The 72,089-nt window shown below is 45.0% G+C and overlaps 1 protein-coding gene across 1 annotated transcript; it reads right to left on the bottom strand.

The window, feature by feature from the left end:
• Positions 1 to 18,872: 18,872 nt before the first annotated feature.
• On the bottom strand, positions 18,873 to 70,310 carry Lrig3 (leucine rich repeats and immunoglobulin like domains 3). The gene is made up of 19 exons (XM_075954374.1): positions 69,801 to 70,310; positions 64,106 to 64,177; positions 63,803 to 63,877; positions 38,551 to 38,682; positions 37,592 to 37,735; positions 36,451 to 36,594; positions 35,981 to 36,124; positions 35,442 to 35,585; positions 34,455 to 34,535; positions 33,263 to 33,334; positions 31,193 to 31,264; positions 30,547 to 30,710; positions 27,085 to 27,405; positions 25,589 to 25,870; positions 24,098 to 24,550; positions 23,293 to 23,448; positions 21,302 to 21,445; positions 20,714 to 20,983; positions 18,873 to 19,573 (listed from the first exon to the last, which is right to left on the bottom strand). The coding sequence occupies exons 1-19, from the start codon at positions 70,034 to 70,036 to the stop codon at positions 19,329 to 19,331; spliced, it is 3,351 nt and encodes a 1,116-aa protein (XP_075810489.1). The 5' UTR covers positions 70,037 to 70,310; the 3' UTR covers positions 18,873 to 19,328.
• Between the last annotated feature and the right edge of the window lie 1,779 nt (positions 70,311 to 72,089).

The raw sequence follows: 72,089 nt of genomic DNA, 5'->3' as shown, positions 1-72,089 counted from the left end.
GGAGCCACCGTTATTCAAACCACCTCATGTACCTTCCAGGAACAGAAATGCAGGCGACATCACTGGCTGTGTAGGGAAGTCTTACCAATCTAAAACACGCTTCATAGGATCAAGATTTCAAGAAAAAAAGTAATGTGAAAAAAGTCACTGAAATTATGTACACTAGTAATGGAAAACCAAAAATTTAATGTTTTTTGGCTGGTTTATTTATTACTGTGATTTTCTGAGATATTACTCAGTCTGTAGCCAGCCTGGCCTGGACTTGTGACAATCCTTTTTAGGTCTTCCGGATGTGAAGATTATAAAAGTAAGTCACTGTACTAAGTTTAAGCAGTTAATATCAAAAATACTATAGTTTTTTTCCAGTATGGTAAAAAATATGAAATAATTTTGGATACTTGCAATAATATAGCATACGTATTATATTGACCTATATTCTAAAAACATAAGATTCATAACTGAGAGAGCATGACATGGGCCTAAAAACTGTACCAGGGCTGGTGAGATGGTTCAGGCAGCAAAGGGCTTGCCCCATAAACCCGACTAGAAAGGGATGAGCCTCTGTGATTACGTCAGGTTTATTAAACAGGTACAAAATAAAAAGTACACTCACGCTACAGAACAGGGCTGCTATGCTGCTGCACACACACACACACATGCATGCACACACACATGCATGCACACACACATGCATGCACACACATATGCAAAGCACACACATGTACATACGCACACAAGCACATATGCATATAAGCACACATGCATACACACGTGCATGCACGTGCACACACACACACAGATAATAATAAAGGGTTGCAGCATTAGGAAAGTGTTTCTCTCCCACTCTTGGAAGTTTCCCCTTGGCAACAGATCCTCCTCTGTGCTTGTGTTCAGACTGTTCTCTGGCCGAGAGGATGTTTGTCCCTTTACACCACCCTCTCCATTTTCACCTGATTAACAGAGAAGACTGTACAACCTCCATCTGTCTAAAACTTTCCCAGTATGTCTTTTACAACTGCAGACCTAAACCCTCTGTTTCACATTCTCCATTTGCCCACTTCATCTTCCTGTAAAATTAATTTTCAAGACTGGTGAGGGTGTGACCTCGGTGTTCCAAAATAAGCTACATCTGGACTTTAGCAAATAACCTTTCTTTTTGGCTTGGAAAAAAGTCATGTATATTATTTTTTATTAGTTCTTTGAGAATTTCACATAATGTATATTCATCATGTTCACCCTCTTCCTACAATCCCTCCCAGATCCACCCTCTTCCCCACACACCCAACTCATTTTTTTTTAAATAAAGCCATCAAATCTAATCTGTGCTGCTCACAGACTCTTGGATATGCAGTCTTTTTCACTAGAATGTGGTCCACATCCTTAGAAATCGGTAGCTGCAGTAGCTACCAATTGCCAATAGCTCCTCAGCTAAGGGGCGAGACTCCATGCCCGCCTCCCTTCTCCATGCTTGGATTTGTCTGGCTTCAGCTTCCACAGGTCTGTGAGTGCTGTCAGCACTTCTGTGAGTTCAGACAGACAGCTGTCCTGCTCCGTCCAGAAACAGCTTCCCTTTGACCATCCACTGGATTTTGATGCCCTTTTCGTGCCATCTTTCACCGTGCTCCCTGAGCCTTGGGAGGGGCGCTGCAGTGTAGACATCCCATTTAAGGATGAGCATTCTTCCATCTTGTATGTATTCTCTGCACCTTGACCATTGTCTCCCTGGTCATTATTATCTAGTGGAAAAGGACGTTTCACCGTTGAGAGCTGAGTGATGCCTTAATCTATGGGTATAAAAAGTCATTGGGAGTCAGTTTTTATACTATGTCCACTTAGCAAAATGGATAAATTTTATTAGTGTTAGTATTTGTTAGTAGATTCCCTCCTCGGCCCCATGACCTGTCTAGCCACTGGTACTTGGCTCAGATATCAATGCTGGGGTTGATATTCATGTTGTAGAACAGGCCTTCAATCTGATCAGAAAGTGGTTGGTTACGCCCATGACAGTTCTGCCACCATCAAACAAGTGGACATGTCTTGCCAGGCCTGCTATAGTGTACCTCTCAGAGTTCACACCTAAGATGAAAATAGTGTTGCATTCTAGTTTACGAAAAATAAAAATGAACTATTCACTTGCAATCAACTATTTGTAGAAACTTAAATAATTGGGGGGGGGTGTTTTTTAGCAACAATAAAGATGAATCCATGCTTCATAAGCCCTAATTCCCAGCCATTTGTAATGTGTACTGTGTGGTGCTGAAAACATTAGTGAGCTCTTAGAAGTTATGTTATCCAGAGTAAATAACTCCCCGAGCATTGTAGGTGAGTGTGATTGTCATTGTACATACCACACCTTATAGTAACTAGTACCAAACATACTTTAAAAAGCATCCATACATGTTTTACCACGGGATGTGTGACAAGCGTTGAGTACTGCTTTACCCTGCCATATCTGCCTCAGGACCACTGACAGTCTTGCCACTCAAGGTGCTGAAGATGAGGCTAGAAGCCAAGCTTTATGCACAGAGTCCTTCTCCAAGATCAGCTGAACACAAAGTAACCACATAAAAACCCTGGCTATTGACAGTTGCCTTTTAGGGAAAGATACACACACGCACACACACACACACACATATGTGTATATATATACATACATACATATATATATATATATATGTATATATGTATGTCCCATCAAACATAAATCTCAAAGCTCTTAAGATTCTTTTTTCCCCTTAAAATTACAGAACTCAATTTTATATGGAGAAGTCAGAAGGGATATTTAACGGAATTATCCCTTCACAATTCGGTTTTCTTAGCAATCTAAAAAGATGTGCCTTGGTTGGACTTTCGTACACTTCTTCTATCTTGCTAAGGAAGTGGCTTGCTATTTAAATGAGCATGGATTAAAATCCAGCTCCTGCCATATGTGCAATGAGCCAAGAAAACCTGACAGTCTAATGCTGCCCCTATCAGCTGTCCTGTGCTGCAAAGGGCAAGCAAGCACCGTTTGTACCAGGCAGAGTCTTTATTTATCGCTGCTCTTACCGACAGAGGCATGCATTGGTGCAAGAGGAGAACATCACGGATCACGTCTAGAACAATAGATGTCACTCTTCCTCTTAGATGTGGCCTCTGCCTGCTTTGAAAGGAGCTAAAGAGTCCAGTTTTATCATCGCTGCGTGGAGACGTCTGGCTCGTACATCGACATAAATAGCAGTAGTGTCTCCCTTGTTGCTTATAGACAATAATCACCCACTTTACAAATTGCTGACAGTGAAGATCACAGCTATTAACATTTGTTGAGCTGCCCCTGGGTACAATGGGCAGTACCAGGAAGGGAAGGAACGAGATGAATGACAAAAGGAAGGGCAGGCTTGTCAGTACACAAATAACAACCCTTTTTGTTGTGTTTGTTGTTGTTGTTTTGTTTAGTGTCTTAAAAAGCACCTTCCCAAGATTCCTTTACAAGCAGAAAAAGCTGCCAAGAGAGGGTGACATTGCAGGCGCTGTAACCAAAACCTTAGAGATATTTCAGGTCGGAACATTGTTGTCACTTAGTAACGGCCACCTGAGGGGCCCAAGCATGAGGGATCCTGAAATTGCTCACTGACAACAGTGGGTTGTAGAACTCTCAGTCAACCCTCGAGGCCTGGCCTACATGTCCCAAGAGAGCTGTCTGTTCCTTATTAAAAAAAGAAAGAAAACATTCCTCTCCTTTAGCTCTAGCAGGAATGACATCTTTATAGGTTGAACAAAAATATTCTCTGTTTTACAAAGGAAAGAAAACCAAAGAAATCATTTAGCTAAAATTACATATGTAATTACATATGTATATGTTTTTATGGTGCAAACACACATACACACACACACACAAAAACCTATGTTGCAAAAAATGGCACTTTAAAAAATGTTTTCTTAAAACTAAGTATGGTTTATGACATAAAACTTTAGACATGACGAGGAAGCATTTCATAACAGAGGAAAAGAAATGGACCGGTTAATAAATGCTCTCAAAATAGTGCTAAATCATCTAAAAATGCTAAGTCTCAATCAAATTCAGGATTGAGTGCTATTTAAATTAAAACAAACAAACAAAACAAACCAGCCCCTGAAAGAACTAGAAGAAAATGTTGATGTTGACTCAGAACCTGGTGCGGTGATGACCTAGTAATGTCCCAGCACCCATGGGAGAGGTTCGTGCGGTGATGACCTAGAAGTTCGTGTGGTGATGACCTAGTAAAGTCCCAGCACTCATGGGAGAAGCAAGTGCAACGCTTGACTGAGAATGCAAGGAAAGTTGTGTGAACCAGATTCCTGCCACAGGATTCAGTTAACCAGTGCACCTGGAAACATTTGCAAACTCTATCATAAGGCATTTTATAGTTAATATATAAACATTGCTTCTTTGTCACTTCAACTTTAACATTCTAAAAGATCAAGAAAAAATATATTGGGTAACAAATTCAAACATTCACAAAAAGAGCCAATGTACGTGAGAACAGGTAGCGTCAGCCTGGGGAGATATCTTGGGACTCTCAACGCACTTCTTGCTGGACACTCAGGAAGATGGGAGCTCAGATGCCTAGGACTCCAGAGGTGAGACTCACCTACGTACTCAAGAAACAGAGACTGCAACTCCCCAAAGCAAGCTGGCTACTTAAACTGGCCTAATTGACAAACTGTAGGTTCAAATGACCCTGCTTCAATATCTAAGGTAGCGGCTTGTTCACCCTTCTAGAGGTGGTGGGACCTGGGAGAATGGAGCCAGGAAATGAGGACTAAAGTCTCACACAAAGCCAATTTTATTCAAGCATTCAATGAGAATTGTTACTCTGAGGGTTAAGAAAGGTCACCCGAGTGGAGTTCTCATGAGTTCAAGCCGTATAGTCACAAGGACAAGCTGCACATGGCAAAAATGTGTTTTTCCAGAGGCGTAGAAACGAATAACAGCACCCAGCTGCAGTGAATAGTCTGAAGTCAGCTCGCTCCTTCTACTACACCCGGAAGGACACTAAGCCACAGTTTGAGAACCACTGTGTGTTTTGAAGAAACTGAGGCGACAAGACTCGCCTTGTTTTTCCACAAGCACCCAGAATTCGCCTCATACCACTCCACTCTTGGACTGCGTTCTGACAGTGAATGATTGACACAGAATGCAATATTAGCCTTGGGCATGCGCGTGCGCATGCGCAGACACACACACACCCACACCCACACACACACACTCCTGTGTGCAACCCCATGCACACGTGCCTATAAACAAACATACACACGTGCATGCATACTGTCTTAGGGTCTTTATTGCTGTGGAGAGACACCATGATCATGGCAACTCTTATAAAAGAAAAACACGGGATTGGGGTCACTTGCTTTCAGTTTCAGGGGTTCAGTCCATTATCATCATGGTGGTGAGCATGACGGTGCGCAATGAGACACAGTGCTGGAGAAGTAGCTGAGAGTCCTACATCTTGCAGGACAGAAAATCCGCTGAGACATTGGGGGTAGTCTCCTGGTCATAGGAAACCTCAAAGCCCACACCCACAGTGACAGATGTCCTCCAACAAGGCCACACCCACTCCAACAAAGGCACACCTCCTTTAGTGACATTTTTTATGAGATTGTGGAAGTCAATTAGATTCAAACGCATACCATGCACCCACACAGGCAAAAAAACAAAAAGCAATGACATCAAAAGACTTAAACAATTAGGTTTCACAATATAAAATATGCAACATTATATGTTAAAATCCGGGCTCAGTTACAGATGATTCAGTGCTTGTAGAAACCTGGGGTTCCTAGCACCTACGTGGTAGCTCATAAGCATTTGTAACTCCAGTTCCAGATAATCCAATGTCCTCTTCTGGCTTCCAAGGACACCAGACACATCCATGGTGCACATACATACATGCAGATGAAGCATCTAAACTCATAAAATGAAACAAACAAACAAAAAAAAAACCAGACAAGCTCAGCTACGAGCTAATTTTTTTTAAACCTAGAATAAATAATATGCACATGGACGATCTGACATAGAAGACAAAAGAGAATCAAGAGCAAATTGGATGAAGGAACAGTACTTTATTTTTAAAAGTACTGTCCCATGGGACATACCCCAATTTTGAATTTTCATCTGTTTTGCCCTGTGTTCTCCATGCACCTTTGGGAACGCCTCTTAGACGGCTCTTCTCATAGCGTTAGACTTCTTGCTGTGTTCTTGGAGTTATGCTAAAAGCTACAGGGAACACGTGCAGTTTTCAAGTGCCTGCTTTTAGAGAGATTAAGCAAAGTTGTAAAAACTACAATTTGCCCTCCCCTCTCAAAAAAAAAGAAAAGAAAAGTGGCTCGATTCCCTTCACTTTTTCTAAACAGAAGAGGGGTCTGGGAGAAGACCTCCAGTCCTGAGCGATTCCAACCTCAGCCATTAATAGTGGAAAATATAAGTCACCAAGTGTACGGTTCGCAGCGGTCCACGCGCCGAGTGGGGGGTACCGCTTCTCCTTTAATTACTCCCAAGGAACTGAGCGCATGTCTAGCCAAGGTCTTTTCTTTTACAATTTTCCAAATAATGAGTCCTCTAATTGCTTTTGCTGGAACCCTTGGCCACCAGTATTTTCCTTTTCTTTTCTCTCCATTCCGCCCACACATCGGAACTTCCACCATTTTTTTTTTTTTTTTTTTTTTTTTTGGTCTGAATTTGATGACGGTTTGGTTTTTACCCCTTCGGAGTTTAAGTGGTTGAATTAAATCACAACTTGCTTTGGTCAACCATCCGGGGAGCGCTTTAGGAATTGGGGAAACATTTTATTTTCGCCTGAACCATCCACCTGTGCTGACATGGCCTGGAATTTACAGCTACACCGAAAGCATTATAACCGGTTCCTCGGAAATTCAGCGCTCTCCGGAGCTTCATTATTATGAAGCGTTTGTCAAACAGCCAATGGTGTCGGCCCCTAATTGATTTATATTAGCATCTGTAGAACAAGGTGGGCGAGGGGAGGGGAGCCAGGGGCCAAGTCAACCCCTGAGTTTCCTGGGGACACTGGGTCCTTTTTTTTCCTTCCTTCCTTTCTTCCTTCCTTCCTTCCTTCCTTCCTTCCTTCCTTCCTTCCTTCCTTCCTTCCTTCCTTCCTTCTTTCCTTCCTTCCTTCTTTGCTTTTTTTCTCTTCTTGTTTTTGTTTTATTTTTATGTAACATGTTTAAAATTATATACATGCTTACAAAGCCAGCATAAACTTCTATTGTTTTCTTGAACGTGAGCTCACCCCCCCTCCTTACAATTATTGCTAAATTCTATAGAACACCTGGCTCTAAAAGGTGGGCTTCGTTTTCCCTGGGGTTGGGGCACTGGGTAATAAACCGAGAAACCCCTTCAGCCTTTCTATTTTGACAGCTTTCTTTCTTTTTTAAACGATCGTTGGCTTTAATACCTTGTTTTTATAAGGAGACCCTGCTCCTGCTGGATTAGAAGTATAAATCTGTTTTACTTAGGAACACCTGGTCTGAGGTAAGGTTTAAGTTTAGGGAGCTAGGGAATTCAGTAAAAGGTGGGGGTTACACAAGACCTTCATTCACTGCAATTTGGAGCTTTGGCACAATTTTATATGTAGGCGTTCCCAAGCTAGTAGTGGAGCGTCCCAGAGGGTGTTGGCAATGTGCTTGTACCTGTTGGCATCTCAGGTGGTGGACCCAGCCTTTGTTGACACAGACGTGTGCGATGATTTCCAAACAACTGTCTCGCTGCTTCTGTGGGTGGTGCTGGGCCTGACTGATGGCAGGCCTGTGTGCTGTTGGAGTGGGTATGAGAAAGCTGGATGAAGAAAGGAAACGCATGGGTTTGCATAAACCTCCGTCTAGAAGGCAACCCCTACCAGGAATAACTGCAGGCAGCTGGCCACAAAGCAACCACTATGCTTTAATTGATGGTCACTATGTTCCTTGCTACTATGGGTCACTGTGTGTGCTGGGATTATGGTTCCTAGGGACTTGGCTACAGTGTAACTTCTATTTGAAAAATAGAGGTAATTGGAAACAATCTTTGGAGTTTGAGAGTTCTCATGAAAGTCGGAGGTAGAATTTCAGAAGAGAACTGAGAAAGATTATGTGGCCAGTATGGACTGTGCTTAAAATTATGCTAATGTGCACATGCTATCTTAGATCTTAAATGTCCCCTGAGGGGACATATTAAGGGCTTAGTCCCCAGGCTGTGGCACAACCAAGAGATAGTGGATCTTAAAGAGGTGAAAGCTTAGTGGGTAGAAGTTATGTCATTGGGGTGTACCATGAAAGAGTGGGGCTCTAGCCCCTTGCCCTGTCTTTGTTCCTAGCCACCCTGAGGTGAGCCACATTGATCCCACCAGTTTTAGCCATCACGAACTATTATTACCCAGCCCTTGACAAAGCCAAGATAGAAAACTTGGTGGCTAAGAACCAAAACAAGCTTTCTTCTTTTTAACTTGAGTATTAATATTGTTCAGTCATTTTATCATGGAAATAGACGTCTGATGAACACAGCATAGCAAAACAATGTGTGTCCCAGAATGTCAAAAACGGGCACTTTAGAAATTTGTATATAGAGAAGATAACCGAAGAATACACAAACTTGTTAGCAGGTAGCTTTTCCTGGAGTAGACTTTTATACTTTGTCTTTAGTGTTTATACTGTTTCATTTAAAGGTTTTGGAATTGTTTTAAGGCTATCAAATCCCTTCATTGTTCAAAACCCACATCCATATAACCCTTGGACACCTTTAAAAAAACACACTGACTCAGGGGTTCATTTATCCTAAGATGACCACGATTTCACTCGTATAGACAGAGCGAGCTTTGGCTTCTCAAATTCTGGGTTTATAGTCATGCACCACTACGTCCAAGTTCATGGGATGTGGGGCTTGAACCCAAGGCTTCGTGCACTCTAGACAAGCATTATACCCACTGAGCTATGAGGACTCTGGTGAAGCTGTGATGCAGTGGGCAGGAATCTACTTCTTATGTACTTTGATCTCTTCAGAAGCATAGTTTTCCTGGGCCAATGAGATGGCTCATTGGGTAAAGGTACTGCCCACCAAGCCTGATGACTGGCATTCTACCTCTGGGACCAATAGCTCTTCAGCAATCCTCCAGGCCTTCAGTGGCTGACTGGGGATGCTGAGCCATCCAAGCCCCCTGGGCAAAGGAACTTCTGCATTCTCAACCTCTCCAGCATGAGACAGCCGCTGGTGGACCACTAAGACCAGGTATATCCAACCTGACAAGTCACGTATATGCATGAATGAGTGAGTGTATGTGGATTCCGAGGTGTGTGTTTTCATCCATTCTAGCAATGCGTTCTTTAGGAGAACACTGGCTAAAAACATCTCTCCCTCCGAGTTGACAATTGAGAAAAACGACTGTTCTCTGCAACCTTCTGCCCCCAATACCAGTTCCAATAGGTATTAGCCCTCTACTTGATTTTTTTTCTCATTAAAATTAAGATATGCTGGGCATTTATTTTTCATCTTGCAAAATAAAGACGCAAACTCCTCTTGTGGCTTCTTGTCCTGTGGCGGCTTCCTTATTTCTCTTGTCATTTAATTGGATGCCTTCAGAAGGTATTTTTTGAGTTTCTACAGCTAACATCTTTCCTCTCCTTCTCCCTGAGTCCATTCTCATCAAGCTTTCACCATGACTCCAGCCCAATTACTCTCACAGACATTTTTCTTTTCTTTTTTCTTTTCTTTTCTTTCCTTCCTTCCTTCCTTCCTTCCTTCCTTCCTTCCTTCTTTCTTTCTTTTTTTTTTTTTGTTTTTTGCTTTTGTTTATTTTTTTAAGACAGGGTTTCTCTATGTAATAATAGTGGCTGTCCTGGAACTGGCTTGATAGACCAGGCTGACCTCATATTCACCGAGATCCGCCTGCCTCTGCCTCCCAATGCTGGGATTAAAGACATGAGCCACCACTGCCCGGCTCTCACTGCCATTTATGAATTTTTTAGGACTAACTGGTTTACAGATTCTCAGTCTCCAGCTTTCTCCACCTCTTAGGAGATTGCACATGGTTGGCAGTCATCCTGGGCTCCTTGACACAGCTTTTACTTGGCTTCCGAGGATGCCACCTGTGCTCCCCCCCCCCCCCCCCCCCCCCCGCCTACTGTCTAGCTACTTCTCACTCAGCTGAGGTGGACTCTTCATCGGCCTGGTGCTTGTTGTTGGAGAGCCCAGAGCCATTGTAAAGCAGCAATGTAAAAGATGCTTCATTTCTCTCTCTGCTTACTACCTTACTGAATAAGTTGATTCAAAGTTTTTCAATAATAGCTCTGTGTTGATGACTCCTGAGCTCAGAAATTCATCCCAGGTTCATATACTTGGCTGCCAAGCTGACATTTCCATTTGACTATCACCCAGTGAATCTGTCCAAAGCTGAGCTGACATTTTCTACAATAAACATCACTGCCCTACATTGTTTCCCGCCCGAGATTAGACATCTGAGATTCATTCTGTCTTTCTTAGCAACCCCTCACTCCAACCTTGTGCATTTTAGTCTGTTATTCACGTAGACAAAGAATTAACATGTAGTTAAATACATTCTTAATGAACACAAGGCCCAGCTCATTCCCCAGTATCAAATAAATGCCTATTAATCCATGTCTTCCCTTTGACCCAAACCCTTCAGGTATAGGCATGTCTCATAGAGAAAAGACCAGCTTGCTGTCCCTTAAGGCCCTGTCATCAGCTTCCTGTGTTTCCACAGCTCCATTCTGCCTCGGCCACTAGCTGCCAGCTGCATGCTCCGACCCCAGTCACGCACTTAAAGTTTGTCTTCAGGGTTGAGTGCAGTCCCTGACACAAACACTTTTCATAGGACACAGATAAAGCGAGTGAACTGTCTCCACTCATCTGACGTAAAACTTTATTCTCTGCCTCTGATGTTGTTAAAACCACTGCCATGCTTTTTGATCTTTTATTTTTGACACTTGTCTCCTTGTACCATGCTGCAAGGCATTCGCTTGGCTTACTATATCTATGTCACCACGTGCTGAATGATGGGGTAACTTTTGATATTTGGTCATGACATTTCTGCAGGTAGTACAATGCGCACAAAGCGTGCTCGGTGCATGCTGAGGGAAGATGAGGCGACTTAATACATTTGAAATCCTAAGTTTTCTTTCTTTCACCCTGCTGATGTCTTTTCAGGACCAGTCCACCTCAGCTGAGCATCTCTCATCTGCATCTCTATAAACACACAACTTCTCCAGCCTCAGACACAAATCTCATCTAGCCCAGCGGGTCTCAGCCTTCCTAACGCTGTGACCCTTTAACACAGCTCCTCATACTGGTGACCCCCAGCCATAAGCCTATGTCATTGCTACTTTACAATGGTGATTTTGCTACTGTTATGAATCATCATGTAAGTATCTGATATGACCCCTGTGACAGGCCATTCATTTGACTCCCCAAAGGGGTCGTGACCCACAGATTGAGAACCACCGATCTACCATTTTCCACTATTTCATAAAGACCAATTTTTTTTTCCTTTGGACTTGATTCTTTTTAAATGGCCCACTGAAGTTTCCACTTAGTATTCTAACAAATCCTTCATATCGTACAAAATAAAAGACATTGTTTTCCTTCTTCAGACTTACCACCCGGACCACAGTTTCAAAGTACATCTGTATTACCATTATCATCCCTCTAATCGCAAAGTCACAGCTCTGGTCTCTTCTCCAGCTTGTCTTCCCTCTCTGCTTCCAAGCAGGAGGTCCTGCTTGGTCGGCTTGACATTCTAACTTCCCACTTTAGCTTGGAACCCAAAACTACAAATGTGTATGCATATATGTATGTATATATGCATGCATGCGTGTGTGTGATTTTTATGAGACACCACACGGGAAAAATGAGATGGCTGGTGGCTGGTGAGATGGCTCAGGAAAAGGCACCCACTGCCAAGTCTAATGGCCTGAGTTCAATCTCAGGGTCCAGCAGGGTGGATGAAGGGCTATCTGTCCTCTGACCTTCCTTATACACTGTGGCACATACACACACACGAGAGAGAGAGAAAGAGAGAGAGACAGAGAGACACAGAGAGAGATAGAGAGAGAGAGAGAGAGAGAGAAATAGAAGTTTAAGTTTGATTTAAGTAGCAAGACCGGCCCAGAGATTGAGAGGGCCAAGATTTTCCCCAAATGTTGCAGATTGAAACTGGGTTCACTGCCATTGCATGAAACTGAGTACTCGGGCAGGGTTCTGTGGCTGTGGAAAGTTTGGGGAAAGGAAGCGACCGCTGGCCAGGTCTAAGGCGTGTGCCAACCGTACATACTCAGTGGAAGAACAAGGCAGACGGGATTCAGTCTGTGACTAAACGTGACATGTGCTCAGGCAATCCTAAGCTGCTAATATGAATGCTGAGTCTAATTTTTGTTTGCTTGTTTTGTTTTTCAAGACAAGGCTTCTCTGATTGTCCTGGAACAACTCTGCAGACAAGGCTGACCTCGATTTGAGGGTGATCTGCTCCACCTGTCTCCCTGTGGAATTGCAGGAGGGTTAATTCGGCTGATCTGACTGGCTAGGCGGGGCTCCCATTCTCCCTTTACTGCTCCATGTGCGCCCCTCCAGATGCTCTGTTGAAGAGGACGACCTTGCCAGAATGGAGAAGGACCACTCTTTGGTCAAGAGTGTAAGAGTGGCTGTGCTCCCCTGCTAGACCCTCAAACAAGCTCGAAGTTAGTTTTATGTTATGTGTAATGTGTATGTGTACGGATGTGCCAAGTACCCCTGAAGCTCAGAAGGAAGCATCAGATACGGTGGGAATGGAGTTACAGAGAGTTGTGAGCTGCCATGTGGGTGCGGGGACTTAGACCTAGGTCTTCTGAGAGAGCATTAGGTGCTCTTAACCATGGGGCCACCTCTCCATCTCCTGAAAGCTGATTCTAAACCCAAGGTGCAGTGGCTTCACAAGATGATCATCAAATCACTAAAAAAGGATAAATGGCATAAAAAGAGGAAAACGAAAACTTGCAAACATGAATTCCAATGCACATAAGGAAAACCATTCTGGGGCACCGCCAACAAATATCTATCCTAGTACCTGGAACGCTGAGGCAGGAGAATTACAAGTAGAGGCCAGCCTGTTTTCCCACCGACAGCCTCTCCTAAAACGTTGAAAAGAAAAATCAGCAAAACTTGAGTCTAGTTAGAAATAGTGATTAACAAAGATCTCTGCAATTTTCTACATAGCTAGAAATGCAAGGATTATAAATGGTACCCAGTTTGGAAACAGAGTACTGGTGATTTGGGTCAAGCAGTTCCAACTAGATTTGAGTGTACTTTTTGAAAAGGAACTATGACTTTAAGAAGTTTGAATGAGAAAAATACAGGAGAGGAAAATGAAGAGGTGAACTTTGGGAATGATACATACGGCTGCATATGATTCTAGCAACTTTATTTATAGATAGAGGACATTAGCATTGTAAATGCAGAAGCAGCAACAGCTGAGTCCCCACCTCCGCACCATACAGTCAGGTGGAGCCACTTACTTTTCCTACAGAAAATTAAATAATCTCTGTACTTACCTGTTTACCTCTGGCACGCCGCATATGAGCTAAGTTTCCTGGGAAGTGCTAGGCCACAGAGTCTAGGTACCTGGTTCTCAAGCTGTGGGGCTGACCCTTTGGGCTTGAACAGCCCTTTCATAGGGGTTGCATATCAGATCGATTAATAACAGTAGCAAAATTACAGTTATAAAGTAGCAAACAGTAATAGTTTTATGGCTGGGGGGGTCACCATGACATGAGGAACTGTATTAAAGGGTCACAGCATTAGGGAGGTTGAGAACCATTGATCTAGAGCGTTGTTTAAAAGCAAAGAAACAAACAGACAAAAAGAACAAAAAAAGAAAAGAAAAAAGGACTCTGAGTCTGGTTCCTGTGGCTGTAATGAAATAGAAAGGTTGGGCACTTACAAAGAAGTTTACCCCATGGTTTGGGATTTGAGGGACGCATGCTGGCCCTGGTGAAGGTGGTATATGGCACCAAGGGGACAGGAGCAAGTGTGGGAAGGATCACAAAACAAGACAGGAAACCAAGCATGGGGTCAGCTAGCCAGGCTCTTGGATGCAACATTTCTCTGTGGGAACCAGCAGGTCCCATTAGAACTACTAAATTCCGTTTGAGGGTGTCCACAGTGACTCAGTTACCTTGGACTGGGCCCCACATTTACAGGCTCATTACACCATGTGACACTCAAGCCCAAGTTCCCAGCACAGAGGCCCTTGGGGACACTATACCCAACTCATGTCATTTTCATTCATTCCTTCGTTTGTTTATGTTGAAACCACCTCATTGGCATACAGGTTGACTGTTTAGTGTTTGCAATACGTCACAGACAGCTTCATGAACCACCACTTTCTTGTGGTTTTTTTTGCTTGTTTGTTTTCACTGTGCCTCAGGAGCAAAAAGGTTGTGATAAGACCACAAGAGTGGTCCTGGAGAGGCCTGCCAGGGAGGGAAAACAATTTGTATCCAGCCTAGGAATTTAAAGGGATATTTATTTTAAGAATAAATATGTACATTAGCATATACTGTACAGGGCCAATGAAATGGCTTTGCAGGTAAAGGCCTCAGCAGAAAGGAAGGTCGTGAGCAGACAGTGTGCCGAGCCTGGGAGTTTTAAGTCTGAGAGTACTGTGGGGAAGGTACGAGAAATGGCTGAAATGGTAACCATGGGGTCACCTAGTTATGCTGTAAAGTGAGTCATTTGATCCACTCAGATTGACTTGAGAAAGCTATTTCTGGTAATAGTGAAGACAATGGACTGACTAAAATAGGTAATGAGACCTGTTCAGTCACTCCTGTAAATGACAGGTAAGAGCCTGAACTCCAGGTACCACCGTGGGATCCCAGGAGAGCCATGGAAGACCTTGAGAAAACTCAGGTGCCAAATCAACAGGAATTGGAGATGATTAAACGAGTGGGAACCTGAGCTGGGACCATTCTGGACAGGTGGGAACACAGGTACAAACAGCTTCAGCCACCACGGTGCTCCAAGTTTGCGTGACACACGCAGGTTGTTCGGTGAGAAAGCAAACGTTTTAGATACAAAATCAGAGCTGGCCACAGAGGCTTACTGGACAAGAAAGAGTAGCATGTGACCATGCTGTTTACGTAATGGAGAAACTCTTTCTGTCCATTGATTAATCTGGGAAAAATAACTGTGTACATAACGCTGGGCAAATGAGGGAGCTGCCGAATTTCAACTCTGATCTGGAGATAGGCCAAAAAGGCCATATGGAGAAAAAAGGGACCAAACCAAACACTGATGGACCTAGGGATGTGGCCCCCTGGGAAAGCTTTCACCTAGCTCAGTTCAGCATCTCAAAAACAACTACACCTAACCAAATAAGCACATAAATAAAAAACAAACAAATATATCAAACAAACATAAAAACCACTCTGCAAAAACAATAAAAAGTAAATAAATCAACTTTGTGATAATAAACCACGATAATAACCTCACAGTGACATTAGGTGTTGTCTTCAAACTGGACCTAAGACACTGAGATAAATCAAACAGTCACAGGCACAATAAAGTGGCATGAAAAGAAAGTAGTCGTAGACAAAAATCTAAGCGTTAACTTTTAACAGCTGTGAATAACTTCCATTCTTAAGAACGTTTGACAATGTAAATGTACTAAAAAGCTGCATGAGTATCGGTTAAACTTTCTGTTCATTCATCACGGATAGCTAATACGTGATATGTAATTTAAACTCAAGTATTCAGGAAAGAAAGAGAACCTGAAATTTTACAGTAAGGATAGATTTGATCAATTACCAAAAATTATCAAAATAAACTATTAAAAAATAAAATAAATTTTGTCAAAAGACACTCTATCCAATATCAAATTTCTTAAAAGATAAAAGAGAGAAGTGACTCCATTTATTGGGCTAATTCTGAAAATGTAAGCGTACAGACCCTCTGGCGAGTCTATTATAAGACTGGACCAACCGCTTTTAGGTCACATTTGAAATCTCTCAGAGCCCATTACCATACTCTTGTGTCACACAGGTTAATAAATGCCTTAAGAAAGAGTTCTGGTAAATAGTCATTTCTGGAGCAACTCATGAAGGAATGGTACTTTGTAGAAGACTGATTTTGTTTCGGAGAGACAGGGTACTGTTATTCAATGTGTAAACAGAATACTGCCTTTAAAAATGCAAGCTCCAAACGATCCTAATGGACAAGATCCCGAGATCAGGGAAGACAGACAGAACATTCTACAGCGATATTCAGGTCTCAGTCTTTGGAAACATCGCAGCACCGAACATCTGTTGTCGCGCTGGCTTCAAGTTATTTCTCCCACATTCCTGAGACGGTACAGAGTATTCCAAAGGTTCTGACTAGCCTTGCTCTGAGAAATAATTTGTGCTTTTCTTCTGCAGGGAGACAACGAAATCGATACACGTAATTGTGGATGCTTATTAAGCTAAGGGCTACTCCAAGACCTTCAAGAGGTCAAGATTACACAGAATAAATATCTTTAGTGTCAACAGTGGGATGAAGAAAGATAAAGTTCTACAACCATCTATTAAGATATGTTTGTACGAGGTGTGACCTTCTACTGGAAAACAAGAAAGCTCTGCTGAAAGCTGAAGAATTCTACTTAGAAACAAACCACATCTTAGGTTGGAGGTAAAGCTCAGTGAATAAAGCACTTAATTGAGGCCCTGGGTTCGATCTCCAACATCACAAAAATAAAATGAACAGACCAAGGGATCTCACATTTGTCCTTGTCTTTATGTTATCTTAGAATTTAATGTCTACATATTTGTTCATTCACTATGAAGTATCAATATGGTGTATGCTCTTTTCTTGCTGATGTCCGAGGAACTGAGTTTCTCTTTTCTAGACAGATAAGATTTATATTTGATCCACAAGTTTGGCCAAAGCACAGTGAAATTATGCTGAGAAAGCCAGTTTTTCTTCCAGTTTAGAAAGATTTCTTCTTATTCTATGTGAGAGTTTGTCTACAAGCATGTCTGGGCACCATGCGTATATCTGGTGCTTGTAGCATCACAAGGCATCTGACTTGTCCCCTGGCACTAAGTTACAGACAGTGTGAACCACCCTGAGAGTGCTGGGAACTGAACCCAGGCCCTCTGTGAAATCAGCAAGGGTTCTTCACTGCTGATCCATTTGCCCAACCCGGTAACCCAGTATTTCAGTTTAAGGTGTTGACTTAAACTTCTGTGCCAAAATTTGGAAAAAAAAAATAACTCCTTCAAAAGAAATTCATAATTAAGAAGTCCACATTTGGACTTCAGGTAACAATGTAGACAAATTCACAATAAGATTTTGAAAAATCTGACAGTTTAATAAAGTCATAGTAAGGGAAATCACTTCTAGTTGCTGGCTGTCCATGGAGGCACGCACTTCTTGTCTTAGATTCTAAGGTTTAAGAAGAAAGCTTGCCGTGGTTTAGGCTTGGGACCCTGGCTCTCAAAAGAGAAGGACACAGAGCAGGGAAATCTTACCTCTACCACGTACGTCCTCACAGAAGATTCCGCTTTCTCAAGCCTTGTTAGTTTAGTATGGTTTAGTTTACTTTAAAAAACTGCAAATGGCAGAATCCCACACCTTCAATTGTCTATTTTTTAAATTTAGTAAGCACACTAACTCTCGTCATGGCAATTCATCATGGGCCAGAGTTTTTTCTTTAAATGGCACATAAATAAGAGTTTTCTAAGAACGAATGTTGAGTTTTACCATCAGAGCCCTCAAGTGTAGTAGGTTTATCTACTCTATTGCTTGGAGCCAGGGTACACAGTGTTGAAAATTCCCATGCATTCATACATGCATGAGCTTGACATGCAGCATCCTCCCTTAATACTGTTTAAAACAAACAGATGGGATGACAAAGTTAGTAAAATACGTTCATTAAAAAAAATGCCTCAAAATTCTTTAGAAGCACGGTGCACGGTTGAACCAGCCTGTAGTAATAAGAGCAGCGGGGCTGCGTTCCCAGCACCCTGGCCGCCTGCTCGGCTAGCTTATGCCCCGAAATAATTACACGGACACTGTATTCTTTTAATCACTGCTTGGCCCATTTCTATCTAGCCTCTTCTCGGCTAACTCTCACACCTGGACTAGCCCATTTCTAATATTCTATGTAGCACAGCTAGGTGCGCTTACCGGGAAGATTCTAGCCTAAGTCCAGCCTGGGTCAGAGCTTCATCGCGTGCATCTTCCCTGGAGCGGGGAGCATGGCGTCTCTCTGAGGTGTCTGCTCCCGAGAGGAGAGCTGTGGAGTCTGAGCTCACTTCCTCTTCCTCCCAGCATTCTGTTCTGTTTACTCCTCCCACCTATCTTCTAACCAATGAGGGCCAAGCAGTTTCTTTTTATTTAACCAATGACCTTCCTCCATCACCAGCCTCTGTGTGTACACCAACCATAACCAGTGAAGATTAGTAAGGCAGCAGAGACTGGGGTGGCAGCCCACAGCCACTGTGGATGGAAAACCACCTTCGCCACGGCTTTTTCCACAGCAGAGACATGCAATCCAGAGCCTTCTAGTTCTAACTCAAGCCATGGTGGACGGGAAACTCCTGTGGCAGACAGTAGGTACGGGCCACAAAGGCATTGGCTTCATTAAGGAAAGATGGATTATGGGGTCATTCGAGCTGCAGCTGGGACCAGTTGGCAGCATCAGATCTCCTGTTTGTGAGGCTAGGAACACCTTCTGATGATTGTCGGAGTGCACTTGGCTGTGAACCACGTGACGACAGTTTGTTAACCATCCAGGGGGTGGGGTGGGCTGAATGGGGCCTTTGGCTGTACTTTTAATATGCTAAATATAACATCAATTCATTTGAGATGTGATAATACAAATGAAATAGGTCTAAAATGCATTGAAAACAATAAAATCTCTTATTGTATAAATGGGGCTTGGCACCAAACGACACATTTTATTAAACGCAATGTGCAAAATAGAATAAAGTGGCCTCTATTAAAAAAAAGGTGTAAGATGGGATTATTTAAAAGGCTTTAGTACTCATCCTCAATAAAAAGAAATCTGGCTTTATAAAAAATACATAAAATGGACTTATACCATTAATTTACATAGGATATTTTTCATATAAAACAAAGTTATAAAATACTTTTTAAAATGCATTTTTATATGAAAGTTATTCCCGGTATAAATTTTTATAACTTTTTGTAATTTTGGTTCCTCTGTATAAATAAAGCATTTTTTTTTCCTTTTTAAACTTTGTAAGTCCATTTAGAAACATTGGCTTCTGTCTCTTTTAAATAGGAGCCCAGATGAGGTAGCATGTGGAAGCTTTTCTTTGGTCCTTCCCGTCTATGTGCCCAAGTCACAAGGCTGGCAGCCTGGAGTCCTGTACGTATCTAACGTCTGTTGATCGGTACCCCTGTGATTATCCTCCCGGAACTCGGTCCTTTCTTTCGCATCTTCCTCTGACTCAGAGTCCAACTCTGCAGAGGAAAGCTCTGTCATGTGAAAGGGCCTCGGCTGACAGTCTGGTGGCTTCCCAAAGCTCGAAAAGGCGTCCAGGTGAGGTCTCCTCAGAGGCTTTCCAAAGGTACCTACAAGAAAAGAAAATCCCATGAACACATGGTCCTTTTTCTAGTACGTAAAGGAACGCCAAAAGGAGCCAGCATGTTTCCATTAACACGACTAAGCTTTTCCCAGCCTCCTATGCGGGAGTCGGTGTGCGCTGTGAACACACTGTCTATAGGATGCAGCAAAGAACACCTGCACACCCGTCTCTTTAAAGCCACCAAACAAACATGCCCATTTTTGTTTTATCACGACCCTCAGCAACACTAACCACTGAACATTGAACTTCCTGAAGCCTGTCAATTGAAAAATGCCCCGGAGCCCTTGCCTGAGGATGTCTGAGCTCATGATTCTCCATGAAGGGTGACTGCATAATACGCAGCCAGTGTATTTTGACAGATTCTTGTCTTGCCCTTTCTTCAACTGTAGCAAAAAACCATCCGATTAACTAAAATGCCTACCCTAGTTCTACAGAATACACTTTCATTTTTTTTTCCTTCAGGAAAGTATAGGAATACTGGAACAATGGATAAAATTTCTTAAACACTTAAGTAAAATGGCTTGGAACTTTTCCTTTAAAAACAAACCAAGAACACGAAAACACACCACGGCAGGTTGGGGCTTGTTTCTCTGACTGCTTCACTCAGTAAAAACGGCAGCATTCACTCTCTGTCTCACAATCTACCCGTGGGGTTCACTGTTGTCTACCTGTACGCGTTTGCCCTGTAAGCATTGCAGGCCTCTGCTGACGATCATCTCAACTGTCTGAAGCTTGGCTAGGTAGGATGCTGCCTTCCCAGCTTCCACTCTGAGTTCAGTTAGAAGCCACTAGACGTACGAAACCACAGCCATGCAGAGAATACAGCTCCACCCCTCAGGCTGCCGGGACCCAAAACCACTTTTTCCACATGGCTGACAAATTCAGCTCCTAAGTCATTCCCCAAACCCTTGTCTCCTCCATGCCACACACAGCATAACCCAGAAAGCTCCTGGGGCTTAGGTACAGATTAAATACATAACCACACACAATTCCCAGCCCTGACTGCAGTTTAGAAAGACCTGCAACTCGGAGGGCATCACAATCACAACAGGAATGAAACCATTGCCCAAAGCAAGATGGGGCTTGAATCAGAGAAGTAAGGTAATCCCCAGCTTGATAAACTTACCCATGAAAGAATTACTTGAAGTAACTGATCCTGGTTCCTGACTTGTACTAAAATCCAGAGAGGACTTGTTTAAACACAGAGGCTGAAGTGTGGGTCCCTCGTTCTGAGTGTACATGAAGGTCACGGGCTTTCGTGAGTGTGGCCACGGGATGCTACTGGGGTTCCGTTCACAGGGCTCCTCTGAGGGATGAGCGCATGGGAAGCAGTCCTTCTTCATGTAGCTGGTCTCATAGTGGTCCATTAGAGCTACCCTCGGGTCAGAACTGCATCCTTTTCAAGGTGGTTCCACAACAGAAGGAGATACAGTTAGCACGTCAGGAAGGATACAGAGGAAGCAAGATGAGAATGCCTCACTGAGAAAAGGTACCAACCCATGTGGCTAAACATAGATACGAATTATGGGTTAATTTAAGTTGTAAGAGCTAGTTAGTAATAAGCCTGAGCAACAGGCCAAAACAGTTTATAATTAATATACACCTCTGTGTGTTTATTTGGGACTGAACGGCTGCGGGACTGGGTGGGACAGAAACTTCCATCTACAGATGTCTTTTCAGGAAACAGAACTGTATTCAGTCAAGAAAACCATACCTGGAAGATAAACTTCAAACGGATCTTGGCCGTATACATTCCCCTTCAAGTATACAGGGCCTGCGGAGCCCACAAAAGGGCAAAGAAATGGGTCAGGGGCAGCGTCCACCTCAGCTTCACTGCTGTTGTCAATATGGCATGTCCCTTTAAGAAACAAACCTCAGTCACTGAACTGGTATTAGATGTCATTCAACATTTGCTCTGGTTCTGCATTTTCCATATTTACAGAAGAAAATTTGGCTAGGATGTAGTAAGAAAGTGAAAGTACACACATACACAGGAAATTTTTTCCAGTTTCTTGAGGCCCATGAAACTGAAATTGTAATGGTCCATTAAAAGCTATTCTTGGATCTGGACTATAAATGTTTTAAATTGGGATCCACCAATCAGGGCAGCTATAGTTAAGTCCTGATAAGCACTGAGCTAAGTGTGCCAACCTTATTGCTAGCCCCGTTTAGATTCTAATGGAAGCGGACCGATGCGTACAGCCATGGTTTGAAGGCTCAGCACTAGGGCCTTCTGTGAAATGTTCCAGATGACCAGACTCAATGACTAGTAGCCGTAGTATCCTACCTCAAAGCTGAGTCAAAGAACCAAGCCAAACCAAAACATCTCCCGGTAGCTCAATTAAACATATGGAACAATAAAACAGTTAGCAGTGGACACAGCAGCGGGAGGATTACGGAGACAGTCTCAGAGTTGTCACGCATGATAAACAGTTAGCAGTGGACACAGCAGTCCACTGGGAAGTACTCGCCTCACTGGTGACTAAACTCTGAAGCTGAAAACAAGCATGCTTCCTTCCCAGTTATGCAGTCCGGTAGAGAGCAACTATAAATACTCAATAAAGGTGCACACTAAAAGAGAAAATGCTGAGAAAAGCCCCAGAAGCTTTTCACAGGTAGAGTCGTTGGCATGTGCCCAGCACCGTGTATGTATTTCCCAGTCTTCCTGTAAACCACCTATCTGGGAAGTGCTCTGATCACCTGTGTACACTGGGAATGTGTCTGGGCTGAGATGCTCCTGCACCACGCTTTCTCCATCTTTAGTATCAGACATATAAGGCACCCACAGCAGCGACATCAGCTTCCCCGCCTGGTCGTGTTTAAGACACCTGGCCTCTGTCACCATGCAAGAAACTCCAACACGGGACACTCAGTGCCAAAGAGCATTCACAGTGCTAAGGGAAGGGGACATCCTCGGATAAATTAAATTCGACCTAATTTGCCTATTTTCTCTTACCATGAAAAAGTGTTTTTCAAGAATTTAACAAAAGGATAAAAAAAATGTGTGTGTGTGTGTGTGTGTGTGTGTACCAGTGTGTGCACACATGAGCTTGCACACTCGCACATAAAACAGCAGATGCCCTGGAGCTGAAATTATGGTAGTTATGAGCCACTGAGAAGCAGAGCCAAGCTCTCCAGAGGATCACTTGTGCCATCTCTCCAGGCTCCAGACACTGGAATTTTGTGGGGACTTCCATGAATCTGTAGAGCGCTTCAGATAGCAATTTTCCTTCAATCTTAATCCTTCCAATCCATGAGCGTGGGAGAGCTGTTAGTTTTCTACTACTTTCTTCAGTTTCTTTGTTCTGTGTTTGGAAGTTTTACTTGTGTTTGTCTTTCTCCCCGAGCAGCTATAAAAGGGCACTATTCCTACGCAGAGGGGTCAATTCTCTTTCTCTGAGGTTGATTCTCTCTTTCTCATGAGCGCCTTCCCACAGTATCTAGTCTTTAAGAAAACCTTAATATCCATTCTGGAAAAACAGTAAGCGAAGGTGGGGATGTGGGGAAAGGGTGGGAAGAGAAAGGGAAGAGGGGGAGGGAAGGGGAGAAGGAAGAGGATGGGGTGGGGGAGAGAACTGTAGTTTTGCTAGCAATCTTGGGCTAGGCCCTCATCACCGTCACCAATTTCTTCTGAAAAATTACTGTTACATCCGGGACATTCCCCCATGACTTTAAAACAAGAGTCCCTGGACATCTTAGACTTACCAGCACTGTCATGTTGCGGTAAGAAAAACCCGCCCGAAGAAGTAAGGAACTGGTGGTGACTTCCGCTTTCCGAGGAGATGTATCCATCCTGTCTGTCAGCTAACGTTCCCTGAGAGGACAGATAACTAGGGATATCGGCCGGCAAGTTGGTCTCATCTGTAATCAAACAACAGCATCCATCAGGAGCCTTGCCCCGGAGCTGCCCGCACTGGTCTGGTTTCTGTAACACCAGTTAAGGGACGATCTATTCTGGAAAAACCAGGAACGGCCCATGGCTGCTTTGCAGCTCTGGGCCCGAGTTAATTTTCACTTTATTGCCCACGAAATACACCCCTGCCCAAATTTCAAAACCATATGTTCAAAAGGTAATGAGTCAAAACCATAAATGGAGCCCTTGGACCGCTCTCATCTCATCAGTAGCAGAAGGTGCAGGCAACCCTCACAAAAATCCTGGGGGGCTGTGCGCATGCGTACACAGAACAGGAAGCGCTGCCACTAGAGGGAGAGCCAACTACCTCGCTGCGGCTCCTGCCTCCTTGCTTGCGTCCATCCTGAAGAGGAGGGATTTCACTGTGCTTTGGGTTTTATCTCTCCGCCATCAGGATATCCTGATGAGGTTTTAGTAAAAAGGATTAATCTCTGCGCATCGGCGTTATTTCAGGCTGGGGTGTCATTTTTAGCTACCCGCATTCCTGCAGCTCGCAGCAGATGAGTCACCCTGTGAGACACCTCCTAGAAGGGCCTGCCTACGAAACCACAAATCCACATGACTCCCACAGCCCCGGCCAGGCTGCTGCTTACACACCTGTGTTAGTAATGCTGCAGTCTTCGTTCCTCCGCCTCGTGTGGTAGATGATGACCACCCACACGAGGGACGTGCCCACCACACAGCAAACCACGGCTATGATCACGACGCCCACGGTGGCCCAGCCGTCATCGTCTAAGGACGGGGCAGTCATGTGCGGGGAGTCGCAGGTGGGACTGGGAATCACGCTGAGGCGCATGTTGCCTCTCTCGGTGCCTAGGGTGTTGGACATTTCACATGTGTACTTCCCGGCGTCGCTGACGTCCGAGTCCACGATAATCAGCAGCTGATTGCCTGCTGCGAAAAAGTGCCTCTCGGTCACCACCAACGGGCTGTCATCTTTCGTCCAGTTCAGCCTGGGGGGTGGACTCCCACCCGCGATACACTGCAGGACGGCCGTTTCTCCCTTGGTGACAGTTCTGTCTAACAGAGGCCGCAGAAATGATGGAGTCTCTGAAAACACAAGGTTTGAGATTTCCTAGATGAAAACCGGGTTCCATTTAAGAGCTCACAGGGGAATTTATTCAAATCTTATACCCCTACAGCTCGTTGAACAGGTGTATTAAAGAGCCCCCAGTCAAAGCAACCTTGGATCTTATCACCCATCCCATCAGGGAAATCTATGAGTTTTTACCTCACCCTCCCTCATAATGTTCCAAGGCTAGTAATTACTGGAAGATAAAATATTATTTAATCTAGAAAATTGGTAAAAAAAATATTAATTTCATGCACAAGGCTGTTGATACGTTGACAAAGGCAAACACTCTTTAGAGATTTCCTTTGATTACTTGTAACTGTGTTTTTGACATGTATATGTCTGTGTGTGGAAAGGTCTGTGCTCCTGTGGAGGCCAGAGGAGGCAGGTTCCCTGGGGCTGGAGATAAAGGCAGGTGCAAACTGACATTGTGGGTGCTGGGAACCAAAGGCAGGTCATCTGAAGCGGGACATACTCTTAACCATCCCCATGTTTATTTCTTTAAAATGAAGTTTCTCATGCCAGAGACATTGAAAGGCCTTCCTCTGTTCTCTGACATCTTGGTAGGTTACTGTAGCTCTCCTAGAAACCCGGACACCCTAGAGATCCGAATCTGAGAAACACCTGTTTAAGTAGGTGGTAAGAATTGGGACTTCCACAGAGGCATGGGAGGCGAAGGAAGGGGATGGGTCTTCCCTGTCTATCTAGAGACACTTTCCTTCATACTTTTTACAACGCTGAGCTGTCCAATGGTTGTGAACAATGTCTGCCTATGAAGGTACGACTGGAGGCCGTACTTGGAGTGAAGGGGGCAGAGTCATCTCCCCGGTCACAGGCCTGAATATGTAAAATGTCTGCTGCCTTCAAAGCTACCCAAAGGCAGGCAGCTCTTTTAAAGACAGAACGCTCTGTGTCTTCATCTGCCTCGTCCCCCAGCTGCTTCTAACAAGAAGGGTCTCTGGGTGAGTCGGGGCATTCGAGAGGGGCTCAGAGTCTTAGGCAAGCACCTGTCTTACCTAGCACCGTCAGGGTGGCGTTTGCAGAAACGCTGCCAGCACTGTTCTGAGCTGTGCAGCTGTACACCCCAATGTCCTCGATCTTCACGTCCACTATGAAGAAGACTTCGTCCTCAGGCATCACGTGCATTCGCCTCTCCCGGGCAGCGGGGAAGTCTGTGCCTCCATCCTTCTGCCAGGCTATCTGTGGGGCCGGGTGGCCCACGGCTGCACACTCCAGGCGGGCCATGGCCCCGGCGCGGATGGTGAGGTCCATGGGGGTCTTGGTGAAGGAAGGCAACACTGAAACCACAAGAGCCACGCAGTCGACGTCAGAGTTCCAAGGGTACTCAAGGAGATGCGGGACTTAGGTAAGGCAGGGTTAGTACTCTAAGACAGAGAAGCTAAACTGGAACTGGAGAAACGGAATAGCTTGCTCCGGGCTACACAGGCTCAGGTGGGACGGAGTAAGAATGACCCTCGGGTCACAGGATCTTTGGACGGGAGATCCTCCCGGCAGGCACTCTCTGGCCACATTTTAGCTTTCTCAAAAATTAAGTGTGAGATCTTGGGCAAATCAGTCAATCTCTCCGCACTGTGACTTGACCTATTCTTCCCCAGTCCTGCAGGACCTAACATTTGGTGACTGCGTCCTGTTCTACACTTTCAGTTCTCCTGTGTGCCAGACCTTAGCAAGGGCCTGCTCAATGAACTCGTCTGTCAGGCAGACATTAACAGTTAAAGCAATAAAGTGGAGAGCATCCAAAATACAATCTTAGAGCTGCAGAACTGTCTGCCTGCCGCGCAAAGGATGCTACAGCACTGCTGCTTACTCACGGTGGCCACTGTGGATGCATTTACAGAGCGCTACCCAAACTCCAAGGCACGCTTGCCAAGCCACCGACACACACATTGTCTTATTTATGGGTCACGGCATTTCTAAGAAGTGGCACTTGGCATCTCTTTTTATTTTTTATTTTTATGTGCATTAGTGTTTTGCCTGCATGTGTGTGTGTGTCTGTGTGAGGGTGTCAGAACCCCTAGAACAGAGTTACAGTCGTGAGCCGCCACGTGGGTGCTGGGAATTGAACCCTGGTCCTTTGGAAGAGCAAACAGTGCTCATAAACACTGAGCCATCCATCTCTCCAGACCCCATCTCTAGTTGGAAGATACAGGTACAAAGGTAAGACACTTGGTGAGAGTCGTAACTATGTATCAGGAGTGACAGAATTCACACCCAGAGCTTTTAAAGACAGCATGCTGTGTGGTCCCATACATCACCGTGCCCCAGAGAGAGCAAAAGTATCTGGTTCATTTTAATTCTGGTTCATCCTGCCATATCCAAAGAGGCAAATCTAATAAATCATTACTTTAGATACAAATAATAAAGAATAGCAATTTTCTGTAGCTAGGTGGGAAACTATAAGAAAAAAGCAGGGGTTGGTGGGGGAGCAGACAGATACTGTAGCTATTATTAAAGGGTATCTTTTAACACTAGAGGGAAGTGGATCACGCACTGTTTACGGTGAGCTTGGCTTTGACGGAGTATGATGACCCGAAGTGGTTGGAGATGATGCACTGGTACTTCCCCTCGCTGGCGAAGACCACACTGTGCAGCCTTAGGATGGTGGTGTACTCCATCACCTCGCCTCCCTGGGCCCGGAGGTGTGCATAGTTCTCCATTTCAGCATCCTGCAGCAGTTCGTTGTCTTTTTTCCAAGCGAAAGTCATCGGGGAGTCACTGCTGCTGGCAGCTGAACAGGTAAAACTCACGTTGGAGCCTTTTATTGCTGACTGTGTTTCTGGTTGCACCGTGATCTGGGGTTTGGGGAAATCATCTGTTTAAAATGGAGAAGGAGGAAACAAAATGATGTAAGGGGCCTCAGAGTCCACCACCTCTCGAATGCCAACGAGAGGAAACAACGCAGAGGGCAGCTCAGGGGTGACCCCAAGCCTGTGTTTTACAGATGCATCGGCGGTCCCAGGAATGAGCGACAACCTGGGAAAAGGCTCAGAGGCAACCTGCCCAGGTTCAATGGAGTAGAAGGCGCCGTCATTTTCTAACAGAGAGAAGTGGTACCTTGAAACGATCGTAGACATTTATGCCACATGTCTGGTATTTTGTATACGCATAAGAAGAGAGGTTAAGAAGGCACAAGGGAAATCAGACCATATTTAAAACCGAGGGATGCAGGGGTAAGGCTGGCCGACAGCAATTAAGTGATTGTTTTAAAAGAGCCCACAGAGGGGACTTGCGATGTTCCCAGCACAAGGAAATGATTTAAGTTTGAGGTGATGGATCTACTGGGTGGCAGCCAATCTGCTCACAGGACATCTTTGTGCACCAAACGGCCACAGCGCACTTGTACACAAGGATAACTACCATAACCACCATATTAGTTACCACTCAATGAAAGAATATTTTTAAGGAAGAAAGAAAAGCAGTTTTAAAACTTCGAGGCTCATAGATGATCTTTGAACGTTATTCTCAGCATCTACAATCTTTTGCTCAGGCCCTCCATCCAAAAGAGCAACCAAACCATAAGCAAGCCAACATCTGCGAATCATCAAGATGGTAACAAGCAGCTGGACAGACCCGGCTGCTCTTGCAGAGGACCTGGGGTTTGTTCCCAGTACCACAGTGCTCAGCCCATAACTGCCTGTACCTACGACTCTGATCCCTCGTCTGGCCTTCTGGGCACCTGCGTACGCCCGATGCACAGACAGACAAATCGGCCGACAAACCGGCAGACACATATGTAAGTAAACTAAGAAAAGACAATAATGAACAAAAAGCAAACAAACCCAAAAAGCCCAAAATAAATCAAGCAATCGAAAAAGCATGTGCGAGTTAGCGCACTGGCTGGGGCCTGAAGTGGGGCAAGCCCATCAATCACGCTGCCGCGCGCGCAGCCTGTCGGGTTACATTATAATTAGAGCCGGGCAACTCCCCATTCTAAGCAGTTATTTTTAGTTCTCTGTTACTTTTTGGAAGAGTTACCTTTTTTGAACTTCATTTTCTCAGAGATGGCCTAAATAAACCCTGCAGGAAGCTACCAGATCTTCTGGATAATGGCTGATCTGAAAACACAAGTTTGGGACCATGAACGGAAGCAGAGTGCTTCCCCGACTACGGCTTGGCTGCCTACTTCCAACCCTAGGCCTGTGAGTTGTTAAATAGGACAGTTGCTTCTGTGTGATTTTTTAAAAATTTCCATCCCATAAATCAATGTTCGGCTTCACAATGGGGAAGGAAAAGAAAGAGAAGAGCACGGCAGACGATGTATATGGGTTTGTCTCACAGTACTGGGGTTCGTACATCCGGGCCAGGGAACTGCAAGATAGAGTATGGAGAAAGAGTACGAGGCCCTTGTGGATGATCGCCAAAAGCTTATTTGGTTGCAAAGCCTACATCAGAAGTTTTATTTTTAAAAATTGCTGGCAGCATTACATTCTGCAACCTTCTATCAGGCAAAGCAGTATATAATCAAATTTTAAATGATGCCAGGGTAAAATGTGGATTTATAGTTTCTTCTCACACATGCTTAAATTCAAGCAAATTTTGATTTTGTGTTTTATACACACATTTATTTTTGTAAAGGTTTCCAAGGCAGCTAAGAGTAAAGAACAGTCTGGTATCTGTGACAGAAAACTGTATCAGAGATGGAAACTTTTTTATTTTATTTTATTTTAACCACAGTCTGTTCCTAACTAGCCACAGGAATTCTGGGTAAGACGACTTCAAATACTGAGATTTTTGGTTGCTAAGACAATGGATCTTAAAATGATTTACAATGAATTCAGACTTGCCCTTCCTCCTCACGCTTTACCTGACAACAGTTAATGTCTCAGCAGTCGTAATTCCTTGGCTACTGAATTTTCTTTCCTCCAAGCCTCTCAACAAACCCCAGCAAACTGCACAAAGGTGCCACAAGTGCCGCCATCTTGGATGCGAGAGGAGCTTAGTGCTGGCCTCGCCCCTTCCTGAGAGCGGTAGGCAGTTATGGCTGCTGAGGAAGGGGGGAGTCGTATAGCTATGGTGCATTGCCTGTTCATGAGTAAATAATGTACCCAACCATGCGCATATAGACCACGCTTATTAAACACAGTGGGTCACCAAAAAGGGGGTTTGGTGGGAGAGGACAAAGAGCTGGCAAAGGGCAATGGTGAGGAGGTATTTACATATATATATGTATGTAAATATGTACATAAGTATGTAAATATATGTATGTATATATGTATGCAAACGCCAGCTAAGGCGCTTTCAGATTCCTTGGATTGGTAGCTCAGAGCTACAAATCCACCTACTTAGGAAGCTAGACTGTGGAGTGAGTTCCAGGCCACCCTAAACAGCTTAGTGAGTCCCTATCTCAAAAATTATAAACAAACAGAACGGCGAGGAGAGGGGACCTGGAGCTACCGTCTGTTGGAGGAGCTCCTGCCCAGGACACAAGGCCCAGGTATGATCTCCATGAACACAGAGAAGAATACAGCTCCCAGACTCAGGGACCATCTTTGAAAGCTAATACGAGAAACTACAATTTCCTCCCAGGCCTCTAAAAAAACGACAACAGCAAAATCAAGAGAGCAAGTGTCACTGTAGCATCACCCCAGACAGCTGTTGATACGCCATTTACAGAACCAGAGCCAAAAGCCAGGCAGACGCCTCCACAGCTGGGCGGAGAGGAAGGGTGGGGGAAGCAGAGCAGAAGAGGAGCACGGGGCCAACTCTCAGCTCATTCAAGCTCTGATTTCATCCTTGCCACCAAATCATGCTGATGCTAAACCAAATAGGAGGACGCGCCGGCAAACTCCACCAGTGTCTGGAAAACGCTAACAGGCAGCAAACTCTAGACCCACTTGGCCTACCTCGGAAAATTCCTATGAAGAGCACACACATCTCATCAAACGCATTGTTTGGACAAACGAGCGGGAAGAGGGAATTAATAAAAAAAATCAAGGGCGACACTTTTACTCACCACACACAAAGCCATCTGGGCTGACGGTAAAAATGCTTCTCCCCTTCAGCAGCTGAGGGTGGGCACAACTGGCATTTATGAAGCTCTGAAAGTTATTCTCCACCACCCACGGTGGGAGCCATTTTAGCTGGCAATCACACAGAAGGCTGGATGTATTTAAATGCCTGAGGAGAGGAATTACATTCAATTTGTTTGGTATGAAATGCAGATTTCTCCAAGTAAGTCAAACTTAAATAAATACTAACCAAGTGAGGAATTTGGAAACCGAATGCATGAGGTTGTAAATATCCTATAGTCTACCTTAAAATGCAAGAAATGAACTAGCAGAACCTGTTTTCTCTTGTTCCTATTGTCCTATTGAGGCAGAAGTGCTGATATGTCAAAATTCCTGACTAATACAAAATGAGAACTCTATTTAGGAAGCATACTATATATGGTGCCACAGATTTAAGCTGCAAATTCAAAACAGAGAGAGAAAGAAATTCCAATTGCAAGCAAGGGAACAAACAGCCCACTTCCCTTGTTTCTTAGTATAAACATTAATAATGTCAAGAATGCGCTAGTTGCTCTTTTTCGATGACATATCACATGACAGCTCCCCTTCGGAGCGTGACTTGAAACTGGAGAAGGAGAAAGGAAAACTTACAGTTGCTGAAGCTTCTTCATTTGGGAAAATGCGTTGCTTTGCAGAGACATGATGGCGTTGTCACTCAGGTCCCTGGAAAACAGCCAAATCCAACACAGCAGGGTGAATTACAGCAGGGCATGTCCGTCTGGAATGGCCACACCCCACTGCCCACCCACTCGACGGGCAAACACTCCGCGTTCGTTGGCATGTGCCAATGGGACCACGGCAGTGGAGTCTCTCAGAAAGCTTTGGCCAAGGAACCCACCCAGAGATGGGTTCAGTCATGGGGAAGAGGGGGTCATTCCTGATGCCAATAGCAGAGTGTTGACTTCTCCAGGGCGCTGGCTGATCTCATTATTCAAATTTGCTATTAATCAAGTGCACAACCTAATGCTCCATGATTACGCGTTTTAAAAACATCTGTTGTAGGCCACTTTCTGTGATGTGTGTTTGGCTCTACATTAATGCAGGCATTCCTAAAGCAACCCAGAGAAAGATGGCTCTCCTACATAGCTTGGCATGAAGGGGGATGGCTGAGCCCATTATTTTCTACTCCAGCCTAATTCTGTCACTATAGCTCTCTACTGCAAAAGCAGCGATGTTCACAGGAGATGCACTTAATAAAGCAAATGAGGTTCCAGGCAGGACATCCACAAAATGAGAGGATGCTTGTGTTGACTTTATTTTTAGCTAGTACTTTAAAGCAGCAAGAGCTAAACTACCAGCCACAATGATTACTTGCTTAGTCTTTTTTTTTTCTTCACAGTCCACAGCATATAAGGGGGATTTTGAATGAGCAAGTAGACAGGAAAACAAAGAAGGAAGGTGCTAGACTTGGGCAGGGAAAGAGTCTGGGAGACTCAGCGAAGGTCAAAGAAAATTGAAGCAGAGGTTAATACTCTGCCGATCCACTAATTCCACTTTCCCAGAAACGGAACGGGCCAGTTGACAAACGCTTTGGCTAGTTTTCCTCTGAAAATAATCTGTTTCAGTAACAGCAGTCTTGGCTTGACATGGCAGTGCTCAGTTCTGCAGACTCATTCTGCACGGCTGTCGGGGGGAGCTGGCAATCCATATCTCTCTTAAAACAACCATGAGACAGCCAGCAGACTAACACCCAAACACACAGTCCTGGTGAGGTACAACCCAGATGTGCATCTAAATAATAATATTGTCCAAGTTAGCACATAGGAAAACTTATGGCTGCAAGCATTCCTCAATCAAGCAAACATTCTAAACTACACTGTGATCTGAAATGGAAATGTAAGGCTAACACTAACAGTTGGCTGGTTCTATTGTCATAATACTTAAGCAATACTCCCCAGAGCTAGCATCTTCTTTAGTAACTGAAAACCCTCCACCCTGAAATCTCATTTCATAAATGTGTGCCAAAGGTTCCCGAGATGGGGCATGGATTGAGTAGTCAAGGGCCAAAGGGATTTAGGGTCTTTCTGGAGCCAGAAAAAGCCGGATCTTGTGTTTTCCTAGCACTCCCCAACTGACGTGTGGAGAGCAAAAGATAGTAACAGAGAGGGCTAGATTGCACATTTTACAGCCAGCAGCAACAACAACAGCAAAGGTTCTCATGACACTGTCACCCGCTCTCAAAGCTCCAGCACATCCCTCTCAGGGACATCTTTTTGATCTTTAATATTCAAGTGATCTTAATTGTTAAACAAACACAACCCATGAATCTTCAGGAGTTTCATTTAACGATTTAAAAGCTACTGAACAGTATTTTTGCAAGTACTAAATGGAGCAACAGATACTTATACATTCAGTACCTGGCAAAAGGACCAGACTTTGATAAGTGCCCAATATATGTTAGATTGTTTTAAATTACAGCTGTCACTGCTTAAAGATGAATGAGCATGAAAGGAAGAGCGATGGTCTTAAGTGAAAAGAAAACCAACAGGTAAACGTATGATGATGAAGGAAGCAAGACTGACAGACGACAGGTAGGTGTGTAAATGTGTTTTACAGTGTAGGAGGATGCAGTCGGCACAGGCTATTCGCTTCACGTTTCAGGAGTCATAAACAGAGAGCACCTGGGACCACACCTAGGGGAACTCAGTCCCAGCTACTTACAGATGTTCCAGCGCGTCCAAACCAGTGAAAGCCTTCTTGGTGATCGATCGAATGCGGTTTCCCTGGAGCATTCTGGAGTGGGGGAAGAGGTACAATCACATTGTAGTAAATTTTGAAAATGCCACTTAAGGAACAGAACTCATAAAAAGGACTATTCTCATTTGCAAACAAAACTATTTTCGTCAATGAAAGAATGTAACTTGAAATACTGGATCCCTCATCTCATGTTCAGTAACATGATTTAACATGAGTTCAAAGCGTTCGACAGACACCTCCGTGTAGGAGCTTGAATAGAAACGCCCCCATGGGCTCCCATCTTTGAACACATGGTCCCCAGTTGGCAGCGCAGTTTGTGAAGGTCATAGAACTTTTAGGATATGATGGAAGAAGTCCATCACTGGGGGGCGGCCCTGGAGAGTTGATAGCACGCCCCCCCCCACCAGTTTACTCTGTGGCAGAGATGTGGTCTCCCAGCTTCCCACTGCTGCTGCTGCCATGCCTTCCCTACCAGCACGGACACCTAGCTGTCCAGAACCATAAGCCAGAGCAAACTCTTAAGATGCTTTTGGTCATGGCATTTTACCACAGCGACAGAAGAATAACCAACACCCTCCACAAACACAGGTGCCAAACAAATAAGGTCCTCTGGGGATCACACTGCTCCACAGTGTAGCTTGCTCCCCCCCTCTTCTCTATAGATACCCTCCATCACCAACAGAAAACAGAGAGCAGTCTACAAGACCATTTTGTGGCTGAATATGAAGTGTTTGCATCCTTTCTGGACCCTGATGCAGTGTGACTGATACAGACAGTGGACTGCTTCATATGAGAACTCATGACTACAGCACACTGTTGGGGGCTTCTAAACGTTGGCGTAAACACAGTCCCTTCAACACAGTGATCATTCCTAATGGGTAATGGTCAAAGTAAAATTCAAGCTCTTATCTAGATATCAACATGAGTTAGACCAATTCCAGGATTCAAATTTCTTCCTTTCATCCAAGGAAGAAAAGTTAATTAATATACAAACATCATGGGCAATAGCATGCACTTGTGGGGAAGGACCAAGGGTGTAACCAGATGACATATCTACCTCTGATGACTCTATGATGTCAGCTTATGGATCTGACTTCAATTATGACAATAATTTTAATTCATAGAGGGGGCTAATTAAGAGGCAAATTATACTCACAGCTGCCTCAGTTTGTCCAGCCCAGAGAAGGCTCCATTCATGTCTTCAATGGTCCATGAAATCTCATTATTCTTCAGGTCCCTAAGGAAACACAGTGTTCTCCTTAGATATACTTCTCAGAAGCCTCGGGTCACCACCCAGGTGGGATCATGGCCCAGGTGATGTGCCCAAAGTCCTGCTAATTGCCCTCCAGCTCTGCCCACTTCAGAGTAAGGAACTCAGTTCTCCAAGGCACCTCTCACATCCTGAATGCTGCATTCAACATTTGAAAAACTATCCCCAAACCAAGACAGCCATGCCAGCCCTGTTAAATCTATCAAGAGGGCTAAACCCTCAAGTCTTGAACAACTTGAAAAATACATTAATTTTGAAGCCAATCCCATCACACAGACATGTGCCAAACTGTGTGGTGCATCTTTCCACTCTGAGGGTCCAGACGGACCATGGTACAGGTTTTTGATGAGTGCAAAATCCAAAGCCCAGTGCACAACATTCAATTAACGCTGGAGAGATTTTTCAAATGTTCAAGCTAAATCAACACTTTTCTTTCTCTTAGGACAGAAATCAGGTTGTAGGTAACCAGAAGAGCCAATATTCACCTTCCTTCAAGGCCTTTCCTATAACCTATAACCTTTTAAATTTATGTATTTATTTTGGTCTGGGTTATTTTTAATCTATGATTTATAAAGAAAAAATTAGTGGACTTAAAAAATTGTTTCTGCCTTCAGCAGTTCTGAGCTTCCTAGTGATCCTGCAAAGGGAAGCTGCAATCACCAGGCAGTCTGATCAGCGTCCTTTTTAATCCCTTAAAGAAACACACATGAATGAAATGGATCTATTCTAATCAAACTGCTCTGGGACAGATTAAGACCCCACAGTCGAGGCTACACACATTTCCTCAGCAACAAAGGAGATCCGCTGGGAGAAAAGTGGGCACATTTAGGAACCAATTAGGTTCGTGGACCAAGAGCAAAATGTGTAACTTACAAAGTCTTTAAACTGGAAAGTCCCCGGAAGGCACAATCAGCAATGTAGCTGACTTTGTTGTTCCCAATGTGAAGGGTATTTAGGAGGCTTAGGCCAAGGAAACTGGAGTCGTCTAGCCTCGATAAGTGGTTGGAAGTTAGGTCCCTGCAAAGAACAAGAACAACAAACAGCGTTTCTCCTTCCGTTCAATACAATAATCTGCTTTCTAAAAGGTAAGTAAGAAATGTAACTATAACAGTCCTGTTTCAACACTCTGCCCAGGCGGTATCCAGGTAGACGTCACTTCTCATCTCAGCAATTAAAATTAAATAAACAGTTTATGAAACAATGACTGCTTTTGTCAAGGCGCCACAGAGCTGAACAGAAGCAGAGCTGGCTTCAACTTCGTCACAACCGAATGTAGTGACAACACAGGGCACCTAGGACCGTCGCCGTCGCCTGGGAAACTTGGTGATGACAATCCCAGAGATCCGTGGTAAGAACCCCTCCTCCAGAATGAGCTCTGCTCTCGAACCCAAGGAGAACAAAAGGGAACGTACAGCTCGCTGAGCTTCTGGCAGAACTCCCAGGCATCTGCGCTGATCCTGCTGATGGCATTCTGGCTCAGATGAAGCTCCCGCAGCGTCAGCAAGCCGTAGAGCCAGCCTTTGGTGATCTCCGTGAGGTTGTTATGGTCTAGCTGCCTACACGTACAATGAGAACCAGAGACAGGAGCCAGAGTTCATAATCTAGTCTGGACACGCATGGCTGGCTGCAGCCCATGACATATCCCTAACATGCCTAGATAGTTGGCTTCAAGATAGAAAGACATCAGCAAAGATTTATGCACTTCTGAATTCTCAGATCGTCTGAGGCACAGCTGAGTAACAAACCATAGCGGTGGTTGCATAGCATAAGAATTGAATGTGGGTTTTTTTTTTTTTTGGATAAGAGCTATCAAGGGTCTACTGAGCACCCCAAGGTCCAAGGTCGTTTCATCTGAGTGGGAACCGCGATCACCCCCACTTACAGGATTTCCATGTTGCTCAGCCCCCAGAAAGCTCCATCCATGAGCTTTGTGACTCCGTTTCTTTGCATCTTCAGAGACTTCAGTGCCCCCAGCCCTTGGAATGTGAGTCCGTCCACGTTCTTAATCTTGTTTCGGCTCAGCTCACTGCATTGGATGAGACAATGAAGCAGTTAGTTCATGTGACAAGAAAATTCCAGAGGTAGTAAAAAAAAATGTGTCACATATTACAATGTATTTTACCCAATCAGTGCTAAACTAACAGAATGTTTTTAAATTTCCCACACTTTTCATATTTTTTTCCAATTTATTACAGGGGGTGAATGTCCGTGTCAAATATATTTGATATATTTTTGGAATGATAAAGGAAGTACATCAGAGTTTCATTTCTAAACTGTTGTCTGCTAAGGGTAGCAGCAAATTAATTAATATCCATCTTTTGTTGATGCAGAATTAAGAGTGATAAGCATCCCAGAGGGTCTACAAAGGAGCGGCACAGAAATCCTTCTCCATACGTATGCAAAGTTTTCAGTTTGCTGCTTCCCTGCAGGCTACAGCCCTCTATCTCTGCTGAACACTGGAACCACCTAGGGAGCTTTAAAAGTCCCCGAAGCTCAAATTGCAACCCCCAGAGGTTTTAGTATAATTGGGCTAGGGTGAAGCCTGGGCACTGGGGTTTTGAAAAGCTCCCCAAGTCTCCTTAATGCGCAGCCAAGGCTGAAAAAAAGTGCCATTGCGGGAACCTGTTCACAAACCTTTCTACCGTTCTTAACAAGATGGTTCTTTACAGCCATTTAGGCTATCAAAGCATCCCAGAGTTGTCGGTATTATTCTCCTAAACCACAGCTATTGAGAGACCCTGTGGTTTCCCCAGGTCCACAATGGCACCTTTGTGAAGAGATTGCTCAGCCAGCGCACTGCTTGCTCCTTCAGCAACTGTCTGACGTGTCTAGTCAGGCAGCAGCTGGCGTGAGGTAATCAGGAAGGCTTTGCCCAATCTGGAGATTCTACGGCTCTCACCATGAAAGGGGAAGGCAGTTACCTGCTCACCCCTAGACTTCCCCTGCCAGGCTGTGGGATCAGAATACGGACACCAAAGGTATAGAGGTGAGGGCGTGACATCCAGGAGGTTTCGTTCACTTACAGGTGGTGGAGCTGGGGCAGTTTAAACATCTTGGGGGGGATAGCTGTTATTCGATTCCTGTTCAGCTTCAGCACCAGGAGCGTGCTCGCCAAATTGTCAAAATACCCCGGTTCCATGGATATCACTCGGTTGCTATTGATATACCTGTTGAGAGTGTGAAGGTCAGAGGTTTGCTCAGGTTTCTTTGGGAAGGTAAAATGCTTTCCAGAGAACCTGACCATCAGCTGTTAACACTGAGGTCTCAGTAAATAAATTAAGGCTTACACATATGGGATATGGCTCACTCGCAGAATCCTCATCCGCTAGATGTGAAGAAGCCCTGGGTTCCATGAATATAAAACACCGTAGCTTTAATATAAAATGCCCACGGCAGGCGCATGTGTTGGAAAGCTTACTCTCCAGCACATGGGGCTCTTCTAGAAGGTTGTAAAAATGTTGGGGGTGGGGCCTAGCTAGAAGAAGTAGACCACAGAGGGTGGGACTTAGGGTCTCATGATCTGGCCTGACTTCCTGCCCATGCTGTGACAGGGCTGCCTGCCACTTCTCCCATCATGCCTTTCCTGGCAGGATGTACTCTACCCTCAAACTGTCAGTCAAATTAAGTCCCTCCCTCCCTTAAACAGGTTCTTGTCAGGAATTGAGTACAGCATCCAGAAAAGTAACTAGTATACACATAGTGACAGGGGACAGTCTGAGAGCTTCCTGGGCCACAAATACTTGTTACCGATACAGAGAGACTTTGTATGGAATTATTATTAATAAAATACAACAAGGCTGTAGTTTGGGGCATTTTTTTTTAAAATTGCAATACCTAATTAGGCTTATTGTCAATTTCAAGTCAATAAGAAAGCTACATTTAATTGAACAACAGTCAAATGGAGTTTGCTGTATCTTAGCGCCTACCCCTATCATAACAGTATGTTCACTGTGGGCGAAAGGCTTTGGTGACTTCTACTCACAGATACTTGAGTTGTAAGGGTGGAAACGCAGCTCTCAGCTCTGAAATATTGTTGTTGCTCAGGTCCAAGGTCTCGAGGGCCTGAAAAGGCTCCAGCTGCTCAGGGAGGATTTCGTCAATGCTGTTCCCAGCCCTGCAATTAAAACACAGCCGGGTAACAGGTCAATGGCACAAACCAATGGGAGAAGAGTGTTACCTCTTCCTGACTTGTTCTTCAGGAGTATGGAAGACTGGTTGAGCTAAACAGTACTTCTCAAAGACGAACAGCAACCCTATGGCCACGTATTCTCTGAGCTCATACTGACTATATGAAGAACAGCGCCACACATACCTCTAAACACAGCTTCGCTGGTTGTCATGCATTTAAACGCAACTGATTAATCTTTCAGATTATTTTTCTAATTCTTCCTATTTTATTAGATAGTAAATGAAACATCTATCACCAAGTGGGCACACAAACCACAATGCCTTCATTCTCCACCCAAATATATACATACACTATATATATATAATATATGTTATATATACATATATAAAATATAGTTTCCTTCCCCATTCTTGATATATATAATGAATATACACATATATTCATATCTACTGCATTTATTACTATTAGTGGAAGAGGCTACACATGTGGAGATCAGAAGAGAACTTGTGGAGTCAAGTCTCCCCCTTCCACTTGGATGTTTCCACAGCATCTGGGGGCCGCAGTCTGCTGGGGAGGCTACCACAGCAGGTGCATTTACCTTCAGAGCCATCTAGTCAGCCGTATTTCTCCCTGATTCCAAATCTGATTCTTTATAGAATTCTTTGCCTTACAGCACGGTAACAGTCAACTTCCAATACGCATCAGCCTGTGGCTGCTCTAGGGCCTGGCTGGAAAGACCACCTGTTTTTACAGTAAGTTACTAGGTTGTCAGAGACTTCCACACCAAAGGACAGCCGCCGGGCTTTCTGTGCTTCAAATGTATCCTAGAAGACCCAACAGCCTGAACAGTTTCTAAATGCAGGTATATTAAGACATGCTTGACATTACTAGTCCTCAATAACAGACCAAAGTAGACCACAGTGGTAGCGCCACTTGCTACAAACAAGTCATTAAATATTATGTAAATGTGTGCAAGCACGCACATGCGTGCCTGCGCGCACGCGCGCGCACACACACACACACACACACCGACGCACAACCTACAGCACTCACACATAAGTGAATGTTACTGAGCATGGGATAAACATCTAGTGCCAGTACTCCGGGGGCAGAGGCAGAAGTGATGGGTCAACCTCGCCTATTTAAAAAGGCTATGTTTCAAACAAACAAAAAGGAGTGCTCCTTCATTGCAGTACCCACATTTCAAGAGAGCACTAGCCAGTGTGCCTGACAACATCAAACGAGATAGAACATTCCCACCATTTTTCTATTGCATTTCAACTGGGGAAAGGGGAGGGGGGGAGCCCAGTCCCACTCTTACAAACGGACACAGGTACTACAGCTTCCAAGGGGAAACTTAGCACTAAGTGACAATCAGCTAGAAGGCAGAAGTGCTCCACTGTCACACAAGTTCAGGTAGCATGGACTTTTGAGAGCATCACTCAGCAAGGGGGTGACAGCATGTTAAAGTAAAGAAGCTGGAAACAGTCATAATGAGGGTTTCTCCTTACAACCCAAAGAACAGCCAGACGACCTGAGCATTGCACATAGGACTATGCATGTTATACAAACCTCACCCTGTAGTTCTACGGTTGGCAGTAACTCTTTCCAAGGAAATCAGAAAGTATATCTCCTATGGATGTTCTCCTTAGTGGGAAAAGAGCCCTCATCTGTGCTACGTCGCTTACCAGAAGCTGGGCTTTTGTAGTACTTTGGGTTTATTAAGCTTTGATTAATAATTCAGAGACGTCTCTCAATCTTGCATCTCTTCTATGGGCTCCCAAATCCTACCCTGCATGACATCCTGACATTCTACCCTGCATCACATCTGACATCCTACCCTGGATCACATCCTACATCCTACCCTGCATCACATCCTCACATCCTACCCTGCATCACATCCTAACATCCTACCCTGCATCACATCCTAACATCCTACCCTGCATCACATCCTAACATCCTACCCTGCATCACATCCTAACATCCTACCCTGCATCACATCCTAACATCCTACCCTGCATCACATCCTCACATCCTACCCTGCATCACATCCTAACATCCTACCCTGCATCACATCCTAACATCCTACCCTGCATCATATCCTAACATCCTACCCTGCATCACATCCTAACATCCTACCCTGCATCACATCTGACATCCTACCGTGCATCACATCCTAACATCCTACCCTGCATCACATCCTAACATCCTACCCTGTATCACATCCTAACATCCTACCCTGCATCACATCCTAACATCCTACCCTGCATCACATCCTAACATCCTACCCTGCATCACATCCTAACATCGTACCCTGCATCACATCCTAACATCCTACCCTGCATCACATCCTCACATCCTACACTGCATCACATCCTCACATCCTACCCTGCATCACATCCTGACATCCTACCCTGCATCACATCCTAACATCCTACACTGCATCACATCCTAACATCCTACCCTGCATCACATCCTAACATCCTACCCTGCATCACATCCTAACATCCTACCCTGCATCACATCCTAACATCCTACCCTGCATCACATCCTAACATCCTACCCTGCATCACATCCTGACATCCTACCCTGCATCACATCTAACATCCTACAGTGCATCACATCCTAACATCCTACACTGCATCACATCTGACATCCTACCCTGCATCACATCCTAACATCCTACCCTGCATCACATCCTAACTTCCTACACTGCATCACATCCTAACATCCTACACTGCATCACATCCTAACATCCTACCCTGCATCACATCCTAACTTCCTACCCTGCATCACATCCTCACATCCTACCCTGTATCACATCCTAACATCCTACCCTGCATCACATCTGACATCCTACCCTGCATCACATCCTCACATCCTACCCTGCATCACATCTGACATCCTACCCTGCATCACATCCTAACATCCTACCCTGCATCACATCCTAACATCCTACCCTGCATCACATCCTAACATCCTACCCTGCATCACATCCTAACATCCTACCCTGCATCACATCCTAACATCCTACCCTGCATCACATCCTAACATCCTACCCTGCATCACATCCTCACATCCTACCCTGCATCACATCTGACATCCTACCCTGCATCACATCCTAACATCCTACCCTGCATCACATCCTAACATCCTACCCTGCATCACATCCTAACATCCTACCCTGCATCACATCCTAACATCCTACCCTGCATCACATCCTAACATCCTACCCTGCATCACATCCTCACATCCTACCCTGCATCACATCCTAACATCCTACCCTGCATCACATCCTAACATCCTACCCTGCATCACATCCTAACATCCTACCCTGCATCACATCCTAACATCCTACCCTGCATCACATCCTAACATCCTACACTGCATCACATCTGACATCCTACCCTGCATCACATCCTAACATCCTACCCTGCATCACATCCTAACATCCTACCCTGCATCACATCCTAACATCCTACCCTGCATCACATCCTAACATCCTACCCTGCATCACATCCTAACATCCTACCCTGCATCACATCCTCACATCCTACACTGCATCACATCCTAACATCCTACCCTGCATCACATCCTCACATCCTACCCTGCATCACATCCTACCCTGCATCACATCCTAACATCCTACCCTGCATCACATCCTAACATCCTACCCTGGATCACATCCTACATCCTACCCTGCATCACATCCTAACATCCTACCCTGCATCACATCCTAACATCCTACCCTGGATCACATCCTACATCCTACCCTGCATCACATCCTAACATCCTACCCTGCATCACATCCTAACATCCTACCCCGCATCACATCTGACATCCTACCCTGCATCACATCCTGACATCCTACCCTGCATCACATCCTAACATCCTACCCTGCATCACATCCTAACATCCTACCCTGCATCACATCCTAACATCCTACCCTGCATCACATCCTCACATCCTACCCTGCATCACATCCTCACATCCTACCCTGCATCACATCCTAACATCCTACCCTGCATCACATCCTAACATCCTACCCTGCATCACATCTGACATCCTACCCTGCATCACATCCTAACATCCTACCCTGCATCACATCCTAACATCCTACCCTGCATCACATCCTAACATCCTACCCTGCATCACATCCTGACATCCTACCCTGCATCACATCCTAACATCCTACACTGCATCACATCCTAACATCCTACCCTGCATCACATCCTGACATCCTACCCTGCATCACATCCTGACATCCTACCCTGCATCACATCCTAACATCCTACCCTGCATCACATCCTGACATCCTACCCTGCATCACATCCTAACATCCTACCCTGCATCACATCCTGACATCCTACCCTGCATCACATCCTAACATCCTACCCTGCATCACATCCTAACATCCTACCCTGCATCACATCCTACACTGCATCACATCCTACCCTGCATCACATCCTAACATCCTACACTGCATCACATCCTAACATCCTACCCTGCATCACATCCTAACATCCTACCCTGCATCACATCCTAACATCCTACCCTGCATCACATCCTCACATCCTACCCTGCATCACATCCTAACATCCTACCCTGCATCACATCCTCACATCCTACCCTGCATCACATCCTAACATCCTACCCTGCATCACATCCTACAGTGCATCACATCCTAACATCCTACCCTGCATCACATCCTAACATCCTACCCTGCATCACATCCTACACTGCATCACATCCTACCCTGCATCACATCCTAACATCCTACACTGCATCACATCCTAACATCCTACCGTGCATCACATCCTAACATCCTACCCTGCATCACATCCTAACATCCTACCCTGCATCACATCCTAACATCCTACCCTGCATCACATCCTAACATCCTACCCTGCATCACATCCTAACATCCTACCCTGCATCACATCCTAACATCCTACCCTGCATCACATCCTAACATCCTACAATGCATCACATCCTAACATCCTACCCTGCATCACATCCTAACATGTACACATACTGCAAACTCTCTGGGGCAGGAATTTGTGTTCATGCCACTGTGCTGGAATGCAATGAAACCAGAAATAATGGTGAGCACTCAGTAGGTGTCATACATGAAGCATGTTTCATACATTATGCTGTTGAATGATAAAATAATTTCTCTCACAAATATAATAGATAATCTAAAGTTGGGAAACTAGGTCTTTTGTAAAACCAGTCCAACCACTTCTGAGTCACCTCACGCAGTAAGTCTGAGTTAGTCCTCAAACAATCCCAGGTTTCTTTTCCAGAACACAGAGCATCAGAGATATTTTGGCAGCTTCTCACTGCACACATTCCTTCAGAAAGAACTGCTGCTTCTTACCTTGACAAAAACAAAAACAAAACCAAAAAAAAAAAAAAAAAAAACCCCTCTTAACTTCTATTTTCTAACTGATGAGGAAATCCAACTGGCCCCCTGATCCATCATCACAGGCATAGCCAGGGCCCCTTTCAATCTCCTCTCCCAGACAGACCAGGCCTCCAGGGATCTGTGTGCTCAGCGCCCACTGCAGTCGGAAGGCTCGACTTCCTGATGCTGCCAAGGCCAGGTGCTGCCTTCCCCACAACAAACAAGGAGGAAGGAACCGCACAGACACGGGCTCCAAACACGACACCAACTACCTTCTCAAGCTACGGTTCAAACCCTTAGTCTATTCTTTTTAAGGACTCTAGGGCGCTGTCTGTTGGATCTTTAAGACCCGAATCATCAGAGAACAGAACTCCACCAGAAGCCATGCTGCACCGGGGAACAAGCTCACAAGGCACAGCATACCTTCAAAGCCGAGATCACAGTCAAGTCTGAAAAAAAAAAAGAAACAGCAGTCCTACGTACAAGTCACAAATTACAAAGACCCTTGGATCCCCATAACTTTGTTTAGAGTCAAGTCAGCCATGACCTCTGGTTTTGACCGTTTCCCACATCTGGGTTTCCCACATCTGGGTTTGCCAGAGAACAAACTCCTTGATCTAGCTGTGAGGTAGAAGCTAATGCAAGTGTGACAATTAGTCAGTTTCTAGGTCCCGGAGATGGAGGCGGTCCAAGCCAAGCCAAGAGGCCCTACGGTCAGGGTCTAGGGGCTGAACAAAACCACAATTCGGGGGACAGAAAATTTCTCTTAAATACATAGCCGGTGTTTCTAGCACCAGGATCCCCATCCCCCAGCAGCCCTCAAGTGCCCAGACTCACCCTGGCTCACATCTCCCTTCACGTCTGCACCTGGTTTGGGCCCATGCTGTCTGGGGCTAGACTTCCTAGACTTAAACGGTATTTCCCAACAACAAAAGGAGAACAATAGCTGTAGTGTTTACTTTCGTTATTATTACTTTTTTTTCCCCTAATAAATGGAGCAAATTAGTCTTTTGAGGTAGAGAAAGGGAGGCCCACAGGTGTCTATCATGTCGGTCAAATAAGGCTGCAAGTCAGATAACAAGCTATACAATCTTCGGTTTATATATTCGTTTGTTTATAAGGTAATTATGAACAAGGTATTAAAACTGCCAATTACTTGAGTGACGAATAAAATTTTCCTTGCAGTAAAAGTATGGTCCAGCCAAAGCCAGCAATTTCCTGAACTGCACAGCTCCTAAATTGCAGTGTGAAAGTGCTCCGTTCTGGATGGAGCGTGCACAGTGTGGTCTTTGTCGGCCTCGATGCCCAGCACAAAAATCCCTCTCAGCCACCAGGATAATAGCCCCTGTATCACAAAAATTTAAATCTGCCCTAATGGAACTGAATCAAATCCAAATTCGGGTTTCTTATTACCTTAGACTAACTGGCAAATTACCACCTGATAGGTACCAGTTTAAAACAAAAACAAACAAAAAAAAAAACTTGCTTTATATCATGAAAGAGGGTTTTAAACAGAAAGAGAGAAAGAACGACATTTTAAAAAGAGCGAAAAGAAAATCTCTCACAACACTCAAAATAAATGTGTTTCAGAGATGGGGCCTAAACAGCCACTTACAAAGGACAAAGGTTCAATTCTGCCACAGTTTTAGCTTTTCTCCAAATATGGAGAGATGCCAAACTTCATCAACACATTCAAAAGCACCACAGCTGATCAGACTGGGGCAGAATGTATACAGTTTTGATTAAAAACAAATTCCTTCTCCATCGCTGAAGTTACGTGTGCATGGCGTCTTTCCATTGCTCCAAATCACACGGCCCGGAGGGTGTTTAAGTCCTGCACAAACCCATTAGAGAGGAGGGATATTTGCTCTTCTGTGTGTTGATGGCACAGAGAGGTCCATGGTCACAGTCCGCACTGAGGGGACTTATAATTAGTCCCTTCAAGACAAACAGACCTTCAGGGCACGGCTGGTAGGGAACATAAAACAGTTGCTTCCTTCTAGCTTCCGAAGAAGCCACAGGAAAAAAAAAAAACCAGGCGCCCCAGGTATTTCAACCCTGGCTTCTAAGGTCCAAAAATAAGGGCTTCATTTTGCTGCCAATGCCATCTTCCAGCCATCTCTGCCAAACACCATAAATGTAGAGGCAAACATGGCTTACCATTTTTCTCTGATGATATTTACTCTAAGAATGCCGGAGAGAGACCTAGCTATGACCAAGATCAAGATGCCCTTGACTTCCCACAAGCCTCTAGTCTAATGGGGGAAAACAACAGGCATAGGTCAGTGGCAGGGTGATGCTGAGAAGGAAGGAAGGGACAGCGGATTAGACACTTCATGGGCGCTGGGAAGAGCACAGAAACGCCAGCAGAATTTGCTAAGGAAGTCACTGTCGAGACCCAAGGATGCAGTTAGCCCGGCAAGTGGGAGAACAGGCCAGTGATGCTGTAAGCAGAAGCAGAGGAACAAGCCAGCGGCTCAAATGAGACAGAAGAAAGCATAGCATCTTCTCAAGGAAGTGGAAGTGCACTTGGCTCGCTGGGATGTAGCGTTCACAGCTACAGAGAGGTTGATGCTCAAGAGTGAATTAGCTAAGGACGAAAGAGTCAATTCCTAGGCGAAGAGCACTTGCTAGTCTTCCAGAGGACCTGAGCTCAGATCCCAGCACCTCATCGGGTGGCTCAGTCACCTGTAACTGGAGGTCCATGGAAGCCAACATCCCACCCTGGCCTCTGAGGATACCTGCACACACGTGACAAACATACACACATATACATAAATAGAAATAATACATCTTAAAACAAAGAAAGAGCAAGGTAGCTGAGATGACAGTAGGTGATATCAGGCCCTGGGAACTATGTTAGGAAATGGCTTTACCATTGGGATTGCTGGTGGGGATAGACCAGAGGTCTCCTAGTGACGGGACGATACCAGGGACCTGGCAGGGCAGGAGCTGGTAGAGACTGTCTGAAAGGCAGACAAGAACGGATGCACAGCACCGCATGTGAGGCTTCTTAGTAAATGAAGGGGAAAGAGGGTGGTATTCTGGTGTCATGGCAACGACCTGCTTAGACGTTATGTTTGGAGGGTCATGCACCATGCTTTCTTCTGGCTTCCGGAGCAGAGCCAAGGCTTTGTCCCCCCTGCACATGGGTCCAGGTCCCCTGCTCTGCAGCTCTGGCCTTGGGACCAGGTTCAACTCTAGAGGAGTCTCCCCTCACTCTGTTACTTTTGTGTTCTGTGCTGGATGTGAGGTACTCTCTAGGACCTGGGACTCCCTCTTGCTTGGCAGGTATGAAGTATCACAGATTAAAAACAACCAATACCAGCGCTTCAATGGGTTGGTAGCTTCTCAGAAAACGGTTGAGTACTGTCTCCACACATTAGGAATCCTCTCCTTTGATAGGATATGGGGAGCAGCTGCGTTGCCTAGGAACCTGGGGGTATTGCGCCTAGTAAAGCACAGCTGGTGAGGCTCGAAGGGCCACTTGCCATGGTGGTGACCGCTTCTCCTTGTGATCCTTTGACTCCCCGTGATATCCACCATGCACAGTGTCTCAAAAGTTCTTGTGCACTGCTAAGTGGATTTAAATGGTGATCATTTCGTTCCAAGGTGAGGAAAGAGGCTTGCAGGGTGCAATGGTCTCTGTTGGTGGCGAGGAGCAGGAACAGCAGGCTTTTTCACGCAGGAACCGCCGAACCAATCAAGCCCTCGCTCCACGAAGAGTGAGGAACATCTGCCAATAGTTTCGACTGTGGCTTACCTATTGCGCCAGATACAAGGCAGCTCACAGCTGCGCAGGCGCGATGTGTAAGGGCATGCCGTGCTGGCTCCTTAAGGATGCTATGTGTAGAAGTCGCTCTCCTTTCGAGAGCATGGGAAACCATGCTTTAGATACTGCAGTTCCCTCTCTAGCTGGAATGCTTCACCCCAGTTATATCCCTCCCGTTCTAGTCTTCTGTGCCACTAACAACAGCTGAATCTATGGTCATTCCACTCCAAACTCAACTCTGCAAGCACATTAAATATACTGACTGGTACAGTCTGGCCTGGCCAAAGGGAAATACTGATCTCGGCATAAACTTACAAGCAACCAGCTTTACATGGTATGTAAAGAAATCACCGGCTATTAATGAAAACACAACATGGTACAAATGCACAAACGGGCATTTATTTCCAACATCTCTCTCTCTCTCTCTTTCTCTCTCTCTCTCTCTCTCTCTCTCTCTCTCTCTCTCTCTCTCACGCACACACACACACACACACACACTCACACACATACATCAAAAAAAAAAAGTTTCCTTGAGTCATCTTGAAAACTACTTTGGATGAAACAACTTAACTCCACTTAATATCAGACTTCATTTAGAAGAAAGATTTGGCAGGCGAAAAGCCTCCCCTGTACAGATAAAAATAAACAGCCTTTGCTCACCTCTGCGAACAAGATAATGAGGAAGTCTCATTAAGAGAACACACATGTTTAGACTGGCCTGCCAGCACTGTGCCATCGAGTGAGAGCCGACTGCGGAAAGTTCTGCACGCAGACAAGAACAGAGCCCCACGAGGAGGCGGCTGTCAGATCTTCTCAGCTCAAAGCCAGGTCAACACCAAGCATAGTATCTTTTGGATCACAAACAGGATAAAGATGGCTATGGTACAGTATTTTAACAGCGGTCCGACAATAATCAGGGTTCTGTATGCCTGCCAGTTAGAACACATGTTAAAATGAAAACCGGACCGTAGGTCAAAAGCCCATTCATACCACATACAACACAACCCTTCTTCATTGATCCCAGGTATAAAAGTTCAAGTTGGTCCTCTGTGTAAACAGAAATTGACAAAAAAATAAATAAATAAAATTAAAAAACTCTAAAAGCGGGTGATAAAGCAGGTAGTTACTGAAAACTTATCTTAATGTGAAATTAGTATGCACAATAAAGCTAACTCTGCTCTGACAATACAATTTTTTAATTCTGGGGTTCGAGAGGTGACTCAGCAGGTAACACACACTTACTGCCAGGTCTGATGACCTAGCTTTGAACCCCCATGGTGGATCTCTAGTCCTCTGACCCCCACACCTGTGCTGTAGAGGCACTCATGGGAATGGCGATCCAAGATGCCTGGGGTTTTCCAGAAAATGGCACACTCCCTCAGCTGCCCAGGAGGACAGAGAAACAAACAAACACAAAGATGACTCCTTCTACGGATCAACTCGCTCAGAGATGAGGCTCCCTGATATAATAATTCAGACTGCCGTGCCTGAGAGGGCATCAGTCTCCTGTGGTTCAATGTCTTGCTTTGCTTCACTGGGTAAATCCAACCAGACGGAAATGGCATAGGAAGATCTAGCCCAGCCATCATGAGCTGGATGCCAAGAGTTGCATGGTGGAGCACTACCAGTAACCGGATTTGCCACAGAGACTTCAGGAAGAACCACAGCCCCTAGCATTGTGCCTCCCTCCGAGAGTCTTCTTTTACAAGTTGTTCCTGTACCCCTGATCCTTATTGTCCTCAGTTTGTGCCCTCATTTTCCTGGGCCTCGATTCCCATTAGCTTCTCCATGTTTGGGAATATTTCTGTGAGTCTGGCCATTAGGTGTGTGCTCAGTGCTCGGGCAAGAAGTGGTTGTCCTTTCAGGCTGGGAAGGCTTGGTCCTTACAGATGAAGCCAGGCACTGTGGTGATTCTTCACCCCAGTGATGCTCAGCCTTGAGCCAACATCAGGGCTGGAAGAGGGCATCTTGGAGGCAGGCCTGCAGAGCACGGCACCCCGGGAGTTCTATTCGGGGTGTGTGCAGGGGAAGGTAGACATGGGAGTCTGTGCTCCTACCAAGTCCTCGAGTGCCCTGCTGCTAGGAATGCTGTGGCAAGATCACTGTCAGTTATCCCGAGAGCCTGCATTCAAGTTTGCCTCCCCTCAGAGCTCCTTGTACAGCCCCAAAGTGATGAAATTTCACACCGCAAGTCCTCACTGCAAGCCTTTGGCTGCACACAGTAAGTAGGTCCTTTTAGTAGAGAGCAATTTTGCTTCTCAGTCCTCAGATTGTGCCCCCCACCCAAACTGTGGCAACCTCTTCAATGTCTACCAGTGTCTTCTGGTGGAATTCAGCTCACAGAGGAGCCAGCTTCCTAAGTGCATGCTCTTTTGTCCGCTCTCCTCCCAGTCTCTATCCCTTTGTCCGCTGGCTCTTTCTGGGAGAATTTTCCAGCTTTCCCCCAGCGCTTTGATTTCTTCGTTAAAATGACTGTTTCTGCATTCTGAGCTTCGGTTTTATAGCTTGGTCACTAGCTGCACTTTCACCTTCCAGAGTATTTCCCGCTGCATGTTCTCACTGGGCTCTTCTGCTTTTGTGGCTTTAGTGGTTCCTCTTCCTTCCCCAAAGACCAGATCTATGTCTCCATCTATTGCCTCCAAATCCCCTTTTTCCATTTTTTTTCAGATTCTGACTTTCGAAAGCATTAGATATTCATTCATGTTTTCTAAGAAAGTTCTTTTAAAAAATCTAAAGCTAGGTGGGGCAGCAAACACACATAATCCTAGCATTCAGGAGGCTGAGGCAGGAAGACACTGAGTTCAAAAGCCACCCTGACCTAAGCAGCAAGACCTTATCTCAAAAACAAAGAAAAAGCAAAAAGAACAATAGCAAAACAACTCGAAGGAAGTAGGATGTAGCTGTAGCCAAGGTGGTGGAATTCTTGCCTGGCAAACCCAAGACTCTGGATTTAGTCTCCAGTGGCACATACATCAAGCACGGTGGTACAGGTGGTACATGTCTTTATTCCAGTTCTCGGGAGGTGAAAACAGGAGGGGCGGAAGTTTAAGGTCATCTTCTGGTTTACAGTGAGAGCCTTCAGGAACACACAAATCCATCCCACCCAGACTCCACAAGCTTCCTATTCAGTTGTCCTAGAAATAAACTTCCAGTCTCGTATGTCAGATGTAGGGCTATGAGTCTGGATGAGAATATGGAGGTCCCGATACTTGATACTTCTTATAATTTTGTTCTAGCTAAGCCTTTTTTGTTTCCAGTCCTATGGGGTACCTCCACTTTCATAGGTTTCCCGAACTATCCTGAGGATCAGTAGATTATGCACATGTGTATACACACATATGCACACACACATACACACACATGCACACACACCCCACACAGATACACACATGCACACACTCGTACAAACGCACACACATGCACACACATACATACACACATGCACATTCACACACACTCACACACTCACACACACATACACATATGCACACACACTCACACACACTCACACATATGCACACATGCACACACACATATGCACATACACTCACACACACATACACACATGCACACACACATACACATACACACTCACACACATACACACATTTTTACTTTCAGGGATCTCCTCCACTTTCTCCCTACATAAGTTTATGATTTATCCATTGGCTTGTAAACTTTTTATGACATTTTCATTTGGCCTGTGATCTTTTCTTTGTTCTTGCTGGTATTTACTTTGGGTCTTTTCTTCTCCTTTTCTGTGTTTTATTCCTTTCATTTTAAGGTGGCCATGAGAGAACCGAGCAGAATAAGTGTGCTCGGGGTGACCTGCCTAGCACACGTCTTCTGCAGTATTTCATCAGTAGCACCCCATTTTCCTGAAAAGTGAGCAAATATTTACCACTAACTCATTTCTTCCATATGAATAAACCATTTTATTGGCCTAAACAAGGAACTGTCACTTCATAACAAAAGCAAGACAGTATGGCTGTTCGAAACCACAAGTAAATAACCAGGTATCACAGAAGGATTACCTGTGCACATATACACCAGGCTAAAGTAATTCTCTTTTATTTGGTTCGCAGAGCAACAGGCAGGGAACATGGCGGAGTATCTTGGTCTCACTGGTCCCTCTGGGTAGACCCAGAACATGTGGTGGTTGTGATCCCATGGGCAGGTGTGTTCGCACCCCCATTCTCTGTGCACCCTGGCATTGAGCTAGGGGATTCTTATCACCACAGAGGACTTACTGAGCAGAACTGGTCAAGCCTGCGGGAAAGGGGCAAGAGGATTTGTGCCCTCGAGATGGCAGGGGCTGGGACTGGTGTGGCATGCCTGGAGTTCGGCACAGAGGAGCTGAGGCAGCAGAACCAAGGCAGTGAGACCTGTCCCACCACACAAACAGTAGCAGGAGGACAAAGCGTTATTAAAAAACTTGTGTTTAAAGCCTGCGATGCCCAGAGTGGAGGCTTCCTCCCCAACACAGAGGGGTAAGTTCTAGCAATTACAGCCATAGAGCGGTCTCTCTGGAATGGGCGCTCACCAGAATGACCTTCAGCCCAGATGTGCTCCCTGGAGAGGCCCAAGGATATCTCTCTCTCTCTCTCTCTCTCTCTCTCTCTCATCCTTTGCTCCCACCGAGGAAAACGCCTCTTCTAATCCCAAGTTATGACACTTGTGCATAGACATTTATACTGAATAAAAAACTGGGTCACAACAGTAACATATCAAACTATTTCTAATTCTGTGTAAATAATTCTCTTTGTTAATTACATGTTGTGGTGAGTAGGAAAAAGAGACAGACTCATTCTATGAGCTGACTGTGTGCCCAAATCTGTAAGCATTTTCCATTGGGGGAATTCTGCCAGATATTCTAGACCAATGCCATGTGTGGGATTACAAAGAAAACAGTGACCAAATTCAAAAGTGCCTCTCTCTTTCTCAATAGATAGACACACACACACACACACACACACACACACACACACATATACACACACGTCTGGTTTTACACATATGTGTTCATTTTGACTATTGCATCTTATATTACTTTGCTATGATAATTTGAATTACATAATAAAACTGACAGTTCACAAATAAATACCAAATGTATCCTATGCGCCAAAGTACCTGAAGTGTGACTATTCCCTTAAAATCTCCTTTGGTCTTCAACTTTATTCTATAGACTTCTAGACTGCTCTATCTGCTGACTGAAGCTATACAATAAGGGAATGAGACAGCCAGGCCGGTAGTATAAAGAGAGAGAAAGGAGGTGTTTGTGTTTATAATTGCCTTTCCTTTCATGTTTTGAATTTAGCACTTAAGCAACATACAACCAAAGGAAGAAGAGGGCTGTTGGTCACAACACTGTTTCGCTGGTTTGGTCTTCAGCAGACAAGAGTCCTGAACCCCTGGCCTTAGGAAGCCATCAGAGAAACTTAAGCAAGGAAAGGAAGAGTCAAAAGCAACTAGACCAGAATAGAGGTGCATGTCGAATCTTGCCACCGCAATCATGGAAAGTTAACTGGCTAGAACTTTGTTTTGTCTGTCTTGGCAGAACAAGCCTCACTTGGCATAGAGATGCTTCCTGGTAGAAGCTGTCCCCAGTGCTTCAAAGCGACACTTGAAATGGTTAATCCCAAGTGGGGAGGAATAGGGAGGCCGGGATAGCTCAGATGTTCTGCGCCAAGCATTCAAGTGGGACAAGCTCAAGGGAGTGGAGGTCGATTTTAGGAACTTCAAGGAAGACATTTGGATGCACACCTTCCTAGACCTGAATGGAGGGGGGATGGCCTTGGACTTCCCACAGGGCAGGGTACCCTGCCCTCTCTTAGGACTGGAAGGGTGGGAAGAGGGTGAGTGGGGGAGCGGGAGGGAAATGGGAGGAGGGGAGGAAGTGGAAATTTTGAATGGTATTATTTATAAAGCAATAATAATAACAATAATAAATAAATAAATAATGATTGCCTAATAGGTCACTTCTTTCAAATCTACAACTCTTGTTTTTTGGGGAGAAGAATCAACTTAATAAGTAAAAACAAGTTGTAACAGATGGAGGAACTGACTGGCTAATTGTATAATTAACTAGGAGCAAGTCATGCATTCAGGCCTCTATCCATCCAAACGTGTACTGAGTACCTCCCATGTACCAAACACCATCCAAACGTGTACTGAGTACCTCCCGTGTACCAAACACCATCCAAACGTGTACTGAGTACCTCCCATGTACCAAACACCATCCAAATGTGTACTGAGTACCTCCCATGTACCAAACACCATCCAAACGTGTACTGAGTACCTCCCGTGTACCAAACACCATCCAAACGTGTTCTGAGTACCTCCCATGTACCAATCACCATCCAAACGTGTACTGAGTACCTCCCGTGTACCAAACACCATCCAAACGTGTACTGAGTACCTCACATGTACCAAACACCATCATGCGAGCCATGTCCTAATGGGCATAAAAATAGAAAAGACATCACTTTGGGCAGGTTCCATTTGGAAGAGAAAAATAGAAACTTCAAAATCACAAACACAACTGGAAGAAATAAGTTTACAGACACACTTAAAAACGTAAAAGTGGCTGGGTACAATGGCTTTTGCCCAACACTCAGGAGGCAGAAGCAGACAGATCTCTATGAGTTCTCAGCTAGCCTGGTCTAAATATCGAATTCCAGGCCAGTCAAGACACTATCCAAAAATAAACAAACAAAACCCCCAAATCAACCAACTAACGAAACAAACAAAATCCCATAAAGGTGGAGCCTGAACTGAGTCTTAGGAAGTGGAGAGCAGAGTGGTCATGCCGTACAAGGCAAAGCAAACAGGGCTGGAACAACACAGTCCATCCCGGAACCCAAGGAATAACTCCAGAGACAGTCCGATTTGAAGAAAGGTTGGAGACCACTGTACATCCAGGCCAAGATTCCATCTTTGACCTAATGAACCAGGTGAAGACGCTGAAAGCTCTCAAAGGCCAATGCAATGGTGACAAATACATATTTCCAATTCAGTCACTCTAAGCAGAGAACTGAAAACCCGGTAAGTCTGTATCCTGGGGACAGGCTGGTTGAATGAGTAAATGTGCCGGTAAACTCAGACTGTGGCACAGGTACAACTCCGTGCACAGCAAACTCTTTGATGTGCAAATCAAACACTGTGAAGTCCAATAAAAGAATGACACGTGTGAAACTTGTGCTTCCCGAACACAACAGTACCTGGTTTACATCCATGGGAGCCAGGTAGAGACCCCTAAAGCAAGACTCTTTGCATGAAGGAAGACACTAGTCCATTCATCCACCGACAGGACAGCAAGCGCCCAGGGAAGAAATCTGCAGTTAAGTTGGTCAGATGCCATCGGCTCCACTACCACCAGATGTGGGCAGGCACTGGGTATGGTTCATGCCCACTTAATCAAAACAAAGCTTGTTGGCTCCCCTTGAGAAACCTATGTTTTACTTTTGGTTAAAGTTGATTCTCAACTTTCTTAATTAATATGACAAGCTGGTGACCTCTTTTCAAATACTCACTCAGGAAGGTTTTGGTTAAAACAACTCTTTGTGTTTTCACCTCCTCGTTATAAAATAATTCAGACACGTCACTGCTTGAAATTCTCGTAACGCTTGTCTTCCCATAAGCAACATGATTTCTGAGCTATGAACCTATAAAAATCACCAATACTAGATTTAAAACTACGAATTAAACTTGGTGAATTCTTCAGACAGACTCAGTATGACACAACCAAACAGCAGGACCTTAAGTGAATCCCAAACTAATCCAGAAGTCTGATTTTTGTTTGGACTGCATGAGAACTGTATAATTAATATGGCTATATTCACTATATAAATAACAAACTATATATGTCTCCAGGTTTATGACAGAATGACACTCCAGAAAGTCCCACAGCATATGTGGAAATATTATAAATGAAAAATGCATTTAATGGCAAACAACCTACTGGCGGTCATCCAAGCTCAGGTTAAACATATCCTAAACATGCTAAGACATGTATTCACCTCTAGACAGGTAAAACCATCTAACAGAAATGTATTTTACAATCAGGTGCTGTCCCATGTAACTTACTACATACACTGAAGGAGGAAGCTGGGCCATTGTGGGGACACACTCAAACCACCAGCCTGCCTAAATAGTCAAGTTTTGGGGTACAATGTACTATAATCTCATTTCTCCTCAGTCATCCTGCTCCACCCTGTGCCTGATCCAGAAGCCAGTGCTGTGTCTCTCCCAGAGATGAACAACCTCCTCTATGTACCGCCAACTTACTCTAGAGCTTGGTCTACAGAACAACCGTAGGATCTGTGAGTGGTAGGCAGGTCACAACTATTGATTCTCAAAGCTACACATTGACTGTCTGAAAGGGAGAGGGGGGGAGGCAGATTCTGCTGCTTAAAAAAAATAAAAAGTTAAGAGCTTGTCCATGACTCCTTCAACACCAGCCAATATGGAGGAACCTCCATGCCTCATCCTACCAAGCTATTCGCATCTTCGCCCTGACATCAATGGTCTATCCAGGTAGCGACTGCTGTATCTCATTGCCTGGGATACTCATAATCCCCTGGGCATCACCTCTCTTTGGTGGTCTTTCCCAGCTTTCCTTCACTGTTAGACCTGCACTGCACAGCACATGACATAAATTTAGGCTATAAATGTTGAGGGATTTATTTACTATTATCATGGAGTGTTGTCTTTTTATTTATTTATTTATTTATTTATTTATTTATTTATTTATTTATTTTGACCACTGAAAGGAAGCTCTGATTTTTACTGTTAATTCACTCTAAATATAAAGCACCTTATCTCTGCCTCAGGTATTGCTGCAAAGATCGTTTCTGGATGCCACCTATTTCCCGTGACTCTCCTGCTCCAGAATCCACATTGGCCCATTGCCCTAGACCAATGCACTTGAGCTAAGCCCACAGCAAACTGCAACCACTGCAGTTGTGGTTGCTGGAGCTCCTCGGGGCCCATTTGCTCCTCTGTGGGAACTGAGGAGGTAGATGGGCAGACATCTCTGCCCGTTTGTACAGATGTTGTAAAGAAGACGGCTTGGTTGTTCCAACTGCTCAGCAGCTCAGGCCCGAAATAACCACACAGAAACTGTACTAATTAAATCACTGCTTGGCCTGTCTAGCTTCTTATTGGGTAGCTCTTAGATATTAATTTAACCCATCTCTATTAATCTGTGAATCACCATGTGGCTGTGGCTTACCCGGTAAAGTTCCTTCCAACGTCTGTCTCCAGAGGGGCTCCATGGCTTCTCTCTGACTCCACCCTCTTTCTTCTAGCATTCAGTTTAGTTTTCCCTGCGTCACCATGTTCTACCTTACTATAGGCCAAGGCAGTTTCCTTATTCATTAACCAATAAAAGCAACACATAGACAGAAGGACCTCCCACACCATACAGACAAACAAAGAAGGATTAATTAAGTCTGCCTAAGGTCAGACAGGCCATTTCCTGTGAGCTGGACACAAGCCAGTGCCCCCAACTCCAGCCCTGGTGTCCCCTACTCCAGAGGGTTCTATGTGCGTCCCATCCACTCAGCTTCTTCATGAATGCCTTCTACACACGAATGGAACTGCCCTGGGCTGCTGTGTGGATGGAGAGCACAGGAAGACATGAGTCCCACCTTCGGTATGAGATAGGACAAATGCCCCCCCACACCGTACACCTGGGAAAGTTTCAAAACGGAAACAAAAGGAAAATCTCTGTGCTGAATGGCCAACTGCATTAGTCATCTTGACTGGGCTGAGGAGTAGCTGGGGGTTAATGAGGAGCACTCTGGCTGCGTCTGAGAGGACACCTGCAGACAGGGTTAACTCCAGAGGAAAACCTGGGCATGAACGAAGGCAGTGCCATCCCACAGGTTGGGGGCCCACATGGGACAGAATGGAAACGGAGAAAGCCCTCTAGAGCAGAGGCCTTCATTCTCTGCTTTCTGGCCACCAAAATATCCTTGCTCTTCTCTACTAAGCCCTTTCTCACATGATGGACTCAAACCTCAAAATCTGAGTTAAAGGTGACTCTTCCTTCCTTGTCCTCACAGGCATCCTGTTACAGCGACAAGAAAGACTGACTAGCAATCACCATCCTTCTACAGATTCTACAGAACTGGAAGTCCCTGCCTCCCCCGACACACACATCAAGAGTCAATACTCCCTGCCACACGGTGCTATTTTTGGTAGTGTCTCTGCAGCTCAAGACCCCACACCAAGGGACGGGTGTGTGTGACTCACCCACCTCTCTGTGTCTCCAACATATCTCAGGTACAAAAGATGGGACGAAACCACATGTAATCCACAGTAGGTTCAGAGGCCAGCAGCGGGGCAGCCGCCAGTCACTAGTAGTCCTAAACACAGCTGAGGACTTTATACAGCCTCCGCCTCTCACCCCAGGAATCCAAGATGGCTAGCTTTCTTCTGAGGGCAGCAGCTCGATCTTGTGGGACGTGTGTGTGTGTGCATGCATGTGCCTCTGCCGTTGGTTTTCACTCAGAACCTGGTAAAGCACGAAGTATAAGGTGGGATCACCATGCAAAACCTGGGTTTCTGGACACCAACCTGGGTGACTTACAAAGACAAAAGCAAAGGGGCCATGGCGTCTGGAACAGGCTCTCATTGTACAGCCATCTAATGAATCTGGAGCTACTTCAATTGCTTCTCTTATTCTTTTTAATTTGGTCTTTTTAATTAGTGTTATTGCTGTTGGTGTAATTTAATATTATGACTTTACCAAGTATGCACAGTTGAACACTGTAAATATTTAGCCACAGGTTTAGACTATGTATATAAAAGGTCTATCTGAATTATGCTAAGTACACATGGCTTTCATACGTTAACTATACACTATATACCTGCAATAGGACACTGAGCCACAGAAGTCTCCAAGCACAGAGGAAAAGGGTGGAAACAAGGTTATTTGCTAACTGGGTAACAGGAGACATACAAGGAAGGCACATGGGCAGGGCAGGGCCAGGCAGGCTTTGAGAGGAGCCCCAGCCTCCAGCAGATACACTGAGGCCCTTGCTGAGATCTCGCCTTCTCAGTGCATCGTTTTCTCTCTGCATCCCCTTTATTTATTTTTACATTTTTACTTATTTATCATGGTGGGAGTACATGAGCCACAGTGTGCTGGTGGAAGTCACAAGACAGTTTTTGGGCACTGGTTCTCTCCTTCCACCACAAGGGTTGTGGGAAATGAACTCTGGTCCTCCGGCTTGGCAGCAGGGGCCACTGAGCAATCTCCCTGGGTTTCCCTTCTATACTGTCCTGTCTTCTTCAGCCATGCCTGTTCCTTAGTCTTTCTTCCCTGCTTTATTTTTCTCTCCAGGATCTACCCTGCTCTGTGGACAACTCTTAATCGATTTTTATCTTCCTGCTTCCATGAGAGGTGAGACTTTCCTGCCGTGATGGCAAGAATTCTTGTCTGTATTGTTCACTGCTGACCTCTGACCTCAGAACTGTAAGCTGACACACAGTAGGGCTCTGCCAATATTGGCCGTTCCTGAGCACATCAAAGGACAGCTGCCAGGGCTTGTTAATCACACCTTTATCAGGAGCCAAAGCTACCTTGCCTTTGAAGCTGGCTTACTGATTAGTCTTTCTCTCCCTTCTTGCTAGAATGAAGCTCCACCATAAGAGGCTGTCTGTGGGCTCTGTGCTTGAAGCAGATCCTGGCACAGAACATAGATTCACTGCGTTCTAGGTGAGTGAGTCATCTCCCTCCCCATCCCTCTTCCCTTGTGTGGACCAGATGGCTTTTCCTGCCTTCTCCCCACAAATCCTCAAGACGACTCTGGGAGACAGGTACTGCTCTCCTCATTTTAAAGGAGAGAGAACACACAGAGAAAGGCCTGCTGTGGGCGGGGCCAGTAATGAATCCCAGACCTCTTGATTTGAGCTTTGTGAGCTCCTCAGTGAGGCTTGGAGATGCCTTGCACACTCTATGGCTGGCCCACACGCCCATCCTTGAGCCTCACTTCTCGTGACCTTTCTCTTGGCGAGACCCCTCCATAGATCAGGGCAGTCACCATGTTTAGTTCCGCAGGCTGCAGGGGTAGTTCTTGGACACCTTCAAGCTGCTACATTTGATCCTCTTACTGTTACAAATCTCTAATGGCTTTTTACTGAAGCCGGTGCTTTGAAGTTAACTGGTACTTAGAAGAACAATGCTGGGGTGGGAAGCGGAGAAGTGGCTCGGTAAGTAAGGTGCTAGACAGGAAGATCCAGAGACTAGCTGAGTGAAATGGTGATGATGGTGGTGGTGGTGATGATGATGGTGATAATCACAAGGGGAGGTTGAGGCAGACATCCAACATGGCCCTCTGTCTTCCACATGGGCACAAACACACACCTGCACCCTTGTAAAAAGATGGCAGTATCATCTTGATTGTGATACTGACCTGACTGACATTTCAGAAAAACGTTTCCGTCGGAGCTGATCAGAACCTAGGGGGCTGTCCCAACAGATGCTCCTGGCCCTGCCCCCACTCTGCCAATGGGGACTCTCTAGGAATGGGGTCAGAGGATGTTCATTTTAACTCCACAAGCACCGCTGGCAGCCAGTGATTTAACACTTTTCATCTCTAGGGCACTTGGCAAATGTCTACAGGTCAGGGAGTACTATTTGAGCCATCAGCATCAAGACAAAGACTGGACCAGCCCTGTTTAACCACATGATTCGCAAATTAAACCTCCCTAACTCACGTTACAGGTTCCAAAAGTGCATTAAGCCTGGCTAAGTCATGCCACGACACATGAAGTGTGTGGTCAACGGGTTTACTCTGAGATGCACCCATCCAGAGGGTTATTCCCATTTCTAAAAGACGAAACAAAAAACAAACAAACCCTATCCTGCCACAGCCATGCGATGATTTGAGAGAGGAAAAAAAAATCAATAAATAAAAGACACAGACAGAGACACAGCCCATGCCTTGCCCCCCGCCCCCCCTCGCGCACAGTGAGCTCTGAGCCTTCCGGTCAAGTCTTCTGCATTGTAAAAGATCTGTTATCAGAGACAAGCTTTGCCAGAGGACATTCAGAGGCTCTCCAGCCAACATCCCAAATTGCTCATATTTTATCAGGTTCGAATCGCTGATCTGAGCTTCTCTTTGGACAAAGGGGGTGCCATGTGACCCGGCATTAGCTCCCATCTCTCACAATTACAGGCAGAGACAAATATTTTACCAGTTAGTCATCTCTAAAGCCAGTTACTCCAAGTGGGAGGGCCCCGTGGCACGGAGAAACAACGGCATGAAGCTGGAGTGCTCAACCTTTATCCTTAGGATGCATGATATACACAGAAAATATATATCACAAATTTGATTTTATATAACGATTGTGATTATATATATGTAAAGACTCGAACTAATTTTTCCTTTTTATAACATATAAATAACCCAGAAAAATATTTTCTTCCAAAAATATATAGAAAAACAAGCAAAAAAAAAAAACCACCTGATAACAAAGGTCAAATGGTTTTAGAAACTACTTTGAAAAATGCAACTTAAATCTAGTGCTAAGGCAAGTATGGAATCTGAGTCATGTCATGAGGGTTAATTTTTTTTTTTTTGCAATTTCAGAAATGTCTTTAAAAGTCCTGATATTTAGCTGAGATTACGTCCAAGGGCTTCTCTACGAGGGAAAATAAATATTCCATCTACACAACATGATATAGAGGATATTAATGTTTTAGAAATAGTAACTATATATTGCAATATCCAGAAGAGCTGTCGGGAGAAAACAAAATACTTGTAGTAAGAAACTACCAGAGAAGCAAGGTTTTCAGGATCTTTCACGGGTATTCTTCATACAAATCACCACCACGGGGGGCTTCCTAAGCTAAGCCATAATTGGGCCTCTCATTATGAGAGATGAACAAAATAGTGACTGCCCAGTGGTACGATGACCCATGAAAGGGAAAGGAGGCAAGATTGTTGAGGCTAATTTGACGCGCAGCCTCACAAGAGCTAACCACATACAGACAGCGTGTGGCGGGTTCGGAACTTTTCCCGTTTGTCCAGCCTCTAGCTCGCTAAGCTAGAAGGAATAGCATTGAAGGGGTGGTGGTTGCTATTCAGTTCCAAGAGAGATTCATAACTTCCTTGCATGTTCTTAGGCCTTCGACTCTATGACATGCCAAACTGCGGGCTGTTAGGCCACCCGCCCAGACCAGACGACACGCTACAGACCCCCAGCCACTACCGTGCCAGGTTCTTAAACACGTTAACAGAATCTGCCAAAACACAGGACAAAGACCACAGGATGAGGAGACAATTTAAAAATCCCCCTTGGTCAGACAACTCCCGAGGCTGCAAGACACACTCAGATGCCAATAAAACGCGAAGAGAATGAGTACCGATACTGATATGAAAACTCTGTTTTTAACTCAGTGTTTATTTGACAAATACCAAGCGCCTTTTCTCTCCTTCCTCTCTGGTCCTGCTCTCTGGGAAAACCACATCAGTATCAAATGCCACTTGGTTTTTACTCAAACAGGAGACAGCAGACTCGGCGGCTGCACGGTGACTTGGCTGACCTGCGCCTTCAGTAAAAACAAACCACTATAAATCACCAGATGTAAGCAATTGGAGAGTGATCACGTTAATTAATTGACCAGCTCTCCTGAAATTTACTATGTAACTTCAACCCTTCCAACACCTTTACCAGAAAAAAAAAAAACGGAACAAGGGCGGCTTTTAATCAAGCTGTTTAGAGGACACGTTTTAACTCTAGAGACAAGTAAAATTTTAATTACTTAAGGTCAAGACGGGGAAATTGCTTGATTTTAGAAATTACACCCGGAACATACGAGATGCTACTTTTAAATGCTGCAAAGACAAGGTGGTTCCCAAAGCTGACCTCAGTAATGAATATAATAAACATGTAATCTGTTCTGAAAATACAGAAAATTCAGAACAATTTTAGTTGTATGTGAAAACTTGGCAAACATTTTCAGTTGGGGTTTCTAATCTTGATTCCCACACCGGGAGCTATACTTATAAGGTGATGCAAAATGATTCATGGATTAAGAGCAGATCCTGCTCTTGAGAGGACCCTAGTTCAGTTCCCAGCTGCCACATCCAACAGCTGATAACAGATCCAAGAGATCTGGCGCCCTCTTTTGGACTCCAAGGGTACCTGCACTCACTCACATGCACACAAATCCACATACACACACAACTCAAAATAAAGACGACACCACCATGGCATACTACCAATTTCCATTATCCTCACAGGAAGTCTGGGGCATTATCTACAAACATTATGTAATACAACATCCAGTTCCCATGACAACTACTGGGCAACACCATAATTTAAATTCTAATCTACAAAACGTAACCAAAATTCAAGGCAGCTTCTTTTGAATCCTGGAAGTCAGGTTAGCAAAGCTAGTAAAGTGTGTTTTTGTAAAGATGCTTGAGAGGGTAGTAGGTCAATGGGTTGCCTAGCAACCAAAAAGCTCTGGGTTACACTCACCCCACCTCCCCTCCACCCCAGCACCAAAATAAAGAAACAAAGAAACAAATAAATCCTTGCAATTTAGAAGTGGAAACAAGTTAGTATAAATAGGCCTTCCTTATTATGCCCACAAAAGGGTAGTTAGTCTGCTTATAAGAGTTACATGTTAGTCCATAGAAATCAGTGGTTCTCAACCTTCCCGAAGCTACAATCCTTTAATACAGAGTTCCTCATGTTGTGTTAACCTCAACCATGAAATTATTTGATTGTTAATTCACAATTGTAATTTTGCTACTGTTATGAATCATAATGCAAACATCTGATATGCAGGAGATCTGATATACAACACCCAGAGGGGTTGTGACCGACCGGCTGAGAACCGCTGATACAGGTAGTACCCACTGCTCTTACAAACATCCACGGAGACGATGCTGACGGTCACTTACAAGGAGAGCTGTCTAATATTTGCTGAGACTGGTCCCAGGCTTGGAATGGTCTCCAATTCATTGTTATTCAGCTTCCTAAGAATGCCGAAAGGACAGAAAAGACTAATTAGGCCATATGAAATCCAAAGATGGGGAAACACTATGCATTACTTAAAGGCATTGCCCGAGCTAAAAGTTAAAAGTTCGAAGGAAGGTCTTATCATCCAAAGAAAAGTTCATCCCCTGAAATGGTCTGGGGTGGGGGGAAGAAGGGGAAGGGGGACATTTTATGCAGCCCTCTTATAGGAAGTAACAGGGACTCACACTTCTCGGAGGTTTTGAAGGTGGCTCAGGGAACTTGTCTGGATAGAAGATAATCTGTTGTGACTCAGGTCCCTGTAAGAAAACAAAAGTAATATTACAAGCAATTTCTTCTTTTTTTTTTTTTTACAAGCAATTTCTTAAAAAGTTACTAGTATCACTTAACGACCTACTAGCAGAGCGGGGTTTTGAATTCTCTCTCTCTCTCCCTCTCTCTATTCCTCTCTCTCTCTCCCTCTCTCTCTATTCCTCTCTCTCTCTCTCTCTCTCTCTCTCTCTCTCTCTCTCTCTCTCTCCATACCAGTGTCAAGAAGAGAAATAATTGGACCACTATGTCCACGAATTAAATGGCAGCCAAATGCCAAGCTCAGAACGACAAACTCTGAGGACAAATTTCGTTTAAGAGGCTGGCGGATTCAAATACTTGAAGCCCACAAGCATTTTAAGAGCTGTTTTTTGGCACATGGTGAACAGACCTTTCATGAACCTTAGCTTGCTTCTATCTCCCCACCCTCGACTTGATACATGACATCATAGACTATGAAAAGTTGCTAATTAGGCAGGTTACTGAAACAAGGACTCTGAAGAAACATTTTAACTATCAAAATATTAAGTACCATGTCCTTACCGCAGCCAAAGGAACAGAGGTTGACGCCCATGGGGAGTTAGCTATTTTAGTTGTTTCTCTGAGTTAAGGGACTAGATTACTAGTACAGGGTATGTTCACGTGTGTGTAAGTGCACACGCCCTGAATGTACATGCTCAAAAAGATACATTTAAGAACTCTTTGAATTTCAATATCGGATCCCATAGTACACAATTTAAACCACAACAACCATCTAATAACGCAGGGCAGGTGGTACCGCCTTTTAGTCACTGAAAGAAACATGTTTCTCCTTCAAAGGCCCAGGTAAATTTAGTAACAATTCCCATAGGCATCAAAATACCGAAAGTAACTAACGCCTAACCCATACAGTGCTCTGGGTTAGGAAGTTTACCCAGCATCAAGATTCAGGGGGGCGGGAGTAACAAAATCCAACAAATGTTTCAACATCCCATCTACATTCCTCCAAAGCAGCACAACGAAGATGAAATGGGGGAAACAATCACTGGTAATGAGGTTCCTGTGCAATGCGGTTGGAAGCTCCCCTCTGGAAGAGACTAGCCTGATCCGAAGTTAATTCCTCGGCGTTTAAAATGAAGGCGTTTAAATAACCAGAGTTTTAGATAACTAAAGTTAGCTGCTGACAAGCATGAACCACGCTACCTACCTCAGACTGTCCTCCCACAGACAACAGAAACACAGAAATCACACACTCAGAGAAAGGGTGTCGCTGCTTGCTTAGGCGACAACTCGAAATCAAGGACCCTGTCATTTTCCACGCTTTTCGTTTTGAGAGCGAGCCCTGATTTTTTGTGTTTCGCCTTAAACCAAAATGAAAAGGAACTTGCAAGGATTTTATTCAAGCTCTGTTTGCCTAGAGACCTACCAGACAGAAAGAGACATGAGTAGATCGGTTCTGGAGGAGTTATAACATGAAGGGGGGGGCGGGGGAGGAATCTGGCTCCGTTTTAAACTATAAAAATCCTGCAATTACAGCCACTGCTGTGCATGCTCACCACGCTGGCTGCAGCCAGACACTTTCCCCTCACAGCCCAGCCAGCCCAAGTCCATCTGGAGTTCATCAAGGAAGCCGTGAGCCCAACAACTCACGTTGGCGGCCAAACAAAACCTGTGTGCCTTTAGCACCCCCAGACAGTCACAGACTGCCCACATGGTTTAAAACAGGACCAAGAAAAGAGTCTCCCACCTGGGACATGAGCCTAGCTCCACAGACAGTCATTTGGACCTACTTAACTCAAGAATGCTGAGCCTGCCCCCACCCCACTATTGTTTCCTGTGTTTGAAGGCATGGGGGGGGGGGGCATCTGGTATTTACATTTCAGACAGTTGGTTTTCTTTTCAATTAAAAGAAAAGAAAAGCTCATTGTAAGGATTATTTCACAGGGAATCCTGGGAGGAATGAGATTTGAGCGCTGAAGGTTTTCCTCCAGTAATAGGGTGAGGCCCCAGCCCCCAACAAAAGATCTTCAAATGGGGAAGCAGCCTGCAGCCCAGTGCACTTTCTGGGGACGCTGGTTTCATGTCTGGCAGCAGGAGCTGGCAGTCATACGTATTTCAGTTATTGCAAACGCTTCCATCCTGAGCTCTGCATACGATTAAAACTACATTAAATGTGGGAGAAGAAAAGAAATTCTTAAGTGACTTTTATTGCTAAATACTTAAAGCCATGGAACTTTTAACTTACCTAGATTTAGATTTTAAAGTAATATACATTTCAGAAGCAATTGTTCTCTCTTTCCTACATGCCACATTTCCTACATCTTCCCTATATTATTTTTATGGATGGAACACTGAGAGACTCCGGACATAAAATGTCAGTGTTTTCTTGAACCCAGGACAGAACCTATTCAATAGCAGGGCAGATTCATTGTTGTGTGAAGTTCCATGAAAGAACATTGTCCCTGGCGAACTTGACTTTTTACGAGATTTGCTGTGATGAAGCCAAGGTATGGGTGGCAAGGCATTAACTGTTTACCCAGAAAGCCACTGGGCAAAGCCTTGGGAAAGTCAAACCCTGTGTATGGCAGCCGCTCTTCGTCTCAGCAAGTGAGCAAGCATATGTGAAAATTATTAATTTTACGACATTCGGTTCCAGCTATAGTATTGCTTTTGGAAATCTGTCTTCCAACTCAAATTTGAAAATGCAAAGACAGAGGAGCTGGAGCTTCTTAACCCCACAGAGGCCTGCCCAAGCTGCTAACTCAGCAGAAACATGGAGAGCCGAAAAACCCAAAGGCAGGCTGTAGCTGTTTTAAAACACTGGTCCAAAGCGACTCATAAATCAGCCTGCTATGCTCGAGGTTTGGTCTGGAAAATATAGAAGAACAGCTGTGGGAACCTTAAGGACTAGGACTCCCTCCCCACCCCCAACTGGAGTCAGTTCCAGAAGATTCTAAACAGGCCAACACCAAAGAAGTCAGGGCAGCACAAGCTACCTTTCGGACTTTCGCCTCAGCCCTGTTAAGAGCTCAAACATTTCCACGTGATAAGATACATCCTCTGAAATTCCAGCTAGAATCTAATAACACTTGAGGTTCCAGTTGGCAATCAAACCATTTTCCCCCTTTGGCTAACTAATGCGTTTTAACAAGCCCTCCTCTTTGGGTTCAGAGCTCTGGAAGCTCAAAGATTTTTGAGCGAGGCTCCAAGCAGTTACGTTTTTTAAGAGCCACTTTGATTAAAGAACTGCAGGTTTGTTCTAAAAGCCGGAGTGAGTACAGTGTTATTATTGTTTAGCTCCAACTCTTCAGCCCTTCCACACACACAAGGCGCTCCTGTGTCAATAAATGACAACTGAATAAAGTGAGAAACACATGCGCACACACACGCACACACACACACACACACAGCACAGATGTTCATAAGCTGCAAACTCAACAAAGGAAACAAAGAGCAGGCAGCATACTTTCCTGAACTTTCTCATAAACTATTCCAAAGACAAACTTCTGCTCTTTGAATTTCCCGAGGAAAAAGGAGAGCTGTGCTAACAATACACATTCTCTCCTCGCGCCCTGGTCTTGGAAGCCTTCTCCTTAAGAGCTTTTGTAATTAAGTATGGTTTAACTAGCAGCAGCTTACACTGCCTATTGCAATACACCAAATAACAGGGGGGTAGAACTCAATTGCATGTTGCTTTCTGAGCTTCTTTGAGGCGAAGAACAGACCTCTAGGGCTGTGAACACAAAAGAAACACTGGCAATAAAGAACTTAAGACCACATGGTTTGGTGGCACCTACAAAGATGGTCAGAAGTCACCCAAGTACAAGAACGAACGGGAAGGCCGGTCGAGGAGCGATCACGACAAGAAACTAAGTGCTTATTTATACAAGTGGAATGTATTTTCACGGACATTTAAGGAATGTGGACTTGTATTGAGACAATTTACTACTGGCGGAAATGTAAATGTAATTAAAGACTGTGCTAACCAAATAAACTGTAATTTGTTTTTAGTGTGCCACCAAATCATCTGCAAAACAAAATCCTAATTAGGTCAGCTCCCTTTAAGAACGTTTATATAGGTATTGAATCCCCCTTCGCGATTCAACTCAACTTCCAATCCAGGTCCACACGGTTTTCTGAAACGCATCTAAGTTGTAAAGCACAATGCCGTGTACTGGCAGCATTGAATGGGCCACCTGTCATTGAGAAACTACTGGATAAAGTGAGACTTAGTAAGCGTGTCGATAGGCAGTCCAGGGGAGCCCCGTTTTAGCTTTCTCCCTCATTCCTCTGTTATCCATAGGTGTTTACCCGCAGGCACTCAAGTGTTCAATTCCACATGTTGTCAACGGGGCCTTTCTGCTCACAGGAACGCAGCAGCGCGACCTCCCCCCACCCCACCCCCAAGAGGCAATTGAATGGAATTAGCCACAACTAATTGAAAGTCTTCCTGCTTTAGGCTCAAGCCTTTATCTCCCCTTTCACGAGTAATAAAAGCTGCTACATCAGACATTCCATAATCAGCCATTAAATATCAATCCAATTCTCGTTAATTCTATTTCCTTATTAAACTGCTTTTTAAACCAGGCATTTTGTTTGATGGTCAACAGTTTATAACCGATGAAAGGATTTAGGCTGGCATGCTGCTTCAAAAACACGATTTCTTAAGCTGCCAGACCAAAGCTGCTGCCACTATTGTCAAGACCTACTACGATTGTTAAAGTGCTGAGAATTTCCACCAGGCCTACATTTAAGAATCTTAAGTATGAAGTGCAATTTGATTTTTTTAAAGCAGGTCAACTATTTTAACTATTTTTTAATATAACATACAACTTATTTTTATTTATTTATTTATTTTGCTTATGGCTTAAACACCCCCCTCCAATTTAAGAAAATTAGAGGTTAAGAGAGAAAAAAGAGTTGACGTTTGTTAAGAACTCGTATTTTCAAGTAAATAATATTTTCTTCCATGTTCTTCCAAACAGTTGGCAGTGACCTCTCTCAGCTTAACATTCGCCAAACAGCACTCGGAGCCGGCCCTCAACCTTCCTTAGAGCTGCTGCAGAAGAAGGTGTCGGTTCTGAAAACCTACTTCCCTTTGGTCATCGACAGGTCAGAATTCGCACCCAACTTCTCACCGGAACCAACACACTTTACAAAGTGGCCCGTGAGGGGAGGGAGGCCGATGGTCTGTCAGTGTGAAATTACGCACGGGAGAGGGAAGAAAGAGGGAAGAGAGTGCACCAACAAGAGCTTGAGGAGCGGAGTTCTACGAGAAAGGCGCATACATATGGAGCAACTGGGGACAGGCAGGGACTCTAAACCACTGAGAAGCTAAGGTTGGGCCGGTTTCCCACATAATCAACTCAGAAGAAAACATGTAAAATCCGGGGGTCTCGCAGACTGGCTCCTGCGATCGCGGGCGTTCGGTACACTCGCCCTGGAGTGGCAAGCCAAGCACCCACCTGCGCGGACGCAGAGGGAGACTTAAGTTCCCCACAGGGTTCCACTTGCGGCCTGGGCGCACACAGTGCACACTGCACCCTGATATCCAGGCCTTGATAGACTCCACTCGTCCCGCACCCTTCGGCCGGACCGTCCCCTCCAACCCCCAGGAATGATATTGATACTCACAGCCGTGCGACCCAGGCAGGGAGAGGATCAGGAAGGTGAACCAGCCGGCGGCGGCTGCAATCTAGCAGGTCCCCGAGGCAGTGGCAGACGGCTGGGCACGGACGCCCAGCAGCATCTTCCGAGGGCCGCCCCGGCTCTCCGTGGCCTCCGCTCCCCGCAGGGCCCGCGCGTCCCAGCCCGGCGCAAAGCAGCAGTCCCAGCGCCGCCGCGGCCGCTCGGAGCCTGGGAGCACCCATCGCCGCGCACCCCGCCGCCTCCGGTCGGCCCGGAGCTCCGTAGCCTCGTGCCAACTCCTACCCCCACTCCCCGACGAACACCGACTCCCTGACCGGGCTGGACACCCCGATCGCCGCCTCGTGCTCCTCGCAGCTCAGGGTCGGCACCCAAGGCCTCGCATGCCCGCGCGCAGCGGGAGAGCCAGCAGCGAAGGACGGCCAGTGGCGGTGCGAACAGCCCGAGCGGCGACCGAGAGCTCAACCGTCTGCAGAGAAACTTTTCCGCCTGCGGCGGGCGGCGGGGCGCGAAGTCCCGGCGCTGCTGAGCAGGGAGGCGGGCCGCGGAGGCGGGCGGGCGCTCGCCCATTGGCCTGCCTGGAGCCCACGGCCACGTGACAATAACAAGGCTCCAACCCCCGGGGCCTGCGTCCAGGAGAAAGTAGAGCTGAGATTGTAGGAAATTCCGAGTTACATTTTCCAGCGTCTGCAGCCAGAAGTCTCCGCTATGTCCTGGGAACCATAGATCAGATGGAATGGAAGGGCAAAAACGAGCCAGCGGAGGACTGAGCCCGCTGCTGCTCAGAGGTGGAGTTAACTTGAAGAAACTTTAGGGAGTACAGTCAAAGTAGTTTTGGTGTGAGGGAGCTTTTTAGTTTCAAGCGGATCAAACAGAAGCTTTGATGAAAAAACAGTTTTAGTATTGATGTCAGCGGAATCTTTTTATGCCCCCAAATCGGATACATGCACACACACACACACACACACACACACACACACACACACACACCCGGGCAGCCCAGTCCTGGAAGACAGAAACAGAAGGATTTGTGAGTTCCAGGCCAGCCAGGACAACATAGTGAGACCCCATTTCAAATGTATGTATGTATTTATGTATGTATGTATGTATGTGTGTGTATGTATGTATGCATGTATACACAGACAGACAAGACACAATATGATTTTGAACCTGGTAGTTTGGTTAACAGTGGATGGGACTGGGTGGAAATGACCCTTTAATAAACTCGAGTTGGCAATCAGGTTTCCACCAATAGCTAAGAGCAGTAATCTACACTAAGACCTTGAAAGAAAAAAAATACACATACCTTGGTCAACCTGGCTTTTGGGTGATGACATATCTTGACTGAAAAGGCTATCAGAATTAAACATACTTGCCATCTGTGGAGTATATTGAGGGAGGAGATAGGATCAAACTACAAGACTTCTGAGTGAAGTTTGTCTGGGCACTCCTACAGGGCAGCAAGGTGTTGAAGTGATGGAGACCACAGAGATGCTCTGCTATCCCCTCGTTGGGGACAGTGGCAGGTCCTAAAGAGATACCTCATAGGTTGTGGGGTGGCTCAAACTAATTTTAAGGCTCAGTTTCTGTAAGCTGAGTGTTGCATCGTCTCTGCCCACGCATGTCTGTGGCTGACTCTGCTTCACATGCTAGTTGATGTGGAAAGGAATAGCTGGGGGGACTGAGACTTTAACCCCATGCCCATTGACGTTCACTGTAGCCGATCACTTCTGTGAGCATTGCCATACTTGGGGACATGGAAGACTGGAGTTGGCACACCCTATTTTAAGTAAATGTCCCCTTCCCTTCTTTCTACCTGCCTGTAACTGTGTCACATCTTAGAATGACGGACAAGCAATAGTTAAAATTATAGGGTCTCTGCTTAGAATTGTGTTCACTGCAGTTGGGCTGTGGATTTTTCCTGGATAGTGTTGCTTGAGTAACGTACATAAGAAAAACCAGGTTTGCTACACCGAAATTTCTCAAACCAAGTGAGATCCCAGTACACACATGCCCGTTATGTGATGGGAGTGCCTTGGCTTGCTCCTGCGATATCAGGGACAATCAGAAGTCTGTCACCATTTTGGCAATGGGGCTTGCTTTTCCTGTGTACCCTCAATTTCACTTTCTTCATGAATTAAACTTGCACTTCTGTGCTTTTATTGATATCTCACCCTGGTTGCCGGTCCAGAACTTCCTCCTAAATAACACACAAACACACATGCGCACGCACACACGCACACTTTTACCAGCCACCTACAGGTCACCTCACATTGG

This window comes from Microtus pennsylvanicus, chromosome 20 (assembly GCF_037038515.1).
Source record: "Microtus pennsylvanicus isolate mMicPen1 chromosome 20, mMicPen1.hap1, whole genome shotgun sequence".
Classification (NCBI taxonomy): domain Eukaryota; kingdom Metazoa; phylum Chordata; class Mammalia; order Rodentia; family Cricetidae; genus Microtus; species Microtus pennsylvanicus.
The sequence above is the reverse complement of the archived record's forward strand: the minus strand, read 5'-3'. Positions and strand labels throughout refer to the sequence as shown.

Excerpts from the sequence above, each read along its gene's own strand:
- Lrig3 (XM_075954374.1), bottom strand. The coding sequence starts at position 70,036 with ATGGGTGCTCCCAGGCTCCGAGCGGCCGCGGCGGCGCTGGGACTGCTG. Across the intron at positions 20,984-21,301 it reads GTTTGAAGTTTATCTTCCAG|GATGCAGTTCTGACCCGAGG; the intron begins GTATGGTTTTCT and ends CACCTTGAAAAG. Across the intron at positions 19,574-20,713 it reads TTCAAGTAATTCTTTCATGG|GTACCTTTGGAAAGCCTCTG; the intron begins GTAAGTTTATCA and ends CTTTTCTTGTAG.